The sequence below is a fragment of the Dipteris shenzhenensis genome, chromosome 7, assembly GCF_047967505.1.
Source record: "Dipteris shenzhenensis isolate YYH24624 ecotype China chromosome 7, Dip_SZ_1.0, whole genome shotgun sequence".
Taxonomy (NCBI): Eukaryota; Viridiplantae; Streptophyta; class Polypodiopsida; order Gleicheniales; family Dipteridaceae; genus Dipteris; species Dipteris shenzhenensis.
Window position 1 is genome coordinate 10521132 of NC_141602.1, and position 72089 is coordinate 10593220.

At 41.3% G+C, this 72089-nt stretch overlaps 3 protein-coding genes across 4 annotated transcripts in view; 1 reads left to right on the forward strand and 2 right to left on the reverse strand.

Moving 5' to 3' along the window:
* RPA32B (Replication protein A, subunit RPA32) overlaps positions 1-1314 on the forward strand; it is a 3239-nt gene extending 1925 nt beyond the window's left edge. The window contains exons 9-10 of the mRNA XM_087377217.1: positions 483-554; positions 766-1314. Coding sequence (XP_087233343.1) covers positions 483-554; positions 766-847 — 154 coding nt within the window. The 3' untranslated portion in view covers positions 848-1314. The remainder of the gene's footprint in view (positions 1-482; positions 555-765) is intronic.
* Positions 1315-8640: 7326 nt separating this feature from the next.
* On the reverse strand, positions 8641-34052 carry LOC147899938 (uncharacterized). 2 transcript variants are annotated; one of them, XM_087377391.1, is made up of 9 exons: positions 33592-34052; positions 32488-32642; positions 27780-27962; positions 11522-11593; positions 11237-11416; positions 10951-11085; positions 10752-10838; positions 9289-10089; positions 8641-9195 (listed from the first exon to the last, which is right to left on the reverse strand). In XM_087377391.1, exons 1-9 carry the CDS (start codon positions 33902-33904, stop codon positions 8893-8895), a joined length of 2229 nt encoding a protein of 742 aa, XP_087233517.1. In that variant the 5' UTR covers positions 33905-34052; the 3' UTR covers positions 8641-8892. The 2 variants fall into 2 exon arrangements, with proteins under 2 accessions (XP_087233517.1, XP_087233518.1); XM_087377392.1 differs by lacking the exon at positions 33592-34052 and adding an exon at positions 32718-32774.
* Positions 34053-57690: 23638 nt separating this feature from the next.
* On the reverse strand, positions 57691-58756 carry LOC147899939 (stress enhanced protein 2, chloroplastic-like). The gene is made up of 2 exons (XM_087377505.1): positions 58232-58756; positions 57691-58058 (listed from the first exon to the last, which is right to left on the reverse strand). Exons 1-2 carry the CDS (start codon positions 58670-58672, stop codon positions 57810-57812), a joined length of 690 nt encoding a protein of 229 aa, XP_087233631.1. The 5' UTR covers positions 58673-58756; the 3' UTR covers positions 57691-57809.
* Between the last annotated feature and the right edge of the window lie 13333 nt (positions 58757-72089).

The window sequence follows — 72089 nt, forward strand, 5'->3', positions numbered from 1 at the left end:
ATATTGTTGTGACGTGGACTTGGCGATTCTCTCTTTCCCTTAATTCAATATGTGGGTAACTGGTGTTGCAACTCTCGTTCTTGTATAGAGGGGTGGATTCTGAACAGCACTTGTTATGATGAACGATCAATATTTCATAATTATACTTTTTATCAGGTGTGATGCTTGCTTGAAACTACATAATAATGTATCGCCAATATACCAGACCCACCCTCCATTTGCAGCGTGTGCTTGGCATGCTGAAGCTGTCAATTATGTGTAGGCAATCTTTTGACTTTTGGACATCTCAAGCTTTGCCCCACCCACCAGCTCTCCTCTTTTCACAGATTTAGTTTCCACGTTCTTCCAGTTGTTTAGTTATTCATGGATTGATTCACTTTCACCTTGTATTGTTGTGAGCATTATGTTTTTCAGCATCTTACGTTCTCATTCACTCAGACGTAGATAAACCGAAGTGGTGTTGGTATTTTGATACTGTACAGGGCAGCTGAAGCAGGTTTGCATGTGGATGAAGTTGCACGAAGACTGGTTGGATTTAGCAAGAAGCAAGTCAAGTAAGTAACAAGTGTTGCTTAGTAACTTAGTTGGACAGTTAAGAGGTGCCTTCGAAGATGGATGTTAGCACCTGTATAACATTCGTATTAATATCTTGAGATATCTTAGTAGTGTAAGGGAATATACTTATTTGTCTTCGCACGCCACAAGCTCTTCTTAACTTTTCATATCGCAGAAGCTGATTGTAAGACTCTTTTACATGTGTCTCAGGGACGCCATTGAATTTCTTGTCAATGAAGGCTTGATATATTCAACCATTGATGATGATCATTTTAAGTCAACAAATGGATGATCAAATTATAACTCAATGATGTGAGATATTGTCCCATGGCCTATAAGTTGGAGCTGTACCTGTGATAGAGTCCTTGATGTAATTGTGAGGGCAGCAAATCCAGGTGCCATGCCCAGGGGAGGGACAGTTTAGAGCAGATGTAAAAGTGACGGCTGAGTAAAGACATTTTGATTTTAATAGGTTGCAGGGGATGCACTACTGTTACTTTGGCTCTTCATCTTCATGCTCGACATATGTCTGAAGGCTTGCTTTTCCTGGTAAGCTCTACTATTTTGAAATACATGAAAATCTTGTTCTAAACTGTGTTCGTATCCAAATTGCTAGCTCATACTGTGCACGAGACTCAGAAAAGTCTCGTCTCTTCTAGCAACTCTTTTCATATGGAGGGGTGTACACTCCTAAGGATGTAGTGTAAGTGAACTTTAGTTTGTACATTGTCTCTGTTGGGTCTCAGTTTTTTCCCGCTATTATAACTTACCTCATAATTCTGAAGAATCTAACTTTTGGTTTGCTTTTACTGGAATTACCATTGCATGCAAAAGTGAGTCACTTTGGCACATGCTCTCTCTCTCTCCCCCCTGCATCTCTGGATTTGAATTCTTATTTATTTCCATATTTTTCCAGCGTGCAGCTCGTGCAGCTCTCTCTTTCTTTCTAACAAACATACACATGCCTGTGCGTGCTCATGTTCATGCAAGCAGCCACACACAAGCACACGTAGGCATGCAGTGTAGTGTGTTTTTCAGATCACAATTTCAAGCTCAAAATCATTCGATAAATAGAACTCATGGCATAACAATCTACTGAGATTGATAATCGTGAAAATTAATACTATATCAGAATCAATGAAACAGTTTACAGAAGTATAACAATGCACCATTTGCCCGGAGCTTTAACTCAACTTTAAGATTCATGTATATCAAAGAATTTAGAGGAGATTGTTTTTTAATAATAATGTAAAATCCATGAAAGAATTTATAAGTGATAATATAGAGAATATATGGATAATTTAGAAGCGCTAATATAGTTTTAATATTAAGTCATCTAAAAGTTGAGGGGATTCTTTAAGAAATTTTTGAAAGAAAGAGATGAGATGTAAGTAGTGAGAACAAAAAAAGAGATACCTTAAGTAACATTGTACATTTGAATAGTGTTCCAACTCTACTCTTCTGAGTGACTATTACTAAGTATAGGTGGTAATATGGAACTATCACAAGGTTGAAATTAATCAGTCTTGAAGTGTCAAACCTTGATTTTGGAATATAAGTTGCTTAATGACACTCTACCAAAGAAAGTTGCATAGAGTACTTGGCTTTCCCTTTTAAAAATTGATAACCTTAAATCAGGCTATGAAACTGTAATTTCCAGATTTAAGTCTTGAACGAAGGTGAATAAATAAGGTTGGAAATCTCACTTAACCTAGTTGTAGCCTGTAAACTTTACCTGGTAAAGTTTTGCAGGCCATGTAGGTATCTAAAGTGACTTACATTGTCTCATTTATTTCTTATCTACCCCAACAACACAAGGCTCAATCTAAGATGCACTAACATTTTTTATTGCACCAAGGCATGGGAAGAGTGGAAAGTATATCCACTAACATTTTTTATTGCACCAAGGCATGGGAAGAGTGGAAAGAGATATACTGCACCAAGGCATGGAAAGGATATGGTGCTTGATGAAGATTTAGAGTGGAAATTTAGTTCACAAGAGAAGCTTCAAATAGCAAGCGAAAAAGAGAGAGAGAGAGAGAGAAGAGAGAAGTAACATTATGCTCGGAGGCAATTAGGAAGGAGATGAACTCAATTGGGAAAGCCCATCCTCCAACTTAGCATCTTCCACCAAATTTAGCTTAGACTCCAAAGTTTTTTTAATAAATAAAATAAAATAAAAATTTAAGACTCAAAGTTGGATGTAACTATTGATGCAAGATCTGTAAATGTCCTATCAACCATCTCCTAGCAAGACAATGGCAGCTTTACGAAATTGCATTTCCTTGTTATCGATTTGTCCAAGCTGTCTTGGCAACTTTCCACCACTCCCGCATCAGAAAGAGCTTAGTATGCATGGAGAAGGAGGCAGCTTCGAAGCCAAGAGTGGACTTAACAGAAGCAATTCTGCCATTCGAGATTCGGCAAAGGATTCAAGGACCTCTTCCTCGGATGACTCTTAGATGATTCTTAAAGCGTGTAAGGGAGGCTTATTCTCCCCTCTTGTTCTAGGCGTCATCCTCGCCCTCCTAGCCATAATTTCAAGTTCAGGACAAACCATGCTGCTGTCTTTCTAGATGAGGACCCATGCTTTGATTGGGTTTCTCGCTAGTTCCCCAACCCCTACTGCAGTCTGTAAAGTGGTAAGATGCAATAGTAGCCGCCAGATTTTGGTGCTTTCATAGAGGGACTCACGCGCCCATGACCACCAAACTTTAGCAATCGATTTTTTTTAAAAAACGTACACGAATTGGCTTTTTTTAACCCTCCCTCGGGCACTCCACGTGGGGGCATAGAGAACTGAGATCCCCCAGATCCAACGGTCTGAAAAGCACAGTTTGCACATGGTGCCCTCCAAGAAAGACCACTCCACCTTGTCATAAGCCTTCTCAAATCCAAGAGAAAGATAGCTAGACGTTGAGACCCTTTTGGCCCTATCCCAAAATGTGAAGAAGATGTTGTCCAAGGCTCATGAATGAAGGCGATTTGCGTGTCATGAATGATATTCGAGGAGATCAAGCCTACCGGATACTTCACCATCAACAGCTCTGGACACGTGATTGTGTTTGCCACAGAGTGTCTTTGTTAGCTCACACGGATGTAGGATTGGCTTTACTCTCCTTTGTATTAGTGAGGCATCATAGCTCTCGTTTTCGCTTGACTCTCACTTTTAGTTGGCATTGTAATGAAGAGGGTACTCATTCCTCATTTTGGCTTGGAATAAGAAGTTTGCGCTCTCTTCCATTCCCATGACATGAGGTGTTGCAACTTCCAAGTTTGTTGGACTCTCATTTTCAGTTGGCTTTGAATTTCTAACACTTGCAAGCATGTGACACAATATTATTTCGTGCACATCATTTCAGAATTGTGTCAACGCGTGTACAAATTTGAACAAGCACAATGTGTAGTTCTCAATTTCCCATAGTACACGTTCACGTGTAGTTAGCATGAGAGTGACATTCTAGATTTACAAGACTAAGGGCATTGGCATCTCATACTGTACCAAATTAAGTTACCCACCTTTGGTTCAAAAATGGATTTTGAACCAAAGGTGGTTCCAAACACTTGAAAGATTTTGACCTCAATAGAACAAGAGCAATCAATGACGCAAATCCACGGAACACGGACATAATCAAGTGTTTGGAATAATTCCTTCCAAGTACTACGTACGATTGCTTACTACACGTGCTATGCATGTGCATTGCAATCTGTGACGTTGCACAAATCACCATGGTTCTTGCTTGCAAGAATTCTAGAGCACACAGCCACCATTACATGACAACATGTTGCAATGTTTGTGCACACAGCCTCATCTTCTAGGCTTCTAATTCATAATTGCATGTTGCATCTATCTCAAGAACTTACAAAGTTGCTATTTTCAATGGGCAGAACAGCATCACACTCTTTCACATTGCCACGGGAGTCCATAAACAATGCAATGTAATCCGACAAAGGATCCTATTACCATGCCACCACTTTTTGCAACGACCAAGAAAAGGAAATATGCTATATGGAGTAAGGAGGATGAGAAGCTACTAGAAGACCTAGTACATGCTTTGCCACACCATTCAATAAGGAAATCGCTAGCACATTCGCTAGGATGGATGAAGAGGAAAAGTATGCAGTCATAGGGATTACAAAGATACTCGTAAGAGAAGCAAGAGAATAAGAAATATACCAAATGAAACTATCTGACTCTCCATGATTTCCTTGTGTGTTTTGTGGCATGTTGACATTCTCGAGGAAATTAAGAGCCTAACCTAAAACACTAGGTCCTTTTTACAAGAACATTGTATCATTTCAACAGAATTTGCATCAAGCGAATGATGTTTGTGCATAATGTGTAAACAAATAAATTAGAGAAAGCCACCAAATTTCTGCACTAGCCACATGGCTCAACCAACAATTTACACGTTCTTACTAAACAACATTGAAGCACGACTCATTTCTATTCGAATTCCTTTGTCTCAAATAAGAGAGCTGTCCTACGAGGGGCAATACGGAATGCGAGTAGCATAGTGGATGTCTTCGCTAATGTGGACAAGCTCAACATGTGCTCCCCCGTTTCATTGACAACACCGACAATGAGACGGTCTCCATAAAGTGAAAACTAGAGTACAACCACAACTACTTGTGTGGTCTTGTCCATCTGACTTTAAGAATGCAAGCTCTAAAGGAACTTCTGACCTCCCCTTTATACAAAGAGAATCACGTTCAACTAAATGCAATTTGGATGGAGCACATAACGTAATTGCAAAGTTCTCCAGATAATAACTCCCAGTACGAGTTGTCAACACCACCACCCCAAATGGAGGACGAACACTGACACTGGTGTGCACGAGATATACGCTAGTCAACAAGTGATTAACTTTGAGGAAAAGGCTATCAATGTTGCACCTTCACAAGGTTTCTCACTGTTAAGGATCTTCAAAGACAAGCAATGTGAGGAGCTCACGTTTCAAACTTTATTCTACGGTCGTGCGAGACAATATGCAATCCCATCAACAACATCATAGCAAAGCATAGTACAATGGGAGTTGAAAAACAAAGACCGAAGGTTCGCACTATCAATATCGAACTTGTTTTTCAAAGCAATGAAAATCATGACACAAGAAGTTCTCTCATCTACAGAATGCATACCGGACTACTGAGACAGAACAAATTATGTGTGGAAGATGCAATAGCTGACACAAACATTGAGAAGCTTCTACAATAGAATATTAAATGCAAAGACTTCATATGCTTTTGAACATAAATGGATAACAAAACAAACTAAAGAAAAACTTATTCGCAATGTTATGACAACTAGGTCCACCTACATTCTTCATAACACTATTAGCACCAGCAAGACTATGGGATCTACTTGTACAATGCTTGCAACACTTAAAGAAATCAAAGTACACCTATTCAATGCTGCAAAACACCTCACAAATACGCGAGTTGATATGTTCTAACCCAATCTCACTACAAAGCGATATTATGTTCGTTGGTTTGAAGTAATTAAACATCTTCTAAAAAAAGACAGGTATCATTGGAGAAGTTATGGACTACTTCGTACCTAAATTTTAGAATAGAGGAAGTCAACATGACCATGGCTTAATATGGATCAAAGTTGCCCCATCTATGAATGACTCCACGATGGATGAAATCATATAATTCATTGATGACTACATAACAACAAACATTGCATTATTGGACTTGCCATATACAACAAGAATCACTCACAGAACTTGCAAATATAAAAAACACAACGAAAAACTATATACAAATATGCATGATCTTCCAATACTCACAAACAAAAAAGATAACAAGCGCGCTTGGTAATCTCCACCCATAGGAGTGATGCTCGTCTTCCACTTGCTATGTATTTAATTCATTCAGTTATTTCGAGCAACAATTGATTTAAGCTTATGTACATCTCCTCCATGCATAATTCATTCAATAATTTCGAGCAACAATTGATATAAGCTTATGTACATCTCCTCCATGCACGAATTGGAGTAAGCCACACACACTTTCTAAAATATCTTGCCAAAAATAAGGTTTGCTTTTCCTACTTTAATTAATATGCTTAGGCTAAACCTCTAATATTCCAAAAATTAAAATATGTAAACGAGCATTTGTAATTTCAAAAACTATGCTTTTTGAAGTAAGCCTTGTTTACTCCCTGCATCATTGGTTGCACCATATGCGCACAAAGATATGACGAATCATGCTTACCGCCAATAACTATCCCTCGATTAGTTACTCCTCTTAAATTCACATCCATGAATAATGCAAATATTTCAAGCATAAGAAACCTTTAAATCAATTACTAATATTATTCAATATTTCAGTATTTAAGCGATGCAAAATCAACAAATCATAGATGGATGATACACACATGACACATACCATCGCATGGTGCATACTACTACACATGCATAAAATCATATGGATGGTGCACACACTACTACGCATACTGTCATCGCATAAGTGGTACACACATTGCTACATACTTATGACTGTGGCCATATATCCAACCATACGTGTGAATTGTACACACACTGCTACACATACCTTCGCTTGTTACGTAAGTGATTCACACATTGCTACACTCATCGCATAAGTGGTGCACACATTGCTACACACTTATACAAACAACGAGCCCACGTTACATCAACTGTGCAATAAAATGCTAGATCTCCCGAAAGATGTAAAAATCATAAGATAATCCAAATTCTCGTAATATCTCTCTTCCTTGATATCACAATTGTCCTCAATTCTGCAACAAAAAGACAGTCAACAAAACAAGGTACTAGCAAAAATGTCTTGCGGGCATTCACTTTGTATCCGCTACAAGGTGGTTCTTGAATGTACCAAGATAAATGGGATATGAATTTCCACGTCTTTGTGTATCAATGATACAATCTGGCTCTAATAGCTAGGTCTCCTCTTCAATAGGTCGAATCGATGGGTTTCCACGAGAGGTTTCAAGAGATGCACATGAAAAGAATCATGAATTTATCAATGTAATGGTAATTCTAACTAATAAGCATTACCACTGATTCGCTCTAATATTTTAAAGGGACCATAGGATTTAGGAACCAACTTTACAACAAAATGTGTCAATATACTCGTAAGTCGACGCTTCTCAATTCGTAAAATCACTGTCGACGCTTCTCAATTCGTAAAATCACTATCGCCTTTTTCAAATATAACTCTTTTTCTCTCCTTGTTTACTCGTTAGTATACACAACTTGAGCGTGCCTATGATAGAGTTCTTACGAACATATTCAAAATTGTAGATTAGATGATAGAGGAACATTAAACTAGAAGAGACCACAACATCATGCAACTACCTTCCCTTCAAGGTAGCTCAATGTCCAGTAAATAGGGGTTCAAAAAAAGCCCATCACCTACTTCATAGCAACCACGTGGCCTTACACCAATAACCTAACACAACTCTCAATGGAGCAATACAAACTTACAGGTGATAACCCAATTATGAGCTAAAATGCAAGCAAGGTGATTCCTAGTGGAACTTTAGTCATCTACTGACATTATCACTCTGCATGGAACCCCTACCTAAGAATGCTCTGCATAATACAAGTAGATCTGCATGAAACAACTTGCATGAAAAAAAACATCTCAACCTTAACATTATAGAATGTTGACAGGACATCCAATGTTGTGGTCACATAATGCCACAGTATCTTCCCCCCCCCCCCCCCCAAGTCACATGAAATCTAAGAGAACTATTGAAAAAAATTACACCCAATCTACACTTACTTAAAAAACAACCCAATTTGCCTCCTAGTCGCTTTAAAAGAGCAAGCAAAGACACTAATTAGTTTAACCACAAACACAATGCTAGATACCATTAGAGAAGAATCAAAATTGTATAGCGACGAAAAGGCATGAGCACACACACACACACACAACTTCCTTCATTGCTTGTGTGTATGAACTTCTTGTTATAACATCTGTAGAACTCATCCAATGGTTGACCCCCTTGACTCCTACCCTAACTTCATTGCTTACCTTTAGTAATGAGACTATTGGCTCATTGTAAAAATGCTCACTTATGACCCTCATACAATGGTATTGGTATTACAGCTTGACACTGAATTAAAACAATAATAACCCTGAAAAAATGCCCAAACTCATCCTCTCAAGCAGAATGAACAGAAACCTCAAGTCACCCCCAAGGTTTGCAAACCATGAGCTCCATCATGTATAGTAGGACCTCATGACATCCCCATCAATATTATCCGTGACATATGGCCGGTGTAAGGCATTGTTAGGACCAAGCTTGTTAGAACATCGTCCATCCTAATACCTTTGCAGGGCTTTGAGCTATGTTAGATAGGTATATGAATCAAGGCTACATTGATAGATTGCAAGGAGTGCTTGAGCTGCTTCCGATGTCAAGCGACCACTGGCAACACCATCCTCTCCTTCTTTTCGTAACTCTTCCAACATATCATCAGCAGCATGCTGCACCGTACGTAAGATGTCTTTCATAGTATCACCCCATTTCACATGCTCAACTGTATATCCTCCTTTTTTTCTGAGAAATTTATTTACAGATGAGGGCCTTGCTTTTATATACACCACATTGGTCCCACCAAACAAATTGTGCGCACTTCCCATGACCTCCTACAAACCCAAAGACTAAAATGTAAGCTTGATCTGCAAAATTTACACTCAAGCTACACATGTAAAAAGCTTAGGTTGAAGCAAGAAATTTACCTGATAAACCCCAGCCAGAAACAACCCCATGTAATATGACTCTCCAGGATCCAATTCATGCACAGGAAGGACGGTCTCAAACTCACCGCTGGCACCTATAAAGCGGTCTATTTTTCCATCACTATCACATGTCAAGTCAGCTAGTATTGCCTGTAAGTTTGGCCTTTCATTCAGACGTTGCAATGGCATAATAGGGAACACTTGCCCAATAGCCCATAAGTCAGGAACACTACGAAAAACAGAGAGATTAATGTGATAAACAGCAGCAAATGACTTCTTCAACTCCTTAAGCTCATCCGGAAGGTCACTGTCCTGGAAAGAGGCCAGCACACGATGACAAATTGCATCATACAGGGCATCCGCTTGTGCAAGCTGCTCAAGATTTAAACCACCAAGCTTGAAAAGCCTTGAAGCCTCCAATTTGAATTGCTTTGCATCATTATAAGCCTCCTGGAAACTTTGTTTGTCCAGTGTATTGTAAACATCATAGAAAGTCGACAAAAGATACCTTCCAGGATCTCGGTCTTGGTTAACAGTACCATTTCTAAAACTCGGCACGTCATTCTTTGGATCTTCAGAATGTCCATGGAATGAAGATTGTGATGCACCACTTTCGTCCAACAAGTCCAGATTTCTCAAAGATGAAATTTCAGAGCGTTGACTTATACTAAGAACGTCAAACACAAGAACAGATTGATGAGAAGCCAACGCCCGGCCACTCTCCGACACGATGATTGGCTGAGGAACCCTTTTCAAAATGCAAGCATCAACAAGGGCTGCAACCACGTCATTGGCATAATTCTGGAAGCAATTACAAACCACAATCAGTGTACAAACACAACGGTCCTTAAGTGTACAAACATATTTTCCTGTGCATAATATATGGACCTCCGTGAAGGGATATATATTTGTGTGTGTGTGATGTCACTCCATTACATCACTTTTTGCAAGTCAATAATCTTAAACTGAAGGATGTTTTGTTAGATCCTCCTCCAACTGATATGTAAATTTTATCTTGGTCGCCTCATGAGTTTTTCTCTGAGGCTTGCTTGTAAATTTTATCTTTGTACTTATTGGTGGGTTTTCACCTCGTTTTGAGGTTTCCCATAGAGAAATATAAGATTTCACTTAAAAAAAAGTATGTACATGTATATAGGTATGTACATATCTATTCACACACACAAACACACATGTACATGCACGTGAGAGTGTGTGTGTGTGTGTGTGTGTGTATAGAGATAGAGATAGAGATAGAGATAGAGAGAGAGAGAGAGTCTCCAATACACACGCGTGCACGCGTCCATATATGTAATAATCTCTCTCTCTCTCTCTCTCTCTCTCTCTCTCTCGGAAGGGAGGGAGGAAGGGGGGGGGGCCGCAAAGGAACAGAGCAAGCAGCAGCACAGCAGAAGAACAACAAAAGATTAAAAACTAGCAGTTTTACATGGATGTATAACATGTACCTGCATACTATAATTAGTAGATGCACATGACTGGCCCTTGGTACCATCATAATCAATACCAAGTCCACCCCCAACATCAATGTACCCCTGAAATAGATCATAAAAGAACTGCTTCTCAGAAAGTAAAGAAAAGGCACATAGTTATTTATGCAGCTCCCTTTCAAAACAGGAATAACTAGACGCAAAAAAAAAAGCTTACCATAGGAGCACCCATCAGAGCTAACTCACAGTAAATGTGACTCCCCTCCCGCATAGCTTCCTTGATTGTTGAAATGGATGGTATTTGGGAACCAATATGAAAGTGAAGAAGCTGGAGACAGTCCAACATTCCTTCCTGTAGTAGCACATTCAGAATGTGGCAAAATATGTCCAAGGTGACTCACAGAATCTTATAGGCAAGGAAACCCAATTTGAAACAGCATGCGAGAAACTGATGTTGCTCAGTAGATGGCAGGAACACATGTCAAGAAAGGGAAGAAATGTACTTGTCTTAATGTGTACACTACTCTGACAAGCTCATTTGCTGTAAGGCCAAATTTTCCATCATCACCTGAAGTTCCACCCCAATGACCACTGTGTCTAGTGCTTAATTTGGCTCTTACACCAATCACAGGCCTGACACCCAATGTTTGGCTGGCTTTAATCAGTAAGTATATCTCCTCCATCTGAAAAATGAAACAGCATACAGTAAGAGTAAGAGTAGGCTCTAAAAAAGAATTACAGCCTAGTAATTATCTTTAATCACAATGGTCTATTTCAGTAGCTAGCACCTGTTCAAGAACAACAATTGCATTGATATTAAGCTTCCTTGCCAAAAGTACACTTTCAACATACACCTGGTCCTGCACTACCAGAAGCATACAAAGAACAAGATATGATCACTGTCAGCTACTGAGGTTAAGACTTTAAGAGAATTAACAATCTACAGGTATCAAACCTCACTCCAAATACTTGTTGGAATGGCCAAAACACCTGAAAATGTTCTGTAAAACTAGAATATAGCAACTAAAACTTTCATAAGACGAGCGAAAGAAAAAGGAGAGAAAAAGACAAGGGAAGAAGGCGGTTTGTAAGCAATTTGTGAAAAATTGCATGCAGCTTTGTGTCCTCTACAAATTGGCCTACATGTATGACACCATCACTCTAGGATTTAGGATTGGTCTAAAACCCATCCATCCTAGGATCTATTAGTCTGCAGTCTTGTCTCTTGTATATTAGGATTTAGGTTAGATACCCCATTGTGATATATCATCACTAAGGTAGTCCGACTCTATACACTCTGCTGTATACAACAAATACTTATCATTCCATTATCCTTGGGATTATTGAAACCTCCAAAGAAGCACAAAAAGTACAATGTCAAGCCAAAAATCCAATAGATGTTCTTGAGGACAGTGACACACCTGAATAACAAAAAATACAATATCAAGCCAAAATTTTGATACATTTTCTTGAGGATGGTAACAAACCTATTATAAAGCCCAACTCCATCATTCAATTGGCAATTTGTCCTAAAACTATGGAGCCCAAACTAAGGCCATCACTAAAACGTATGCAAAAGGTTGGAAAAAGAAGCTTGTTCCTTGCATCTGTGGCACATCCTCTTCTGCTCGTTTGCGGCCGCGATTTGCTGAAGAATATCCATCTTCCAACACCTAGCAAGCTGAGCTATCTCGATTCTCTACCAACCCTTGCTCGTTCACTTCTCAAGGAGGGTGGAACGGTTATTCACTTGCTAACGAGCTAGTCTGAGTGTCTCAGTTGTCAAGTCCTTAACCTCATGAATCCTCACTAATAATATATTGGACGCCAATCTCGTATTTCTTGTAATGTGAAGATGATCAGGCCCATCCCTTGCCAATCTATGACATCCTCCAAGCCACAAACTCAATCAACTCTATTTGGGTCCACAACAAGCAACAATGTCAGAGATGAGCATAGTTTAAAGAATATTTAAGGCTCTATAGTGAATGGCCCAGGCAGCAGGATTCCTACAAATGTCGGACACTTTTAGGAGCATACTTTTGTTCACGGTCGACTTGTGTGGGTGTAGGGCTGGACCTTCCTGATTCTCCTCCTATGCTGGGGCAATGTCTCCTCAAAGACCACACCTCAACTGATGAGTATCTATCGCTTCACCGGTTGAAGAGGCAGTAAGACTTGGATTCTTCACTATAGCCGACAACAATACACCTACTCTTGGAATCCACCTTCGTCCTTTTGTCCTTATGCACATGTACGAAAGCATTAGAATCGAAAATCTATAAATGAGAGAGAGTCGATTTCTTACCATAGAACACTTCATATGGGACCTTGTCTTCAACGACCTTAGTCTTACCTTTTCTTCTCCCATGGTTGTGATGAATGGTATACTTCCTACACCCTTCATAGGGCATGTCCGATTGTCCCCCACTGTCACATTCGAATCGGCATGAACACCTTTTATTGATTTGAACCGCTCTTTTTTATTGGACATGTGTTTCGAAGTCCCGCTGTCCACATACCAGCCCTCATTGACTGCATGCGTAGAGTAGTGCTCAATGAGTACAAAGAGCTCACTTGTAGTGACATTAGCTGAATCTGTCTTTGGCTTCTCTTGTTCTTGACTCCCACTTCCGCTTTAAGTTTTCCTCCTTCTTTCGACACTCCTTCCCAAAGTGACCAAGCTTCTCACAGTAGAAGCACTTTAGCTTCTTCTTCTCTGCATGCTCTGCTTTGCCACCCTTGGAGTCCTTAGACTTACCCTTGCCCGGTTTGTCTTTTGCTAGAAGTGCTTTGTCGCCCTCCTTGTTGTACAGCTTTTTCCGAGTCTCCTCCTGCAGCAATAAGGGGCCAAGTTTTTAAAACGTGAGAGCCTTGTCCTTTGTCCTACTACGATAATCATGAGGAAACTCTTGAAGCTCCTTGGCAGTACGCCAAGTGTCATTAGTGCTAATTGACATGAGTCCACCTTCTTGTTGGGAGTTCATCCTCATGAGAGACTTAGTGACTAAGGTTTAGAGTAGGTCGTTGTACTTGAGCATTGATTGGTCGTTGTGATCAATCAAGAGCTTTGATTGGACCATCATCAAACTCACGTGTAGTCAATGCATAGTAAGACCACGTGGCTGGCAATGGCTTGCATGCAAGACGTGGAAGTTCCTAGTGGTGGTTTGCATGGCTCTTGGCAATGGACAAGGTTGCAATCAACTCTTCTAGCTCCTATATTTCTGCAAGAACACGACCTTTGAGGTCCCTTTACTGACCTGAGCAGGTTTGGGGGTGTGTGTGTGTGTGTGTGTGTGTCATGAGAGTCGGTGTAGAGATTTTAGATAAAGAGGTGATTGAAGAACTGTAGTTGTCACCATGTTCTTGTGAGCTGCAACAAGGTCAGTCGACCTGAGGAGACTATCATGGCAATTTTGATAGATTGAATTGTATTTGCAAAGTGTATTCTCTGATCGCGTATCAGATAGATTCACTAGAAGGATTACATGTGCAAAGTCTCTTGTCATTTCATGTGAAGCTGATTGTCATTTTATGCAATCCAATTGTCTTTTTACTTCATGAGAAGCAAGTTGTTTGTGTGAGAATTTCCCTACGTGGTATCAGAGCAAAGAACAAGTCTTGGGAGGTCCTATACATGTCGAAGTATTCAAGTTTGAAGGTAATTACTGCTCCGAAAAAATAAGGAAGCCAAGATCGAAGAGAATCTCGAAATCATCATTAGATATATTAGCTGAAGTCTGCTTTCGTGTTCGACTGAATCCTTTGCATCTCTAAGATGGATATGCTACATAGAGAGAAGTCTGGACATGGGATAGCTCTGATTACCTTCAGTGGTAAGATGAAGTTAGCTACCCGCTTATTGTTCATGCAAAAGGAGCTCTGGGGAGTTGTTGCTAGAACAGAGAAAAAGCCAAAAGGAAATGCTTCAGAAGCAGAGAAAAGTTTGTGGGAGACAAAATGAGAAGGCAGTTAGTATCAAAGGCAAAATTTTTTTTTTTACAGAGAATCAAAGGCGAATTTGAAGCAAAATCTTTTTTATTTGAAGATGCTGGAGGGAGAGAATTTGGGTATGTTCCTGAATAGGATGTAGAGATGTTTCTAGTGGCGGTTCGCATGGCTCTTGGCAATGGACGAGGTGGCAATCGACTCTTCTGGTTCCTATATTTCTGCAAGAACACGACCTCTAAGGTCCCTTATACCGACCTAAGTAGGTCCGGGTGTGTGTGTGTGTGTCATGAGAGTAGGTGTAGAGGTTTTAGATATAGAGGTGATTGAAGAACTATAGTTGTCGCCATGTTCTTGTGAGCTCCAACAAGGTCGGTCGACTTGAGGAGACTATCATGGCAATTTTGGTAGATTGATTGTATTTGCAAAGTGTCTTCTTTGATCGCGCATCAGATAGAATCACTAGAAGTTACATGTGCAAAGTCTCTTGTCATTTCCTGTGAAGCTGATCATCATTTTATGCAGTCCAATTGTCTTTTTACTTCATGAGAAGCAAGCTGTTTGTGTGAGAATTTCCTTCACTTCTGACCAATAGAAGCTAGTTTATCTCTTACCACCTTGACCTTTGTCAAGTGGTCATGGACTGTATCTCCCTCATCCATGCTCATGTTGTAGAGCTGATCCTGGAGACTGGGAATATGAGACATGTTGTCGGTCTCATATAAATCCTTCAGAACAGTCCATGCCTCCACTGACGTATCTACCCCCTGAGGAGAGGAATAATAGCGTCCACCGTCGTCCCTATGATCAAGTCAAGGGCTTGGCATCTTTATCCCATGCCTGAAGTTCATCTGCATCTGTGGGCACCAAGATCCTCCCCTTGTTGTCTAGTACATCCTCCGGCTTTGCAGATCTTGCACAGCTTTCAAGCCATCAAGCGACTCCGGATCTTCACCTTCCAGATAGGATAGTTCGTCACATCTAGCTTCCCAGACTCTATAAAGTTAGGGATAAATGAAAAAGGAATATGAGTGGAGGAGGAGGAAGGAAGAACAGTGGCAAAAGAGGCTCCTGAAATCGACATTGCTTGCTGCAAATACACACAGCAAATCTCCAAACACCCTTGCTGTAGAAAGAATAGAACTCAGTGCAAACCTGGCTCGAATCTGAGTCATTTTCGAGTAAAGCTCCTCCTTCCTACGATATGAGAGCCTAGAGCTGGAAAACTTGCTTGACACCATGTTGGAAGGAGAAAAGACTCTCTCTAACCTCACACCCTATGCAGAATAGGATCAGCTCAGTTTCACACTCAATGATGCAGCTCACTCGTGAATATCTCACTCATACAATAGAGCATAGACAGCCTACACAAGAGAGAGAAAGGAAGAGAATCTTAGTCTTCCACTAAGCAGTGGGCAAAATAAGTTTTGTGATGAGCACAAAACAACCAGCAAAGGGCTGGACACTAACTGAGAACTCTTGTAGGCAAACTCCTTGCTCCGTGCTACCTGTTTGGCTTCAGTAGCTGATCAAGAAATGAGGAGGGAAGGGGGGGTTTTATAAGAAGCTGGCAGCCCGTAGAGATGGCCGACCCCCTGGTCAGTTTACCACAGCTGGATCGACGCACCTAGTCAATAATAGCCGACCCCCCTGGGCAGCCTAATAGGGCTGCCAAGAGGCGTTGTATTGAAACCGGCCTTCAGTTAACTAAAGGGCAGTAAACCGTAACTATCTTAGCATTCACACCTTCAACAACCACATTGCATCATTCCCAATCACTTCCATTAATTAGCTGCCACTGAAAAACACTGAGAAATAAACTGAAAAATAACTGAATGCAGGCTAGAATGCCCCTCTCAATGAAACATCACACGTGACACCCATTGGCTCCAAATGCCGTGGCGCCCCTTTCGGTATTTATTTAATTCTTCTGGGAATGGAAATTGGTTTACAACAAGGGCGCACCCTTATACTGTTTTGCTTGCATTTTTCCACTACCACAGCCAACACTTGACCTCTGCCTGCATTTAGTTCCAATGCACCACTAGTACCCCAATGCCAGGGTCAAGGCATCAAAGCAAATCTCCATAAATGCTCAAATAGCCTCAAGGCATCAAACTGCAACCAATATGTTCCTCAAGCACCAACCAGGCATACACTCTATGACTGGGTATCTACTTACAGCCTGTAATGCCCAGAAAGAACTCCAAACAAAAAAATGCAAAGCAACAAGCTTCCAAGATAGCAAAAGCAAACCAAAAGAAGTCAGAATATCCATACCCACTGTCCATGGAAGAGGGGCAAGCTCTTTCTTGCACCTATCCTTTGTCTAGGCCCCCAGGGGTGTAGAAATGACTTCCAATCAAGGGGAAAAAATAGAGAAAGTGAGGATACTGATTCTGAGAGCTGAAAAGAGAAGGAAGAGCAAGGCTCACAGGTGTAGAAGCCAGAAACAGGAGAGAGGCTCAAATGTCTGCAACAAGATCTCTGGAGGTGTAGAACAACGCGTACAACTTCAGAATGAGTCGTTCAATCAAGAAAACATGATGCACCAACCGGAAATCAGGTCTGGGCTGCGTGCCAGCAGTTTTGGAGCAGGAGAGCTGCCTTGGGATGCGTGCCACCAGCAAAAACGGGCTGAAATGCAGCAAAAGCAGGTCAAATTGCAGCAGATATGCTGCCTAGGGATGCGTGCTAGCCTTGGGCAGCTGTTCCAGCTTTGAAATCTCAGCAGAAATCAGCAAAAACAGCTTCCAATCACCTTGGGAAGTGGGCAGCAGCAAAAACCAAGGTCCTTGCACCTTGAGAAAGATGAAAATCAGCGGTACAACAATGAAGTTACGTTGAAAAACGTGTAGGAGGGTGAAGGGGGGGAAGAAGCTTGCATGAGGGATTGCCACATGGCCCCTCATTAATGCTCTAACCCTCCAAACCAATGAAACAGTTGGTTTTCCCCCACATTAAACTCCTAACCCCTCCTAACCAATGAAACATTGGCTTTCCTTGGGCCCAACATTTAGATCCCTCAACCCCTAGCATTTGGGCCTAGTAGGTGCATCGAAAATTGGACTAGGGACTTCTAGGAAGTGGGTGCTTCCTCTAGGTCAGTCCCCTTAGCCAAAGTAACCACAAAAGTAGCCACGGGGTTAGCCACACATGACATTCACGTCCCCGTGACATACCCCCCTCTTAAGACAGCAAACAAACCCGTTTGCCACTACAATATACAGTAAATAAACAACAATGAAAGAGGCATAAATAGCCCATACATGAACTGTGCTATACAACCAGCAATGATGATACGGTCTAGGAGAGCTCGCAATGCCATGCATACATCAATGCATCACCTGTGTGGAGTGACTAGTACACTCATCATAGAGGCTCCACGGCAAAAATACTGTCAGCAACGAGTACCACGGGTGAGACCTGTGGTGTTACCAAGCAACCTCTAGATATCCTACAGTGTTACCAAGCAACCTCTAGATATCCTCTCAATTGTCTGTATCATGAGGGAGCGGGGTGCTACCTCCCTCTAGAGCATCAGGCAATGCTCCACACCTCTGCTCTGCTAAGCCTGAACGAGCCTGTACTGCAATAGGCTCAATTCCAGATGGAGCTGCAATACCCTAGGTGAATCTGTCAATTCACCTTCCTCCATCTACTTGGCATCCAGTGCTGAGTAGTTCTGAAACTTAACCAAATACTTTCTGGAAACTCTAACCTTTGACTTTTCTTTTACAGTGTGCCAGAATCTGTTCCACAAACAAAATCTCATCCAGTTTCTCCACTTCATGCTGTTTCTCATCAAGCATATCTTTTGGCACATCTCCTGGAAAGACTTCAACAAACTCACATGAAAGGCATTGTGAATTGTCGAATGGCGTGGTAGCTTCAGCCTATAAGATATATCATTTATCTTTTGCAAGACTTGGAAAGATCCATAGTACCGCATTTTCAGTTTGGTGTACACCTTATCCTTGCCTTGCATCTGCCTAAGTCTTGCTTTCTGAAAACGCAGCAACACCCAATCATCATCTTTAACACTAGTTTGGTAGCATAACAAGACATAAAAGTGTCCTTTTGAGGTTCTGGCAAAAAAATCACAACTTGTTGTAGATGTGTCTTTTGGTGATTTCCTTTCTTGAGCTTAAGGTAGACTCATAGTACTATTATCTAAAAATATAAGGAGCACAAAAAACTATTACATGTAATTATAAAATACTCACAAATATATGGTAACACGGTCTTTCACCAAAACAATACTTAACTTTGAAACTTTAGCTAGTATGCCTAAAAAGAAAATTGATTTCAAGGAGCTAGCATTTTTTACAAAGTGTTTATAATTATATCAATCACCTAAGAGTGACAAAACTTTGTTTAAAAATCATTTTGGCAAGATTAATTTATCAATTAACAAGAGTGGTTAGCCTAGTAGGTTGCATTATAAGTCGCATTTCATAAATAAACATCTTTATATACTACACATAATAGCCATAAAGTGTCATATCTTAACTATAACAATATTATATCATAAGGGAAAGTCACCACATCACAATAAATATATACCTAGATGAATCCAGGAACATTCCCAAACTCATCCTCTAAAAACACAACATAGTGCAGTTTCAATCTCATGATAGTCACTCACAAGGTTGAAAACCATAAACTCCATCATGCATAGCAGGGACTAGCTACTATGACATCCCCACTGACATCATCAGCGCCCAACAGTGGGTGTAGACCATAGTATAAAAATATGCTCTCACACATACAAATCCACACACCCACACATACTTGAGCATCCATTTATACAAAGTCTTCGTACTGAGTTTCTGTCGGCACTCCAAAGGTGAAGGGCAGACTCAGCCATGATGAAGGCTAGCACTAAAGGAGAAGGCTAATCAAAAGGTAGTCCAAAATCTCTTCATTCAAGCTACAACTGCTTGTGAAGTCTAAAACATTTTCATTTTAGTCTCTCCCCAACGAGCATCTAAATCTAAATCTAGCTGATAGGGCAACGCACCATTTAAGATAGAAAGAATTATCACAATACCAGCAGGCCGCAACTTGGACGAAAACTTCACAAGGTGAAATTTGCATGTCCGCTAATACATCACAATAAAGGCTAAAACTAAAAGAGATTGAGTACTCCTAATATCAACTTCCAAAACAAGTTTCACATTAAATCTCACTTTTTTAGTTTTGAATTATCAAGTTATACGTGTTCTGCATATAACTTTTTTTAATTGGTATCACTCATTCATGATTAGAGGCACTCTATAAGTATAATTTTAAACGTATGAAGGTTCTTAAGATATCCTTTACCCCTTATATCTTGAATTTAGCATAAATTACAACACAAGGAACAACCAATATACGATCTGAATGTGGTGTTCTACATGACATTAGGTCCCCTAAAAACTCACGCTACTCCATAATATCCTATTGAAGACAATACTAAGTATGGTTGAGTTTAAAACTTGTTAGACATGTCAAAGAATTTCTAAAAGATCAATTTTTCCTTTGCCATCTACATTCACTAAAATTACATTTAAGGCCATAGATCATAATGAGTATGATTATCTAGCTCCAAGGAAATATAAACATATGTGTTATAGTTATCCTTAGACTCTAGGACTTACAAACTCTAAGAAAACTCATTCTAAATAAAAAGTATGGCCATTTTATCTAAAACTTGAGAAAACAGCATATAATCTATTATGGAAAATAATCAAAACCCCAAAATACCATATCGATTCTTTTGAATAATTCTAGGAAGTTGCTAAATTGACAGGACATAAAAGTGTCCTAGGACATTTTTATGTCCTTCTACCAAACTAGTATTGAAGACCAATTCACGTTGGTGTTTATTTACTACTCTTTTATGCTTCTCTTGACTTTTCTGGAGGGCTGTTTTTACCTTTTGATAGGCTGCAACTTTTCCATAAATCTGTTTGCTTCGAAGATCTTCTCTTTGGTGTGCAAGATGAGAGGTACCTTTCTTGTGGCATTTCTATCAATTGGGACATAATGGAGACTCTGGTTTTGGTGCAGTAGTCCCGAATTTTCTTTGGCAGCCCACAACAATACTTCGACAGCTCCACACACCTGTAAGAACTGGCGGGCAGCAAGGCTTCCCGAAACTTTTTATTGTACTCTTCGAGGTTCTTATAGTTTGCGGCATCCAGCTTATGCCATGTTGCCATTATATCCACTTTAAAAGTGGTGGTGAGCCAAGCAGATGAGAAAACTTGCTCGAACTCAACCCAAGTGTTAGGGGCTTTAGCCTGCAAGAGCAAATTGGTCCACCATTGAAGTGCATTGCCCTTGAGGAATGCGGTTGCCTTCCTAACCTTTGATGACTCTATGAAGTTCCCACCGACATAGGCAGCATCAAATTGTTGCACAAAAGTCAATGCTTTCAGCCTGTCCTGAGTCCCATTGAATGTCTCAAATTTCACAGCAGCCCGACCCTCTTTGTAGTCTTTCAATTTGCCCCTGGGTGCAATGTTGTCATACACAAGTGGCTACAAATAAGGAGGTGGCATCATCTAGCCCAAACTCTGTGCATTACTGCCAACTCCCATAGCTAGATTGACCATTCCAAGTCCTATTCCCTGCATCTATGGCATATTCATGGAACCACTCATCATTCCCGGCATCCCCATTTGCATTCCGGGCTGCATCCCTATGTTTGCATACATCATGTTGGCATTTGCAGCCAGCATACCCCCCATCATTTGTTGCTGGAAATTTTGCATTCCTGGCTGAAAACTGCCCAAGTATGTACCAGGCATACTGAGCCCTTCTGTGGGCTGTCCCACCATTGCTTGAAAGACTGAGCCTCTTCCCAAATGCATCATGGGCTGAGGGAGGACTTGCTGTCCTTGATTGACTGAATGAAAATTATTGGCAGTACCCGCTACAAGGGTGATTGTGGGCATCTTTGGTGGTTGTACCCTGAAAGATACATCTCTGTGAGTCTTCTTATGCTTAGGGGCATAGAAATGACTTCCAATCAAGGGGAAAAGAGAGAAAGTGAGGATACAGATTCTCAGTGCTGGAAAAAGGAAGAGCAAGGCTCACAGGTGTAGAAGCCAAAAACAAGAGAGAGAGAGGCTAAAATATCTGCAACAAGATCTCTGGAGGTGCAAAACAACCCGTACAGCTTCAGAATGGGTCGTTCAATCAAGAAAACACAATGTCCCAACTGGAAATCAGGTCTGGACTGCGTGCCAGCAGTTCTGGTGCAGGAGAGTTGCCTTTGGATGCATGCCAACAGCAAAAACGGGCTAAAATGCAGCAAAAACAGGTCGAATTGCAGCAGATATGCTATCTAGGTATGTGTACCATCCCTGGGCAGCTGTTCCAGCTTTGAAATATCAACAGAAAGCAGAAAAAACAGCTTCCAATCACCTTGGGAAGTGGGCAGCAGCAAAAACCAAGGTCCTTGCGCCTTGAGAAAGATGAAAATCAGCCATACAACAATGAAGTTACGTTGAAAAAAGTGTAGGAGGGTGAAGGGGGGGAAGAAGCTTGCATGGGGGATTGCCACATGGCCCCTCATTAATGCTCTAACCCTCCAAACCAATCAAACAGTTGGTTTGACCTCACATTAAAGTCCTAACCCCTCCTAACGAATGAAACTTTGACTTTCCTTGGGCCCAACATTTAGATCCCTCAACCCCTAGCATTTGGGCCTAGTAGGTGCACTTAAAATTGGACTAGGACTTCTAGGAAGTGGGTGCTTCCTCTAGGCCATTCCCCTTGGCCAAAGTAACCACGGAGGTAGCCACGGGGTTAGCTACACATGAAATTCACGTCCCCGTGACATACCTTGTTGCTACCAAACCCTTCTAGCCCGCCATGGAGCTGCTGATGCGCAGCCGATTGCTACTTGCTGTGGCCCATGATTGCCCCCACATGATCCCTCCCCCTCATAGTCATATGCCCCCCCCATGTGCTCCTCATGTGGAGGCTCACAGGTGGGGAACATTGACTTCCAACAAGCTACAGATAAGCATAGGAGGGAGCTGAACCTCCAAGAATGAGATTGGGTACCCCTCCAGTTCGAGAAAACTTGACTTAGAAAGATGAAAGGAGAAGAAAAGGTATATACCCAAAGTTGTCCCCTAGATACTATGTGGTAAGTGAGCCCATAAATGAAGTTGCATATCGACTAGAGCTACCAAAGACGTGGAAGATTCAGGATGCTTTTCACATGAATCTTTTAAAAAAGTACCAAGGACAAAATATCAATTTAGAAGTGGAAGAAATGGAGGAGATTCTCTAACCAGAATAGATTGTCACACAGAGAAGAAGAGACCCATAGGCAAGGTTACCCCCAAGTACCTTGTCAAGTTCAAGAACTATTCGGTAACTCGATGCCAATTGGGGAAATGAGGAGTTCTTTTCAGAGATTCCTCAAGTTTTACAATTGTATTAAGAATATTTCTCTTAAGAGCAATTGATTATAAGTTGAGGAGATGTCACCAATTGGAGTTTCTCCCAAGAAATAAAGAGGAATCTTTATTAGATTAACTTTAGTCAAAGAAAGTTGGCTTTGGTTTACTAGAATAAGTTTTATTTACTTTGCTTTGCATTGGTAAAAAAGAAATGTGGGGACGCCCACAAGGGAGTGGGATTAGTCCAAGAACTAGAGAGCATGCATTTGGCTAACCTCTAATGGGTTGAAGTGTTGGAAATTGTTTGTGCAAGGTGCAAGACTTTGGAGAGTGCTGAATTCCCCCACTTTTTAAGGGGAAAAGCGCCTGGTTTTGGGGATAGCCCAAGATTTTTTTGGGGGAAACGCCTATTTTAGGCAAGAGAAGCAGGCCCAGCCTTTAGAAAGTACCTGCTTTCTAGCTGGCTGGCCTAGTCTATAAAATAAGGGCCTCTAGGCTCCCATTTGTATTGAGAATTGTACTCAGTCTCATCCTCCCTCTACGAGCCAGCTGTACAAAGTTGTTCTATTGCAATAAAGTCCTTCAGGGGTACCAGGTCCAACCCTTATTTCTGGCCCTAGTGCTGTGTTTTTCTCTCGTTTTCCATGCTCTTCCACCCCTTCATTGCAATTTCAGTTCCTGCCCTTCCTTGAAGTTTCCTAAGCTGTCTAATCCCCAAACATGGCAGATATTGAAGGGTGATATGCTCCTTGGTACTGCGAATTGTTCCTGGTTGCTGCGATTTGGTTTTCAGCCACCTGTTCTTGAGTATTTGAGGTGCAAATTGAGGGCTGTGGTTTGCTTATGGGAAGTTGTGATCAACGTTCAGTTAAGGTTTCAATAGGTTTGGCACATGCTTAGATTCTCCAACATTCACTGATCCTAAGAACATAAGGTATCTTGCTACTATGCAAGAATTTATCGTTGCACCTGCTCATGCGATCCATACTAATTAACTAGCTAGTGTTGGACATTTATGTTGGGATATCTCAAGGTGTATGCCTCAGGCACACCTTATGTTTCTATGTGTGAGTGCTAGAGGCACAGTTAGGTGCCCACAAGCACAGTTAGGTGGTGGAAAAGCCACATAGGATGATTGAGTGAATCTAGGAGCAGATTGAGGAGATGATTGAGGAGCTTTGAGGTCATCAGTGATGTCAGTGACCTTGTATGAGGTGCCTACTTAAGGACCTCTTTCTTCTTCATTCTATAAGCAAGTATTCTGATTTTGTGTCCACTCTTCTCTTTCCTTTCAGTATTCCAACATGGTATCAGAGCCCTTTGATCCCCCTTGAGCCCATTTCTGCCACATCATCATCTTCTTCTTCATCTTCTTCTTCCCCATCTTCCTCCTTCTTCCCAAAATCTTAGAGAGCTTGGTTCTCCGCCTACAAACGACCATTGCCCAAACCCTCTGAGCTGGAAACTCCTCTAGTATGGGCGAACTTCCACCTGCAAGCAATTGAAGAAAAAACGTCTGTGGTGGCTGCCATTCTCCAAACAGCGAATTTCTTCTGTTGCTCAATACTCCCTGCATACTCCGCCATTGCCTGAGCCCTCTTAGGAGTAGATGGGCGACCTCAAGACGAAGATTTTGAGCCATTTTTCAGGTCATTTGGTTTAGTAACGAGGGAGAAATCGTCAAAACTCAGTTTCAGCCTGTAGCAACTCTTCCGGGCAAAAGTGCGCACCATTTCATCCAACCTCTGTGCTGGACCCTCTTTGGTATATGAGCTTTCTTTTGCTTCAGAAAGCCCTCTTTTCTTTGCTTTGAAGAGTGAGCTACAAGCCCTCCAAGTTCAGCTTTTCAGTTTTGGACAAGTTTTTGAAGATGATGCTACATAAAATGCTACTCTAGCATTTCTGTTTTTTTTGAAGCTTTCAATAACTTTAGTACAAGTGTGGCTTCAGTTTTGTTTTGAATTACTAGACCTGGTTTTGATTGGAAAGTATTTATTTCACCCACTTCTATGAAGCATGTAAGAAGAAGCATCATTGTTTGAAATTTGGTCACAAGACTTTGCTACATTAAATGCTTATATTTTGAAGCATTTCAGTTGTTATTCTAAGCCCTGTAAGAGAGAAGACACTACCCAATACCTGGGTTAGAGCCTCTCATGGCTTGCTTATGCAAAATATGTGAAAAGCCAAAACATAAAGCAATGTCTTGTTATGCTACAAAGGATGAAAATGCCAACCTGACTTCCTTGTTGAAGATTGCCAAAACAATGGTTGCCAAAAAGGAAGCAACTACAGAGATCTACCCTCTCATGGCACTTTTTTTTGACTCCAAGTACAAGAAAAAGATGAAGGTCAGATACCTGAGATATGCTTCTCTACACAACTATGGAGATGACAAGATAATTGTTCTCTTGAAGGATATGACTTTCAGATCCACTTGTTCTATCATAGTACCATCTTATAAGGCACTAGACACTGCCCATGTGGTAAGACCTTGCCTTGACATGGATATTTTGCCTCCACAAGATGAGGCATCCCATGAAGATTATGCATTTTAAAACATCTCTATGTATGCTCCAGGTCTCTCTTTTTATGTCAAGGTACTCAGCCTGGATAGTCCTCCAAAATGAATGAAATAAACTATTGTGTTTTGTGTGTTTTGTAAACACCTCTGGTCACCTTATGATGTAGGCCATGTGTATGTTTTGTTCCATGGTACCTCCTGCAGACATTGTGTGCATGTACATGCAGGGGAGATAACCATTGGAAGGTCTGTTTGTATCCCTTTCTGTTTACCTTACACCCAAGGGAACCCTTGCTAGCATGAGAACCTAGCCATAGATTTATCCTTGACCACCATGAGATGGCATGAGAAACTATGAGACTAGATGTATCCTTGACATAGCCTGAGGCATCTCCTTGAGGGGGGGTTTGTTGGGATATCTCAAGGTGTATGCCTCAGGCACACCTTATGTTTCTATGTGTGAGTGCTAGAGGCACAGTTAGGTGCCCACAAGCACAGTTAGGTGGTGGAAAAGCCACATAGGATGATTGAGTGAATCTAGGAGCAGATTGAGGAGCTTTGAGGTCATCAGTGATGTCAGTGACCTTGTATGAGGTGCCTACTTAAGGACCTCTTTCTTCTTCATTCTATAAGCAAGTATTCTGATTTTGTGTCCACTCTTCTCTTTCCTTTCAGTATTCCAACAATTTATGATTTCAAAAACCTGAAACAACCCATGAGTTTTAATTCTCCATGTAGACCATTGGCAATGACAGTAAGGTCCTTCAAATTCGTGTCATAGTGCTCTTAAGATTAGATGAAAGTACGCTGTGGAGTGGAAATGACCATCCTCCAATCCATGCCTCAAAAGTTTAAACTCAACATTTGTGACTTCTCAATTGAATACTCTTCAAAGTGTACTGAATGCTATGAGCATCTGAATCGCTTACCTATGTTTAAGTGCTAGTTGTGCCTGTCAGACTTCCTCTTCTTAGATCACATCCATAGTGCTACTACTAACCTTCTGCAACTATCTATCATACATATTAGTAACTTCGACTCAATCTACCTATGCATAACTCATCTGCCACAAAATCACTGGGCTCACAATGTGAGCATCACTAAAATGCTCACAAAAGGGAGGAAAAGGAGTCTGTCCACTGAGTCTATCGCAGATAATAGATTCATGCAACATTATCAACAACTTAAATTAAAAAACGTAAAGAACAAGCAAAAGAACAAAAAAGAGAGTTTTTTTTTTTTTTTGTGAGCGTAAATGAGAAAACTCAAATAGAAGCAAAAGAGCTTAATCAGCAAAGACACTCGACTCATGAGATTCATGAATCAAAGCTTCTCCGACAATCTTACAAGCTGAAAGGGACCAAGGTATGGATAGCCAAGGAACTCAAACAAGCTCAGTTGAAGAATAAGGCAACGGAACAAGCCAAGGTCAAGGCTGCTACGAAGGATGGAAAATGGTCAGTATACCGTGACAGCTTAGAACCATCAAAGAATTTAAATCCAAGCCAAAAGACTCTCAGTCTTAAAACTAGTGTATGGTGACATTATCGTCTATTTGACAAACAGTTGACTTTTTACTTGGCTAGCCCTAAATTACTAAAACACAAGAACATCCCCTTTTCTGGTATTACAATAGGAAAGGAACACCAAGTTGTCATAACCTCATCAAAACAGTACAATACTCTACTTATTACTTTAATAGTATTGTGTCACGTGTGCCGCAGCCTGCAGCTTAAAACGGGGCTCAATCATCTGCAGCAGCACATCTGGTAAGACAAGGGCTCGGTCTAGCCGGGTACTTCGTGAATCTCATTTTCCCAACTTATTGTTCAAAATTCAGTTTGTTTCAACTGGGATTTCAAATTTTACAAATAAATTGCAACACAATGATGGAGAGACCAACAATTAAACAATGCCTCTTTTAGACCAAAACAAGGCAGAAATAAATGAGCAATATGCCACTTCAGAAAAGGGAGGAACAAGACGTATTCCATGCAGTAACAAGACATGACAGTTCAAAACATTGGGGAACAAGACACATTTCATGCAACAAGATACATTCCAATGATTCCATGCAGCAAGTATGTTATACTCACAAGTCAAACCCTTGCCATCAACTAAACAGAAGAGACAGCTGATGATGGAAACAAAGTCTCAAAAGTATGCCTTGTATCCATTGCAAATCAGCAATGCGTCTCTACTCTGGATTAATTTTGCAATTGCAATCAACAGCTCAGGCTTGGATCCAACTTCTAGTCCGAAACCAAACTGTTGGCCAAATCTCACAATGTCCTCCAGTAGGAAGCGGTCATGGTTGCATTTGATAGGAAATACACCTTGAAAGCACTTCTGAAATAAGAAAATAAACAGAAAAAAAAAGCATCAATAATGAGGACATGAAGAATATAATTGACTGACAAAAATTCAAAAGACTGAACACCAATGTATAGCATTCAAGTTCATTGCTACTTGCACAACAAATCTTCCTGCTCAAGTTTCATAAATCATGGGTGCTAATTCAAGTTTATTTAAGACAAAGCACATGTTTTTTAAAGTTCATACACATTCTAATACTGAAGCTGAGTTTGCAACTTGCACAGCAAATCTTCCTGCTTAAGTGGTTTATTTAAAAAGACAAAGCACATGTTTTTAAAGTTCATGCACATTCTAACATTGAAGCTGAGTATGTACATATTAGAAGAAAGTTCAAAAATATAAATACTCTGGAAAACATCCCAAATGCCATGTTTCCAATGTCTGGCAACACCTCCCCTCCAAAAGCCGATTTACATGCCTGTAGCATGCTTGCAAGCCATTGCCTTAATCTCACCTGCTGACTAAGTCTGCCAGCGGAATACAACTGACGAATGAGGGATACTCCTTGCAGATTGAGCCCAAGAAAAGAGGTGCACTACAGCTGGAGGTTTCAAGGCTTGTGATCCGTCTCGGTATGCCCATACCTTTCAAAGTCATTTGTAATAGAGGCAGATTGAAGCAGTAAAGGTATAGGATCTGTTCTCATAGCTTATGAGAGCAAGTAATTGAGTAATTGACAAAGAGTATACTTTCCCAACTCATGACAGGGAGATGCTTGCTATCATACATGCCATCAAGGAAAGGCCCCGTTATTTTGTATGTTATTCATTTTAAGGTAAGGTGCTGCTATTTGTATGGTATTCATTTCAAGGTAAGACAAGACAATATATCATTAAGGTGTTTCTTATCCCAAAACACCCTTACTCCCAGGCAAAGAAGGTGGCTGGACTTTGATATTGAAGATAAATTTGTGTCCAAAAACGGCCTATATCTTGTAGTGCTTCAACTCTAAAAATCAAGCATGAAAATGAGCACATGGACTTAGCAATGCAAGGAGAAACATGCTTCAACACTCACAAAACGAAATGGGGAAAGGAAAAAACCTACATTGTTTAAATAGATACACCTTCTTGAAAAATGTCATTTCACGCGAGTAGAGAGGGAGAAAGGTGGAGAGGGAGCTGAAGTGCTAGGAGAGGGGCTGGATAAGGGTGAGGAGTGTGGGAAAGAGGTTGGAGGAAGGTGAGGTCGCCGAAGGTGAGGAAGGAGAGGTTTTTGCTTTCTCCACAATAAAATTGTGAGGGGTGACGACGCAGGTTTCGGGTTTTAGCTCCCAAAGTCGATATATACCGACACTATTCAGTCAGCATACACCGACTCTGTGTATCCCTTATAGGTCGATATATACTGACAGAACAAGGCATAAAGTCGGTATATACCAACGGTACAGGGCATAAAAGCCAACAATAGGCTATTTTTTGGATCTTAAGTAGATTTCCTTGCATTTTGAGTTGTGATTTTGAAGGTGTGCAGATGGAAGGGACGAGTGGAAGCTCGTCAGATGATGCGCCAACGCTCAGGAGCGCAGAGTGGTTTATGAGAGATTGTATTGTCATTGCACTCATTGCAAGCGAGAAGTACGACATCAACGCCGTATTGTCATGCGCCACTTGCAAATGTATGAGGAGGAGCCCGCACCAGTACCGACCATTGGTGGTGCACGTGGTGATGGATCATCGGTAAGTCAATGCTATTTGAGTTCAAGATTAATATTGCACGTGTACACTATACACGAAACCTTGAAACAGGATCTTGTATTTATACGAAAACTTGAGACAGGATGAGGAGGGTGGTGAGGGGGCGCGTATACCTTCCTTTGAGCAAGAGGGTAGTCTCTCGGATGAGCCGCATGAAGGGAAACAATTGGTTTGAAGCGCTGATACACAATGGTCATGGGTAAGTGGTTATTTTCGGCAGGAGTTCTGTTATAATTCTGCAAGGCACACTTCCATCGGGATGTCTCCATTTGAAGCTTTATATGGATATCAGGTTAAGCTACCTCCTAAAGATCACCTTTCCTTAATCAACATGCAAAGGATGAGAGAGTATGCAAATCCGAAGAGAAAGGCATGTGGAGTCATTGAAAGGTAATACCAACACCAAGCTGGCTCACAGATTCCACAATGTATTTCATGTATCCTTGCTTAGAAAACATGTGGGAGATGTTGTAGTTGCTACAATATTACCCCCCATGGATGAATCAGCGCAGATAGAGTATATACCAGAAGAGATTTCGAGATACAGAGATAAACTCCTGAGAAACAAAGCCCTGGTGCAATACTACATTGAATGGAGGGGGTTTCCCAAAGAGGGCTCATCGTGGCAGCCTAAGAGTATTGTGCAGGAGGTTCCTCGTCTGTTGAGATGAGTGGGATCTCTCAGCAACCACATTTATACATCCTCTTTCCTGCTGAATTGTATTATTTTTGTCCATTTTGAGGACACAATTCTTATAAGTCGGAGGGGACTGTAACAGTAGTAAGTTTTAGATTAGATAGTCAGTGAAACAATGGGTCCTATTAGTTTATGAAAGGACTACAATAATTGTAGTCTCCTTAGTATTTTTTTCACTTACAATAGTTTTACGAGGGCATACCGTGTGGCACCCTGGTCCAAATAATCCAACATACAATTAGGCGCTGGCCCACTTCCCTAGGCCTATAAAAGGGGCTTCAGCTGTACTTGCAGGAACACTCCAGTTCAGTATACTTTTGTAATCCATAAATGTTTGGTACTGTCAAGCATTAGCCTTGAGTGGCTGCAAATGCAAGCACTGAATCTAGCCTTGGCTAGCCAGTAGCAAAGTTAACTAAAAATCAAAGTTTTTACAACTCAAATTTACGCACATCCTCTGAAAAGAAGGAGCTACTACTATCAGAGGTACGAAACAAAGGAACTTCTCTTAGTTTGAAGCAACTAGATTCAAAACTGTGGATTTCCGATGTGAGAAGAGACCATGGACCCCAAAAGATTCTTCTACTTGGATAGCAAAATTTGAGACTCCTTTTTCTATGGCTTTTAATAGGCATGAATCCTTAGAAGAAGAAAGTTGAAATTTTGTGTCTATTAAGAAAAGATCCCTTAGAAAGGCAGTAGGAAGGACAGAAGTTTCAGCAGTAACATGTCCTAAAGAACTATCAATGAGAGGTGCATCTTAATAGTACAACAACGAGGGCTACTAAGAATGGCTAGCTTTCCATGGATTTTAAGGTTTCTACCAATGTCTACTAATTCTACCCTCTTCTCCTAATCTGCCCGGATCCCCCTTCCTTACACCTTCCCACCAAAATGCAACAGCTCCACCCAATGTCAAGACGTAAGGATTGTCTAGTTGTCTAGCCAAGAAGGGCCATCCTCAGTGTCTGCATAGCCTCTGGGGCTTACAGGACATGACTTCGATAGCTCTATGGAGAGGATTACAAAACCTCATTTTGCAATGGAAGCCATAGTAAATCTCCATGATAATCACCAACAAATCCAATGTTCATTACATTTATGCTCAGCCTGTACAACGTACATTGCTTTGAGGACCACAATCATACTAAATAAGTTACTTTCAATCACAGCACAGTGAGGAGGAACTCTTGGCTGTAGAGACAAGCTGATAGTAGAGGGATGTAGCTAGCAGTGAGAGGAAATAATAAGTGAGTGACGTCTAGTACCACTGTCATTACATCCCCACATTCCTACTTTCTCCCCTTTGAAAAAACACAAACATAATATGCACTTTTAACCTCATTATCGTCAGCCCACACAAGGTTGAAAACCATGAACTCAATTGCACAAAGCAAAACTAGCTACTATGACATCCCAGCATGTCATCAGCACCCAATCATGGGTGTAGACCATAGAATAAACTTACGAGGGCACACACACACACAAGCATCCATTCATACAAAAGTCTTAATAATATTGGCACACCAAAGGTGAAGGGCAGATGACTAAGGCTAGCACTAAAGGAGATGGCTAATCAAGAAATAGTTCACATTCTCTTCATCCAAGCTACAACTGCCTATGAAGACAAGCGTTATATATATCTCAATCTTACAAATTATTTTTTTAAGCCTTGGATAAACCCAGTGCTTACTAAGACAAGCATTTCATTTTCTCTCTCAAGCAAAAACGCTTTAGAAGAGATAGCTAATAGGCACCTCCTACTTGAACCTAGCCTATCTCAAAACAATTGTGCTACAGTCGCAACCTCTGAAAAATGATGATGATCAACCAACAATGGGGTGTTTCATAGATATATCCAAAACATAAATTGCGGAGATGGAGCATAGCATATTGCAGGCATAAATGTCAAAGCTGCAATGGCTACTGGATTAGCATGCTTTTCATCTGTCATTGTTTCTTACAGCAAAAAATTTGCACGATTTAAACCCCCAATAAAAGTAACGCCAACAATTTCTTTCCAACCTTTGATTTCAGAAAATGAAGTCTGGATACCTAAACACGACAAGTAATGTCGAGTATGGAATTTCAAGGAGAACGTCACCTCATAACCATATTTCAGCCTTGCCAATTGAAAACAATCCTGCAATTGCCGAACTCGATGTTGGAGTATGTCCGGAAATCTTATTACCATCGGTAGTTTGACATTCCTCCTCTTCAAAGCTTCCACAAGTTCCACTAGATCAAGCTCATCTGAACCTAGAAGTAGATATTCATGTGTGAATGATTTCTTAAAAAATATAAGATATGAGGAAGAGAAAAAACAGAAATTACCTAGGCATGGAAGTGAAAACAAAATCACACCAAAATTTGAGACCATAGCTGCACACATGCTTGATAAGAAATAAACCAAAAGAGCCACACAACAATATGACAAATGCTGGAGACTATTCGTGTATCATTACCAAAATGTGAGACGACGAGCACACATACTTGATGGAAAGTAGACCAAGGGCAAAACTAAAAGTTTCACTCGAGACATAACTGACAGCGCATAAAGTCTTTCATGTAGCATTATCCTTGTCCATAAAAGTAAGAAATGCTTGGTATTTTTAATGCCACCGGGAGACGTCAGTCTATACGAGGGGTAGCGAACCACACATGCAACACACGCCAAGATTTCTGCCACCAACATAAAATTCTTGAGACGTACATGACGATATAACTTTGGTCAACGTGGGAATTTGCATTGATACACCCGGGCGGCACACCCAACCTTCTAGGAGAGACAAAGAGGAGGGAGAACATTTTAAGTAATGAGGGACCTCAAATACCTATGCAACAAGGCATTCAGTCTAACATACACAAGCATTTTTGCTACCGAGTCACACCTAAAATCCTACAATGAGAGAAAGATGCCCAAAAAGCTTCCTGGTCATGAAGAGGAGAAGCAGCTTTCTGCCAACTGCGAACCCAAAACGTTCCATGATCAATTCTGAAGACAGAAGGTAGCAACTTTTCAAGGTAAGGAGGAGACGATGAATCTAAGTAAAACACACGTGTCAATGTTTGAACATTCCTGTTTGCTTTTGAAAGAGGCAGCTCAGTTTCAGAACCATGTAGTCCTAACATTATGCATGTTGAAAGAACTCTATCTAGCTCCGCAAAATAGAAAACGCATGTGCCCAACAACGATAGAAAAATGTACCATCTGAAGAGCCCAGCGGGCGCACGCAGGCACGGCCCTCGGGATTAATGGCAAAATATGGTTGACCCCACTCATTGATCCGGAAGAGGTCAGAGCTGAGCGAGGAGTCCCAGGGCTTCGCACGTCGGAGAACCGAATTGCCGTCCAATCGATTGATCTCGAGGCGGTTGAAGATGGCAGCTGAAGACGATTGTGCAGGATGGGTGAAGAAGTTGTGGGAGAGAGCAACGAAGTGGCGGCCATAGCCGTAGCGAGGCAAAGGTCGGGCGAAGAAAAGCTGGGGAGGATAAGCGAAGTGCAAAGACGATGTCATTCTTCACCCATCCTCTTCAACAAGCCTTGTTCATCTCGGAGATATTCAAGTGAAATGTCTCCCAGATTAGCTAGTTAGTCTCTTTACACTAGGGCGGGTACGGCGGGTTCGGCCCGCCTCGATGCCACGGCAGAACCGCGTCCATTGACATGGCAGGTCGCTATTCGAGATGGAAGACATCCGAGGGAATGAGCCTTTGTCCGCCCCTCCCCCCCGAGCATCGATCTGTTGTTCAAGACATTTCTGCCACGTCTGAACGTCACACCACTGCTAACACCCTCCGAAATGAGCTCCTGTGAGGCAAGTGGCCCCGATTGAACTCGGCCTTATTTCCTTTTGTCTTTTCTAGAGTATTTGTCCTGCTTGCCAAAGGCAAGGCCTTAGTAATCGTTTGCGTTTTGGGGTCTTCTATGGGGAATGAGCAACGTCTTTAAAGATTTCCTTTAAACGTTTTCTATGGAAAATGTGTAATATGGTTGTATTTAACGATGCAACTCTCTGTTTTTTTGCCTTCGTCTTCTTCATGTGTTTCGTGGACTTTGCATTCAACTATTCATAACCTTTGGGAAGAGTGTGTGGCTTCGTGGAGACAAAGGGTCTAGATGTTGGAGATTAGAGATAGATTCTAAGGCACCCATACCCACAAGACCAATCCCAAAGAAGGAAATGAAGTTACCAGAGTGGCACTTGAAGACCTTGTTACATGTATTCTAGAGTGGAACTTGCAAGGGTCTATTGGATCCAGCTTCATGACCATTAACCTCTTGCCAAATCCACTTTAGAATTTTAGGGATACACTGGAGATGATCATTCTGTAGGAAGACTATGGGACAGATGATTACAGGAGACAAAGGAAGGACAGAGAGGGGGAGGGGGGGGGAAGAGAGTAGAGAAAAAGGTGGAGGATTTCAAGGGAAAGAATTAGAAAGTGGGAGTTGGACCAATCATAAAATTTAGGACTTTCATCAAAAGAAAACTCTGAGTTTTAGCTTCTCAGAGGAGAACCTCCACTTAGACCTACCTAGGGCAGGCCAAAAATACTAGTAGTCTCTCCAAAGGCATCGTTCCAATTTTTTTAAAGCTTGATTTGACATAGCCCGTCAAAAGAAAAAAGGGTCAACCTTGAACCAAGACTTTGCCCTTTTTCCCAAGCCTCTATCCAACCTTATCCAAATTGGGTTGTAATCAAAGAAAGGCAAGGACATTAATGATTTGCAATTACCAGAGAGGGATTCATCACATAGAACTTTGGATATATAAGATCTATCTTTTCTTACACTCCTATGTTTAGGTCTTATTTGGTGATTACTCCATCTAAATGAGATATCACTAGAAACATCACTCAATTCTACTGATTCCTTCAAACTCTCCCAAGCAAAAAGTTCAATGCCTCTTACTCCCTGTGATCTAATCCATCCTGTATTCAACTATATATTGAAATCTCCCATAATAATTGCAGAGCCTTCAAATAGAGATGAGTCCCATAGCGATATCATGTCCCTCACCGAGTTTGACGTCTAGATAGGAAACACTTCACAATAGCATTTTGCATGGAGGAACTCTACAACTATACCATTTATTCTAAATCTTGAATAGCTCTACTAGAAAGAGACTCCAAATTTCTTTGCTATGCAAAGAGAAGCCCCTCCTCTTCCCCATCATGATCACTTATGTACCAATTTCTCCTCTCATCTAACTATTGTAGCTGCCATTTGGGCTTTTACCTTTTGACCTTTAGCTCTTGTATTGCTTAGAAATCAAATTTAATGTCCATTTTCCTTAACCCCATCTTTAAGACAATAGGTTTCATATCATTGGTCAATCCCTACACACGTATGATGCTAAGAAAAGATAAATTATGCATAGATATTAAATATTTTTATTTCTCTTTTTTTGGAGGTGAACAAGACTTTGAGCAAGTGATATAATAGAGACTCTCGACAACCTCCTTATTTCTCTAGCCTCGAAAGCTATTACCTCTTTCGATCCCACCTTGCATTTTCTAATCCTTTGGCCAGTTGAAAGGCTTTTTTCTTTGTTTGGTTGACCCTCTTTTTTCTACCAGGATAAATGGAGGGCTCTCATTTTCCACATTAGTTGTGTCTGCCTTGAGAAGTTGCTCCTCAAAAGACTAAGTATTGGGAACCACTTCTTCCACGTCTTCTCATACCTCATAACCTCAAAGATGTATTGTTTTCTAACCCTTTTCCCTAAACGTATCTCTGTATCTAGGCATGTTTTTCATTGTTCTCTATAGGTATCTCCTTTTTCTCCTTTTGCTCCTCCTCCTCATTGGATTTGTTAGCTATCTCTACAAGTTCCTTAACCTTCTTTCCGAATACATACGACTTGCCATTTGAGGGCAATCCTTGATGAAATGGCCTCCTAGGACACACAAGAAACAAAATCTGGGTATGTTCTTGTAAAAGACTTTCTAAATCAACCCCTTACCCATCCCATCTTCTAGCTTGAAGGTGCTCAGTGGTGGATGGCTAGGTCCATTAAAGCACATGCTTGTGCGTTTCTCCTAGGATTAATAAATTTCTTCATCTTTAGCTCGAGAGGTTGGCCTAGAGAAAAGCAAAAAGATTCATTATGGGGATACAACAATAGAGATACATCTGAAAACCCCACCCAAATATGTGTTTGCTTAATAGAGCATAGTTTGGGCAGAGCTATGAACTACTCAAGCTCCTACACCATCGCTTCCACCTTCCCCTTCATCACCTTCTGCCTCTCGCCTCTCCTTCTCACCTCGCCCTCCTTCCACCCCTTGTCCCCTTGTTGTCCACGTCTTCTAGCGCTCCCCCCCACCATTTTTTGCCCTCATTGTTATATTGTAGCTCAGCCCTAAGGCTGAGCCAAGGTGCCAAGGGCACTCATGGTGCCCGCTCTTTGCGCCTCTCTCCTCCACATTGGCCCATGTTGGTAGCGGGAGTCTAAGGGCCATGTTTGTGCCCTCCTCCTTGGAGGCTGCCCCTTGTGTGGGGCATGTGTGATAGCTAATGGATTGGTCACTCCTCCACAAGGGCACCTCACCCACCCTCATGCAGCATAAGGAGCTGCCCATTGTGCAAAGCTGCACTAATAGCTTGTGCAACCTATTGCCCCCCTTTTTTGTGCTTGATAGCCCGTTCAAGGTGTTTCTCTTTGGCTTAACCTTTGGCTATGTGGCATGGCCTTTTGTCCTTTTTCATAGCCTACCATTTGGCTAGGAAAAGTCTTCAGTCTGAGTTCATGGCTATCCTTCCCCCCCCCCCCCCTTTTTACTTGCCCTTTTTCACCCCTCTCCCCTCTTTGCAATGGTGGTTCTTTGCCTTACCTTGAAGACATTTCTTGGTGGTGACTCTGGTCTTAGCTGGATGGGATCTCATGGCAGCAACCTTGAATCCCATTTCTATTAAGGTCCTTCTTTCCCCTGGAAGATAAGCAATAAGTGAAACAAGTAGTTTAGTCACTACAGGACAAAGCAGTGAGACAGGCAGGATCGTGGGCCTTACAACTACAAGGTGACAGCTGCATGATTCGATTTAGGTGAGTTTGGCACTAGAAGGTGACCACATTTAAGACATCACCATCTATAGTAGGGAGCTTTTTCTCCTTCAACTACGCTCTCTGGGGATTACCTTGACCTGAGATCTTCCTCGACCCGCACTCGGTGTATCTATTCCCTTGGTACCGTGGATTCACAATGGAGGACATGGACATGACGCACCGCATTATCCCGCTTTTCAGTGATGCTCCACTTTCCAGGGCTCCTGAGAGAGTATAGGGCCATCCTCCCATCCATTGGTCATGCTTTTGGTATGGTGCTTGAGTTCCCACAAGACACAATAGCTTTAGTTGTAGTAGATGATGGGGTCCCTAGACTCCGACCTGCGGGAGGCAAGTTGAAAGTCTCTTTCAGAGGATATCCCAGACCCCTTGCACGGAGCCATCCAAAGGAAGGTTGACCATAGTCAATAAGTAAAAGAAAAAATATAAAAATAGGGTGAGAGGAATTGGAGAAGGCCGAGCCAAAGCCAAGGAGAAGTCATAATTAAAGCATGAGGCCACTCCGAGACTCAAGCAAAGTACTCAAGGAATGCTACCTCTAAACGCCTTTAGATGCCGAGGGATGATACTTTCTTTAACCTTTCAAAGGATCCTGCGGGGACAGGGCCCATAGTACACATTCATTGGCCCAACATTAGGACACAGGGTCCCCTATGGCTCTAGTGTCTGCTACCCCCTATCAAACCTGCCCCTCCCTCCAGGACAGGAGTTTAGAACCTTAGACTATGCAATAGAAAGGCACTAGAGTTCTAGTTACCCCGGAGACCATTAGTGTTAACTACATTAGTTGGCAATGTCATTTGATGGAAAGTGGCAAGTCTGTAGAGCTAGGATTGCACCTTGAAGCCAAATAGGCCCAAGTTGATTGTAAAGGATAAGGAACGAGAGTGGTATAAAGGGAATAGGGTTGGCTCTCCCTTCAAAGGTTGGCATGTATAAAAGGCCAAATGGTTGACTTTAGTCTTCACTTGTTGGTTGCACGCATTGGAATACAAGCTCTCCTTCTTCTCTTTGGAGTTGTCTCTTGTTCCCTCATAGTGCCTTTCAGGAATGCCATGTTCTCTTCTACTCCTCCTCTTCATTCTCCACTTCCCTCTCCTTTCTCTCTTCTTCTCCTTATGAATTCACGATTGCAACAAGCTGGGAGTTGCTAGAGCGACACTAGTGGCTGACATTTGCATGCATTGCTCTCAACCCAGAGTAGCTTGGAGGAGTACTCCATCGGCATTCTTGAAAGATGCCATGACATGTGAGTCACCGCCAGACTACACGTTTTCGGTGCTGCTATTAGGGAGTTTCAAGTGCACTTCGTTACCCACCAATTGTACAACATTGAGTATTGTAGAGAAAAGTTGTTAGCTTTTTGTGTATAGGAAGCTATGAGTGAAAGAGAGATGTTGCAAGTTTTGGAGTGAAATTAGTGGTCAAAGTTTGTAGAAAGGTAGATCGGGTGATTGCTAAGGTGACATCCCAATAAAAACAATAAGAAATGATGCTGGGAGTGATCTTCAAAGTGGTTTGAAAGGAGAAAACTATTACTTTTTGCAAAACACCCCATTTTTCCTTCAAAAATAGTTTTGTCTTGTTGTGAGAGAAAGACTAAAAGCCTACACTTTTTGAGGTCTCCCACTTTGTGTAGGGACCCAAAAGGTCCTCCCACTTTGTGAAGAGACCCAATAAGTCCCCCCACTTTGTGTAGAGACTCAAAGGTCCCCCCACTTTGTGTAGAGACCCAATAAGTCCCCCCAAAAAGTAGAGGGACTCTTGTCCAAAAGGTATCCTACAAAATAGGTCCCACCACGTAGCTACCTACGGATTGTGTAGAGACCAAAGTGTATAAATATCTCTCAATGGAATGAAGCTCCCACTCTTTGGGGTTCAGTGTTCAAGCTCACTATTGTGTTCATGTGATTGATCCCCATTGCGTCCATGCTCTCTTACACTATCATTAGCATGCCCTTACCCTTGGACTCCCTACCCTTGTATTCCGTCGTCCTCCTCCCTACTCCTCCTCCTCCTTCCTCCTCCTTCCTCCTCCTTCATCCCTCCTTCTCCCTCCTCCTCCTCCTCCTCCTCCTCCTTCTCCTCCTCCCTCCCCCTTCCTCCTCCCTTATCCCTCCTCTTCAACCCTTACTCCTTGAAGTCACGAAGGAGACTAGCTCTCCACTCCTCAATCCTGGACTCCTTCTAAACCCTACAACCCTCTCAGAACCTTGGAACTCTTAGATAGCTCTCTCAACCCTGTCCTCTTTCAAACCCTACAACCTCCTTCTAAACCCTTTGTAATGAAAATTATATTTCTGATATATCTTGCTCTGGACATATATTTCTGATATATCTTGCTCTGGACATTATTATTTTAGTCAAGTGTGACTATGGAAAAGTACTCCATAGGAGCGCACTGGACGCGGAGGGGTCCTAGTGTGGATACTTTGTGTGGTTAGTTGGGGACGCTTAACTAGCTTATGTTTTACCATGCTAGATGATCGGTATTGTGGGTGATTCCATGTTAATACTGATGTCACTAATGTTAATGGTGTTGTGCTTGATTATTGTGCTTTAAGCGTAGTTATGTTGAGATCGGTTGATGCAGTGATTCGTTCAATCGATTTTTATTAACTAATGTAATTGGCGGCTTGAGTACAGGTGATGGAATTCATAGGAAGGATTGGAGTTCATGCGAGGGTACCGATCGAGGTGTCGCACAGCGAATTATATATGGCCATGGGTCAATTTTGTATTTACTTTATTATTGCAAGTTTGAGCAATATATTTTATAGTGGACATAATTCATTTTGGGCCCTAAGAAGGCTATGTAAAGAAAATCCCTCATTTTTGGATGAGAGGGATAATTTTGGCTCCTTGGTGCTTTTATGAAATATCATAAATACTCTAGATGAGGAAGCGTGAGCCACTCATCTAGGGGGGGAGATTGTATCGAGTCTGCTATCACTTTCATGGTGTGATTGTGTTCTTCTTCTTCAATTGATTAAGTGGTGAATTTGTGTGAAAAGAATTACCTTTTGGTTTCAGTGGTATCAGAGCTTTGGTGACGCTCTTGTGGAGAAAGAAAAGAGAATATCCCTCATGTGGAAATCGAAAGAAGGAGTAGATCTATGGAGTGCAGAGAGATTCAAGGAATTAAGGACTTATGAAAAGTGGCATGTTAAAAAGGTACACAGTTCATGAGAAAACGAGAAGTTCTCTACAGATGTGATAGCTTTGCCACCACTTAGAAAGGAGCAATAAAGGACGGATTTATTGAGACCTACATCTAAGGTCATGGACCTTTAAAAAAAAAAGAAAATGTGTGATAAGAGCTCGTCTGAGTACTCTACCTTGTGGTAAAACAGTACAGCCAGCCATCGCGTGTGCCACCTCTGCAGATCTACAATGTCCACACGACCTACATCATCATCCACGAAATCACCTTGGCTCGCGTGTTTTCTTCCTCTATTTGCACGCTCAATACAACCTGTAGTAGCCATCACACCACCGTCTCGTGTGTGCAGCTAGAGGACCAGAGGACTTACTACCCTAGGGTCTTGGGATGGACTCAACAGTGCAGTGAGCAGTTCGACGTCTTTTCTCAGACTGCGCAGCGGCAGTAGCTCGACTATTAGCAGTGAAGGCCAACCCCTTTAGAGACCTTGGAAGTCTCACTCCTTCTGCGGACCACAAACCTACAATTTTCATCAGCTAGCTCGTTAATTCAGCATTGGGTAGATCCCATTGCACCGCGTTGCCGCCATCATATTCGAGGTCTTATAGCAGACAGCTCCTACTCAGCTTAGGGACTCTTTGTTATTGTAGCACACAAATTGTTAGCAACCTCAACAGTACCTTTCATTAAGTCAAAGGAAAATCCTTCGACTTCATATAGAGGGACCCTAAGGTTCAAAAGGCCCTTTAAAATAATTTATTTATTAATGAGAAGAAGAAGAACAAAGCGTTCTAAAGTTAAAAAAAAAGAAAGAAAGACGTTTTCCTCTCTCTGGCAATCTGCAACACAAAGTACGAGGCCACTCCACCGACCAACGAAGGCGTATTTAAAAAAAAGAGAGAAGAAGAGCAAAGCAAAATCTGAGGAAGCTCGAATCAAGAAGGCGATTTGGAACCACGAAATCACCGAGCAATTAATTGGAGATCGGATGACTACGAGCGACATCGTCAGTCACATATCTCCCACTCTAGCCCTTTCTACCTCCGATCAAAGAGCAAGATAAGTGATTTCTTTTGCTTTATATTTCATACACTTAGTATCTTCCGCCATCGACTTTTTATCATACACTCGAATCACACTTTTTCATCCGTTTAATTCTCATACACTTAGTATCCTTATTTTTCTCCGCTCCGTGCTCTATTTGTATTCATCGCATTATCATGGTGCATCAACCACAGCCACCCACGCTTCAAGAGCAGTTAGATGCACTTCAGGCACAGTTGGCCAATGAGCGTGAGCATAGGGATAGATTGGAAAAGAAAATCAATGGTAAGAAAAGGAAGAGACATTCATCTGACGATGAGTCATCCGACAATGATTCTGATGATGATCCTATTGTCAGGACAGTCAAAGCCACATTGAGAGCACAAAATTCGAGGAAGGAGAGTAAGAAAAGTAGAAAAGGTTTTTCATTTCAAAATTTTGATGGAAAGAAAGAAGCACGCACTATCTTGTCTTGGATCAGTCAGCTAGATGATTATTTTTTAGGGGAGAAATTCTCTGAAAAAGACAAGATTAAATGTGCTGCAAATCATTTAGTAGAGAGTGCTACACTTTGGTGGAACATCACTAAGCACAGTAAAAGGTGACCAAAATCTTGAAAGTCTTTTCAAAAGCTCATCAAGAGAGATTTTCTTCCCTCACATTTCAAAGCAAAAGCTAGACAACAATGGGATACTTTCAGGCAGTTCGATAAGGAAACGATCTCCACATATACTGATAGATTTTGGCAAACGTTATTCCAATTACAATCCTTAGAGAAAGTTAATGAGCGAGATCAACGCAGGAAGTATGTGGCAGGTCTAAAGTCTAAGTTGAGAGCCAATGGCAGGTCTAAAGTCTAAGTTGAGAGCCAAGATTAACATGTTTCATCCTCACTCACTGCGCTCTGCAATTTCTCTTGCAATGAATTATGAGAGGAAGAATGGGATCCCAAAGGAAGAGAAAGATTTGGAATGGCATGTACCCTTCCATAAGAAAAAGAGATTTGATAAAAAGCCTTTAAATCTAAAAATGGTTTTGATCCACAGAAGACAGATTCTTCTTTGAAGTCGAATGGTGGAAATTTTCCAAAGAAAGAAATAAGGTGTTTCAAGTGCAACAAGGTGGGACACATAGCCACTAAGTGTCCCGAAAGAAAGAAGACCCCGACAGTGAAAGTGCACATGATCGACGATGAAGCAGCCAAGCATTAATCACATCACTGCTATAGAGAACCATCCTTTCGAAGGTATGAAGAATTCTTATCAAGGGGATCCAGACTTTTCCGATATATGGAACAAATTAGAGAATAATAATTGGAATATTATGTTGGACTATTCATGCAATGATGGATACCTCTTTTATCAAAAGAAATTGTGCATCACTCGACCCTTTAGACAAATTATAATGGAGGAAATGCACTAACCACCATATATGGGACATAGGGGAGTGACTGCCACTTTACAACTCATAGCAAGAGAATTTCATTGGCCTACTATAAGAAAAGATGTGGCTAAGTTTGTAGCCAAATGCATCACTTGTGCCAGAAGATCAAGAGTTATAAAGGAAAGACCCCAGGATTGCTAATGCCTTTGCCTATTCCTACGCAACCTTGGGAACAAATATCCATGGATTTCATAATAGGATTTCCTACTACAGTGAATCAAAATGATATGATTTGGATGATAGTAGATCACTTTAGTATAAGCAAGCTTATTTTATCCCATGCAAGAAGACTTTAGCAGCTTAGCAAGTTGCACATTTATTCATCAAGAATATCTTTGTTCATCATGGCTTGCCAAAGATTATAGTGTCTGATCGAGATTTGAAGTTTTCCAGTAATTTTTGGATTGCATTATTTCATAATCTAGGCACTAAGTTAGATTTCTCATCAGCTTTTCATCCAGAATCAAATGGACAAACTAAAGTTACAAACAATACTATTCTGGATATGATAAGAGCTTATGCGGGAAGTCAACCAAAGACTTGGGACAAATACATTCATCTCTTACAGTTTGCTTATAATAATACTCCTCATTCTGCAACTGGAAGAGCACCCTTTGAGATTATCTATGGGAAGGTTTTACCTATTTCTATTACATGATTGACCCATAGAGTCGAGGCAGTAGATGCATTTACCCATGACTATCAAAATGTTCTCAAAGAGGTTTGAGAAGCCATTACAATAGCTCAAGAGAAGTACACAAAACAAGCTAATAAGAAACGGAAACACATGCTTTTTAAAGAAGGCGATTATGTACTTCTTCAGATTGAGAAAAGAAGATTAAAGAGTGTTGAGAAATGGCCAGTAATCAAGATGTCCCCATGTTTTTATGGACCATTCAAGGTGATTCAGAAAATCAATGATCTAGCTTATAGGCTTGAGTTACCTGATAATTGGAAAATATATAATGCTTTCCATATCAGCCTCGTAAAGCCCTTTAAAGGACCTTTACTTATTCATCCTATCTATGAAGAGGCTCCATTGATTGTTGATGAAGAAGAAATTCTGGAACCTGAATGCATTATTGATCATCAATAGACCTCGACCTAAAAAGGAAATATCTATACTAAATACTTGCTCAAATTTAAGAATCATCCAAAAGATGATGCTCAGTGGATGCCTAAGTGATTCTTTCGAACTTTTCCAAACCTCATTAGTTTCTATAATCAAACACGCAATGAGGTCAGTTGCAATCCAAGGAAGAGGGATGTTATGGAAATTATATTTCTGATATATCTTGCTCTGGACATATAGTTCTAATATATCTTGCTCTGGACATTATTATTTTAGTCAAGTGTGACTATGGAAAAGTACTCCATAGGAGTGCATCGGACACGGTGGGGGTCCTAGTGTGGATACTTTGTGTGGTTAGTTGGGGACGCCTAACTAGCTTGTGTTTTGCCATGCTAGATGATCGATATTGTAGGTGATTCCATGTTAATAGTGATGTTGCTAGTGTTAATGGTATTGTGATTGATTATTGTGTTTTGAGCGCGGTTATGTTGGGATTGGTTGATTCAGTGATTCGTTCAATCGATTGTTATTAACTAATGTAATTGGCGGCTTGAGTACATGTGATGGAACTCATAGGGAGGATTGGAGTTAGTGCGAGGGTACCAATCGAGGTGTCGCACAATGCATTATATATGGCCATGGGCCAATTTTGTATTTGCTTTATTATTGCAAGTTTGAGCAATATATTTTATAGTGGACATAATTCATTTTGGGCCTAAGAAGGCTATGTAAAGCAAATCCCTCATTTTTGGATGAGAGGGATAATTTTGGCTCCTTGGTGCTTTTATGAAATATCATAAATACTCTAGATGAGGAAGTGTGAGCCACTCATCTAGGGGGTGTGATTGTGTTCTTCTTCTCCAATTGATTAAGTGGTGAATTTGTGTGAAAGGAATTACCTTTTGGTTTCACCCTTAAACTCCCGTGGAGGCAAGAGCCTCCATCTATCATTGCGATCAAGCCCGCTTTCTCACCCACACATGCATGAGATCTGCTTTCCACACTTTAGCCTACACCTCTCATCGGAATACGGCTTGAGGACCTATGCTACACTTGCATACACCTATGCTACAATGAGCAATGACACTACTGTAGGTGACCAATATCCTTGGAACCTGCACATGGGAGAAACACCCAACATTCAAGCATGAATATCTACTTCTACTTCTCAACCTCACCAAGGACCTCACCAACAAGGAAAACTAAGAAGAAGACCAAGAAAGCGTGGGTCCAAAAGGATCTACTAGAGGCCCAAGGATACTTTGAAGGTGAATCATACATTTGGATTCAGACAAAACCTTGATATCAAAAGCCACCCCATCATGTAAACAACAAGCCTTGACATCAAAGTACAAAACAACGGCATCCAAAAAGAAAGATACAATGCCATTGGGCTTTCACAAGACTACTAGAGGCCTAAGGATATTACCTTAGAGACACTTATATTTGGGTCCCAAAGGTACTACATGCAACAAGATCACCCCCATCATCTTCCGATAACAATGACAAAGTGCTCAATAAAGAGCAAAAGTACGAATGGAGGCTAAAGCCTTGAGAATCACCATCACCAACAAATGACAGGCAAACATCAACTTTAGGTCTACTGATTATGAAAAATCAAGGCAAAGATTGGAGAGTAGAACCACGAGAGCTTGCAATGGAACCCTCTCTCTCTCTCTCTCTCTCTCTCTCTCTCTCCCCCCCTCCCCCCTCCCTCCCTCCCTCCCTCCCTCCCTCCCCTCTCTCTCTCTCTCTCTAATTGGATGGTTATAGATGTGTTAATTTGCCTATGGACCTAATCATGGGATGACAAATTGCATTTTTTCACATCCCGCTCTTTCTTGAGTAAGCATATATTTGCACTATGATCTTTTGTGACATTATGCTATGTACGTGAAAGTCAGTATTTCACACACGCTAGCACAGTAGCTAGCACTGCTTACATGTACATGGCAGTTCTTTCTCTCACACCCACTACTTTCCAATCCCAACCATATGCACAACTAGTTCGGAAGATTTAAAAGCATTTGTTACAAGTAGTCTTAAATATTTGGACTCAAACATAACATGTAAGGAACTAGCAATTGATTGATTTACAATACCCATGGTCTAAATCAATGTCAAATGCCATACGCCTCAGCCAAAGTATAGTTCCTTTTGGGATGACCTTGGTTATGGTAGGCAAAGGTAGTGTGACGGAGTAGACATAAGCTCCACATGCCAATGGGGGTGGTCAATGAGGTCAAGGGGGTAGTGCGACTAATAATGGCAGTAACAGTGAACATGGTGTGTGGCCTAGAGGACAATAAAGACTCCATGCTGAGCACGATGAAGGACACTATAAAGTCTATTTCGACAACCTCCATGCATAGGTCTCATAGCATGCCCAAAGGATGTACACTTTGCTGATCGGCCATTTGGACCAAAAATGGCACCGGCTCCCATTCATTCCAACCCAATTCTTTGCACATCCATAGGGTGATGATGTTAACCCCATATCTACCATTGACCAGTGCCTACTATGAAAAGCTCCGTCCATTTATGCTCACGGAGATAATTGGTATCTGCATGTCAGTGAGAGGTATGGCCACAACTGGCACTACATCCACCTCCGATAACGGTGACACTTCGATCAGTGTCTGCAAGAGTTTCTTATGAAATCGCAGCACCAACTACAACAATCATCCGAACGAGATTTGAATGGGTGCCTCTAGGAGGTCTTCCACACTGTCTTCATTTATCTGGGCTAGAACCTATTCTAGCTACGTGTCCACCCTTGGCACCATCCGGCCTTTGGAGGAGGCTAACAGAGTGTCATGCCAGATGTTGACTCTTGGATCGTTGGAGGAGACTTCAATAACTTGGAGTTTTGGGAGTACATGTAGGGTAGTGCCTCCTTTTCCAAGATGCAGTAGTGTGGAGCATGTGGGAGTAGTTCATCTTCATGAATCAGTGACAAAGACCCATGGCAAGAGCTAGAGTTCAGTAGGATACCTGGGAGCCTCCTCTTCTCATTCGTCCAGAGGAGATATGATGGACTACTTGAGAGGTTGGATCGCTTCTACATTGGGACTAGGCACTCCACAGAGAGCTTTATCGAGATTTTAGCAGGCACCACAATGTCAGACCACTCTCCAAAAGTACTCTACCTAGAGAAGCCCCGCCGAGGTCTTCCCCAAAAGGGGGTCTGCATTCTAGAGAACCTTCTGCAGGGTGAGGAAATCTAGTAGGTTATGGTTGAGATCTAGTAGCATTAGCGATGACACCCTGTGAGGGCTGAGCTTTGTGGGTGGTAGATGTGATTCGGAGGAGTAGTGAGGAGTTGCAATCTCATGTCCTTAGACAGAGGAGCACTCTTCAAGAGCATGAGCATGCACTATAATGAGACCTTGCCTCCATAGAGAGGCTAGGGGAGCGGGACCCAGGATCCCAATGGCTTAGTGATAGATATGAGCATGCACATCTTGAGCTCCAGGACACAGAGGTTTGGCGAGCTGAATTCTCCTACCACTCCTCCCATGCCTGTTGGGTATAATACGGCAACAAGATGATGAAGTAGTTCTTTCAGACCACTAGGCCTCAATTGACAGGCACACAATTATAGTGTTTATAGGATGTGAGAACACAATGGAAGCTAAGAAGGAGAGGGAGCCCAAGAGACACATGTTTTGGTGGGTGCTTCAACACCCTAATCTTTAGTATATCCATATATGTATAGTTTGGGTATATGTACATGTGTATAACTGGGGTTACCTAAGCACATATGCCTTTAATCCCACAACCTCCCACTTAAAGGCCAATGTGCAAGGGAGAACAACCAATGAGCATGCTATCTAATGCCCATCAATCCATGGCAATACTAAAACCGCTGATTAGATAGACTCTTTGTCAGCATATCTGTAGGGTTATCATCGGTATGGGCCTTGACAAGCTCTATGCCCTTGTCCTCAAATACCTCCCTGATGAAATGGTATCTAACCTCAATGTGTTTGGCCTTTGCATGAAAGACTCGATTTTGTGCTAGTTGAATAGCACTCATGGAATCACTGTGCAATGTTGGTACACTTGCAGGAATCCCCAAGTCTCCCATGTCGTCCAAGCCATATAGACTCCTTGCAACCCTCTATGGCTGCAATGTATTCAGTCTCTGTGGTAGACAAAGCAACACACTTTTGTGCATGAGACATCCATGACACTGCACCACCTCTAAAGGTGAACACATAACCAGCTATGGATCTCTTGCTATCCACATGCCTTGCATAGTCTAAATCTATGTACCCAAGTACACACATCTCTCCTCTGCCAAAGCAGATGCACATCTCCTTGGTCCCCTTCATGTACCTCATGATGCACTTAACTACCTCCCAATGCTTCTTTCCTAGATTAGCCATATACCAACTAACAATTCTCAGTACAAATGCAATGTTCGGTCTAGTAGCTATCATAGCATACATAAGACTCCCAACCATTGATGCATAAGGAACCTTGGCTGTCATGGCCCTCTCCTCATGGGACTTGGGACTTTCTGCCTGACTCAATTTCATATATGGAGGCAATGGAGTACTTACTGCCTTCCCCCCCTCCATATTGAAATGCTGCAACACTTTTATAACATATTCCTTCTATGAAAGTCAAAGGAGTTTCCCACTCCTGTCACGCTTGATGCGCATACCAAGAATATGAACTATAGGTCCCAAATCCCTCATGTCAAAGGCCTCATGCAACTTGGCCTTCAATGCATCCAGCCCATAAGTGTTCTTGCTAGTAGCCAATAGCATATCATCCACATAAGTGCCAAGAGTATCATGCTATTATCCTTGGCCCTTTTAGTGTAGAGCTAATGATCAATCTCACCTCTTCTGAGACCCTAGGACCAAATGAAAGCATCAAACTTCTGATACCATTCTCTCGAAACTTGGCTAAGTCCATAGAGACTCTTTTTCAGCTTGCAAACCAAATGTTCTTTGCCTTTTCTTGAAATTCTTTTGGTTGTATCATGTAAATTTCCTCATGCATATCCCCATGCAAGAAAGCTGTCTTGAGATCCATCTACAGAAGCTCCATATCCTCTTCTACCACAAGTCCAAGTACGCATCTAAGTGTGGTCATCTTCATAACCAAAGAGAAGATCTTATCAATGTCCACACCCTTCTCTTGCTTGAACCCTTTAGCAACCAAATGGGCCTTGTACTTAGGCACATCATCACTTGTGACCTTCATCTTGTAGACCCATGTACATGGCATTGCTTTCTTTTCATGTGGCAAAGAAACCAAGTCCCAAGTATTATTCTTCATGAATGAACTCATCTCTGATTGCATAGCATACTTCCACTTGCACTGATCCTCATGTGTCATAGCCTCTTTGTAGCAAGAAGGCTCCACACAATCACTAAGCATCACATAGTCTGCTCCTAGAACAGACGTATCAGGTGGTCTAGACACTCTAGCCAATCTTCTCAAGGGCATTTAAGCTTGCTGTTCCGTCTGCATATTAGCCACATTTTGCTCATCATTTCCACCAATAGATGATCCATCATCTACCCTTGATTGTATACCTATGGGAGTACCTGCACATTTGGTGCATGAACAACTTGTTGTCTATCAACATATGCCAGTGGATTCACATCTTGGAAAGTGATTCTCCTCATTTCCACATCCCTCATGGGTGTCATGCATCTTCTTCTCAGTAAAGACCACATCATGGATTCATATGATCTTTGCTTCTAGATCCTAGAGACGATAGCCCATCTCTCCACTTTCACCACCATAAACTAGAAAGATGCAATTCCTAGACTTAGGATCTAGCTTTTTCCAAAGCTTTTTTGGCACATGTGCATATGCCTCACACACAAATATATGCAAATGAGAATAAGAGGCTTCTTGCCACTCCATACCTCTTTAGGAATCCCACCATCCAAACTCTTACTAGGTGATCTATTAATCACATGCATTGTAGTCTTCATTGCCTCAGCCCAAAAACTACTAGAAAGACTTGCATTGGAAAGCATACAATGCAACCTTTCCTGAATGGTGCGGTTTATCTGTTATGCAACAACTAGATTTTGCTCTAAAGTATGAGGGGATGTGAGCTCCCTCTTGATCCCATGTGTATCATAGAAATGTTGAAAGTCATGAGAGAGATACTCTCTCACTACTGTCAGTCCGTAGGCATTTAAGCGTTCTACCTTACTGATTTTCAACCAAAGCCAACCATTTCTGAAATACCTGGAACACATCGCTCTTCCAAGCTATAGCATAAGCCCACACTTTCCTAGTTGCATCATCAATGAATGTCACAGAGTATTCTGCCCCACCTAATGATCGTGTAGGCATGGGACCACATATGTCTGAATGCACCAAATCAAGCCTTTCAAGCTATTTCTTTCCCCTTCTTTTATGGGCTAATTTAGTCTGCTTCCCATAGAGATAGTGCTCACAAAATTCAAAATAAAAAAGACTCAAATGCGGTACATAACCCAAATAGCATAAGAGTTTCATTCCATTCTTGCTCATGTGCCCCAACCAACAATGCCACAAAGAAGTACTTGGCTTCTCTGTTATTGCAACAACATGATCAGACACCTCCTGATACATGTAAGGGATACAATGTTCCACACTTTGTACCTCTTGCCAAACCATAGAGCCCTTTTGAATTTTCAAACTCTGAAAGCCAAAAGTTGTATGAAAACTAGCATCATCTAGCTGACCCGCTGAAATGAGACTCTTGGTCAGCTTAGGCACATGTCTCACATTTTTCAAAATAAATGCAGACCCATTTGCAAAAGAAAACTTTGTCACCTGCTTCCACAATGTCACATGCATAGTTATTTCCAAAATGCACACAACCTGTCTTTCCAATGTCATAAATGGAGAACCATTCCCTATGGGGAGTAACATTGAATGAAGCACTAGAATCCAAAATCCAATCCGGTGAATATGCATCAGTAAGAAACTCTATAGGTAGACTAGACATGAAGAGAATGTCATTGTCACTATTATCAGTGACTGCATTGATCTCCTTGATATTCACTTTTTCTTTGTCATCCCTTTGAATCTCTTCCTTCTTATTTGCATTCTTTTTCTTATCCTTTTGCTCTCTTTTCAGCCTCTTTTCAGCCTGTAGCAATTATTTTTCATGTGCCCCTTCTTGGCATAATGGTAACACTCAATGTTCAATGCCCTGGATTTGCTACAAGACTTCCCTGTTTCTTGGGACATCCCCCTGAACTATAGTTTGCCCCTTTGCACATTTAAGGCTGCATCCTGCTTGTTGCCATCCATAGACTTCCATCTAATCTCTTTGACCAACAAGCTACCCACAACATCATCAAAATTCAGTACTCCACCATGTGCAGAGTTACATGACAATTGTATGGAAGGTATCCCATGAGGATGGGAATGAACACAAGAGGAATATTGCCTTAGTCACCGCATCAAAATTCAGCTTTTGAGCTTGAAGCTGCCTGAAAATAATATTGAATTCATTCAAGTGAGAAGGAATGGAGACCCCTTTCTTCATTTGCAACTCAAACAACCTTTTCATGAGGTAAACTTTATTAGAGGTAGCTTCCCTCTCATAAGTGGCACATAATTTCTTCCACAAATCTTTCCTAGTCTGCTCATTTACTACTGTGAAATAAACGGACTGCAATATGAAGTCTAATAGAGAGGGAGGGGATGAAGGTATGATGTGTTTTTGGCATTCTTCCTTTTTTTCTGTGTTTTTCCTATTACATTATATATGGATAGACTTTGCTAATGCATCCAACTCATTCCAAACATCCTCTAACATATCTGTAGGCTTAACTGCAATCCTTGCCAAGGGTTTAATCTACTTCTTTTGAATAAGCACATCCCTTATCTGTTCTTTCCACAAAGAAAAGTTTGTCCCATAAAAAATTTTCATGCTGAAAAACTCCTTTTCAGACATGGAAGAGGATGCCATGATGCAAATAAAGCAAAATCCCAAACGATAGTGCCTGCAAGAAAGGATCACACCAAATACCAGATGCACCCAAATGAGTATGCCAAAATGGAAGGTAATATCCCAATTGACTAATAGAGGGCTTAGTTCCTAGGAATGCCTCTTCTATTATCATGTTTTGCAATGAGGTAGTGGGACTCCTATTCATCAAGTACATAGATGTCACGTGCCTCAGCCCAATACTATCTTAGAACATTCTTCTCATCAAGCATGCATCTAAATCACTGTGCAATCACCTTGCTCTTTTGTTCACCAACCCCATTTTGCTGAGGGGTGTATCAGCATGTGAATTGACATGTGATGCCATGATGTCTACAAAAGGCATTGAACTCTATGGACTTGTATTCACCTCCATTGTCACAATGGAGGACATTTAGGTACTTGCCAATCTTCTTTTCTACCAAGTCTTTGAAGTCTTTGAAAGTGTTAAATGCATCAGACTTCTTCTTTGATCCAAGTCTTCTGTAAGTAATCATCAATGAAGGTCATGAAGTACAAATCCTTGCCAAGAGATGGTATAGAAGTTGGACCCCATACATATGAATGCATGATCTGAAGGAGGTCGGTACTTTGAGTCAAAGATGTTGGAAAGGATGTCTGTGTTGCTTACTCGTGCAACAAGGCTCACATACATCTTTATGAATTCATTCATTATCTCAGACGAGACAACAACGTCCTTGCCACAGGTAGCAGCAAAGACCATTTTGAATCTCAAAGGCTCAAAGCATCAAAATGTATCCAACTCATGTGCATATACTAAGCATCCATATGAGCAAATCTGGCCCTAAAAAAAAAGTCAACCTGCACTAACAAAGCAATGGCAAACCCAATGCCAATAAGTGTTAAATGCCTCAAGCATAAACACTATCCATGGGCATAAGCATCCTCAATGTCTCATCCAAGAAAGCATAGCACAATCAGTGCATTAACTATAATGTGTTAAAGTTGTCCTTCAGAATAAAATAGCATCTGTGTGCTAAACGTCCATCAATAAAGCATCCCACAAGGCAATCTGGGCCTATCAATGCATCCAACAAGGATCTCAATGCATCCATATAAGCCAATGCAAACCATGAATGAGTGCACACGGTTCAAACTATAATTAGAGTGATCTACATAAGCTATATCCAAAAATTTATGGCCCCACAACAATGATCGGTTGTGAAAATAGAACCTAACCTCAAAAGATCTATCAGGCAAAGCTGCCGTATTGCTCCCCTCTTTTTTGCAATTATTGCAGATTCTTTGGGGTGGCTTATTCAAAATGATGCTGAAGGTGGTACCCTCAAAGGTATAGGGCTCCCTTCAAGGAAACAACTCATTTGTTCAGTAGTTTGTTGATGACACTAATTTCATGCCAAAGAACAGAAGACAAGATATTCAAAAAGTGATGAAATGGCTTGATGTTTTCTATGAAGCCTCAGTATCCCTCATCAATCATTCAAAAACAGGATATGCAACTCTAAGTGGTAAGGAACATGAAGAATTGAGAGACATTGGGGCTTGAGAATACCCCATGGCTTAGTTTTTTGCATGCTGGGAATTCCAATGGGTGGCCATCTTTTGCTTATCCTATTGGTTACCTTCAAGAGCTAGGATAGAAATCTCTATCAAGTTATGTAGGTCTTTTTTATCGGGAGGACCATCTAGATTCTCAAAAGTGAGGTGGTCTTTCTGCACTAAACCCAAAGGGGAGGGAGATTTGGGTATAGTGGATATCGAACAAGCTTCTCATAAGCTCATGGCCTCCTGGATTGTCAAAGCTATTCTTAATCCTCTTGAAGATTGGGCTCACATTTTACTCAAAAATGCAGTCCATATCTGTCCTATTAGAGCACTTAAATGGAAAAGGTATCCTCTTCTTTCTACCCTTTGCTACCCAGAACCCTGTAACACAAAAGGGAGTCCTTTATGGAGGTCTCTTTGGTCTTATTTTGAGCAAATTAAGAGCTTTATTATTTTCTCTAGAAAGGGTGCTTGTATGGCTCTTGATTCTATTTGGGTCTCGATTATTTTCAAAGATAAACCTTTGAATGATGAAGACCTCATTAGAGCCAACCTCCTTTTCAAAAAGGGTTTACAATGCTAGGGTTAGCTTTGGGACAAAGGCAATCTAAAGTGGAGAGAGGGTCTACTTATGAATAGGCTCATCCTTTCGCAAGGGGAAATGCAATGGAAGGGTGAACTTGCTATTTTTTGCCAACCCTATGCCAAGTTCCACCATTGATGAGGTTTACAAAGAACTTAACAGATGATAGAAGCTTGGGGATAGTGCTACAGCTTGGAAGAGTAGATTTGAGAACATTTGGACCAAGAGAATTCTAGGAAAAATCTGTACTCTTATCGATGATACTTCACATGGCTCTATGGACAAATGCCAAGAGACTAAGAATTGCGAAAGGGGACAGACTTTGCAAAAAATGCCCGAGTGAGAGAAGATGTTTTCCATCTCTTGTGGCTTGTCCTCATGCACGTAAAGTTTGGAAACACCTGACAAGGGCATAGGATGACTGTTTTATCTGGATTGCCAAAAATAATTTTTAGTTTAATAACACTATTAAAAAGAGAATCCCAAGGCATAGCATATGCAAAGAAACCTGCGCCATGCACCCCTACCTTATTTACCGATTGATATACTGTTTCCACATCAATACATCTCGCGTAATAAAATCCTTTTCCAAGAAATACAAACGAGGAAATTTTGTCGACCATGCATGTAAGGAAACCGAATTCATCACTCTATCCATGAAATAGAGACAAACTCAGAGTTGTTGTGCATGATAGATACTATCAAGAAAAGAGTTCGGAGGGAGAGCCCTACACAATAACAAATGCAAATCGTGAGCCTCCGAGATAGAATCCTCACATAAAAGAAGATCCCTTTGCAGTGACGATGGAGGAGAATTAAAGAGGTTAAATTTTAGCATTTTGTCAGGCCGAAAAAAATCGAAGAGATTAAGGGCCCATTTTTTCCTAGTAGAGGCTGAGAGAAGGGTAGCGGGAGACTAAAAAATAAAAGGAGCTGTAGTAGACTGAACAATAAACGGATTAGGAGACGAATATGCAGATGCTACAACAGACAGAACAACAAAAGGGAACAAGGCTCTAGAAGATGGAACAAAGGGAAATGAAGGAGATAACAGACTGGGGGTAGCAACCCACTGGAGGTTAGCAACCGATTGGAGGTCCAAGGGAAATGAAGGAGACAACGGGGCTGCAGGTGGGGACAAATAGAAACACCAGGAGATGAGGAGGAAATGAGAACCTCCATCTCGAAAGCTCACCACCTACATACACACACACACACACACACGCACGCACGCACGCACGCACACATGCACACACGCACGCACTAATAAAGACCAAGTAAGACATGCATTGGAAATGTTTTGGGCATTTTTTGAGCCCACAAGAAAAAAAGGCTACCTAGGTCATAAACTAGCCGATTTAAGGGAACTTTGGATCATACTATCCTATCTACACTAGATCAAAACATTCACCATAGGTTTTTGGCTACATAGAAATATGTTGCTTGAAGTGACCTCCGCATCGAAGGTTGCTACCCTATTTATCATGGATTCATCACATTCGCCATACGTTTGTAACATATTGTCTATAATGTTTTTTTGGGTTTACAACAAGAACTATTACGTGTGGAGAAGAAGGATAAGGGGTGAAAAGGAGGCTTTCCTTCTTAGTTAACCTATGCTCAATGCTATGAGGGGAAGGGTCTCAGCATGTGTGAACAAGAGCACATGTTCTTCCTCCATCTCTCATCTTTCTCCTCCTCCTTCTCCCACCTTGTCTAATATGCAATTCCTCCTCCTCTTTCCTTTCTCATGTTATTCCCCTCCTTGCCTTATGCTTATGTTGGCCTCCTTATCACTCCATATCATCCCTTGTTCTTGTACCTTTATTTCACCATAACCGCCCCATTGCCCTCACATATTCTAAGGGTTTTAATAAAGACATGTTGATGCATGTGTTTTGTCCTTAAAGTTAGAGTCTTCATGCAAGGTACCACAACATAGTTACTGATTTCAAATAAAGGAAGTACCCTCAAATAAGTACACAAAGTGCAAATTTACACCACAAGTAGTGCTCCTTTGATTGGCTTCTATTGTAAGCAGTTCTAATATAATGTCTTCGGCACATAAAGCCAAATTTTGAAGCTAGGTTGAAAACCTCTCTTACGAGCATTGCATTTCAAGCCTTGTTATACTACCTACAACCTAAAGTGATAGCACTTTGTTATTGGACAAATATCTTGCTCCATATTATACAAAATTGGCATGTCCAACGCAGCCAGAAGACACAAAGTACTTTAAAGTGATTCTTCTTACCTTCATCTTTGGTAGATAGGTGATGCAAATCCAACCATATGTGGGAGAATACATATTATTAGCACTTTTATGGTTAACAATGACACGAAGAGGGACTAAAGACCCATTAACATTGCTTCTCCTTTGTAGGTTGACAAGTCACAACAAGAGAAACTCAGGCAAACTAGCCAAGCATCGAAGGAATAACATTAGTATCACTTTCTTCACATTTGACTCATTCCAAATCTTAGAGTGATAGCAATGTGCTGCTACTTAAATGCATGCTTAGAAAGCTTACATTAGCTACCTTTTATTGTGAGCATCACTTGAGATGCCACCTTACCTCTAGAGTCTAGGCTCCATCGTGCCATTGCATCGTCATGACATGTAAGATATGTAATTAGACTGCTACCTCAAATAATTACAAGGAACTCACCAGTGGTATGGGGACATACGCATCAATACTTTACGTTGCTTTATGTCAAATTCATAAAGGTGATCATATATAAAAGAATAGGTAAGATATATCAACTATGTGCTTGTGATTCAAAAATTCATGCACAACTTAACTGTATAACATTGAGACGAATTGACAAAGACTGGTAGCTTCCGTCAACATGTAAACAACAATCTGCAAGATCTTCAGGCAGCATTATATATCATTTACAGGGTTCCCACCTTGTATATAGCATAGCAAGCAGAGGAAATTGAATCTAATCCCTCCGAGAACACCACGCATCATAGAAGACGAATTAACTTGTATACATCATCATTCGCGATAGCCAGAGCTCAGCAAATTTTTTGTGCTGAGCTGAGCGACAAAAATATTTACATTGCGACCATTGTCGATGACACATAGCTACCTTCACGTACTGCAACGATTAAAAAGCTTTGGTAGGCTGCTTCCCAAGAAAGTACCTCGAAAAACCGTGGCAATCGCAGAAGTGAATAACACGATGTTCTCACTTCCTATGCCACGCCTCTCAACTTCGATCTCTCAAGCACGGATTTAATGTAAAACCGAATGAGTTGATATGCAAGGCCATTACTTGAAGTTGCCAGCTTCCTGCTTCGTGAAATGCTACAGCTGCTGCCGTTGGCTGGCTATACTGTAACAGCGAGCCACGCCTACTGTTATGAACAGCGAGCCACGCCTACTGTAACAGCGAGCCACGCTATACCGTTGGCTGGCTATACTGTTATGAACTATGCCACGCCTACATCTAGCATCTTCCAGCTGACGGTTGACAAGAGATTGTTCGTGAGCTATCACAAATATCAGAATACCAAGGTAGCGCTATGGTGCAAAAAACATCCCCCTGTTAGGTCTCCTTGTCAAACAGGAGACCATCGACGACACTATCAATCAACGCATTGATCAAATTCTCGTAGCCTTTGGACATAGTGTACGCTACACGGCTTTTCGCCTGCCATGCCAGCGCAAATCCTGCAGCTCCTGAGATTGAAATTACAATCGCCGCACAAAACTCAACGAGTCTCTCTGGATCCAGCTTCTCGAAAACGCCGTTTCCCGTTAAACTCTCCAGTAGTACAGCTGAAGCAAACACCATCTGCATGCAGAATACGAAAGAGCATTCATTACTCTTGAGATGCAGACATTCCGGGGAACAACAGCACAAAGCGTAAAACCCAATTATTGACCGTTCGCTCTTTTCACATAATGTGGCGGTTCCGATTGCCAAACTCCATAGAAGGCAAAATAAAGCAAAAGTGCGCATATTACCATTGCAAGCCTCCCTGACAAGATTTCCCAATCGTGTATGTTTGTCGAAAACTCGATGCTGGCTGCAAGCGAGTTAAAGAAAGCGGACACCGTCTCATCATCCGGCTCATTTGCAACGATCCCTTCTGCGCTTTTCCCAAACTTTCGTAAGGTGCATATCCTAGGAGGCAAGTTACTGTTGGGCTGGGGCGCATCTGCAAGCGAGGGGCCGGAAGCCAATAAGAGATGGTCGATGTTGTCGCTGGGCTCGGAGAAAGAAGAAGCCTCAGGGGTGGAAGGGGGGAGTGCAGAAGGGGTGAAGCGGTGGGAGGCATGAGAGAGGGAGAGGGAGGGAGGGCAATGGGGGGGGAGAGGAGGGAAGGAAAAGGGAGGGGGTTGATCGGGGACTAGGGGGGAGGATGAGGCAAGGCAGAAGGGGGGGGATTTGAGGAAGGAGGCCATGGAAGCGAAGAGAGTGGGGGGGAGGGGAAGGTGCTATGGAGGAGGGAGGAGAGGTGGACTATGGCTATGGCGTGTGCAGTGCTGTGTGGCTATGGCGGCTCCCAATCAACGAAGAAGATGATGAAGTTGATTTTATTTTTTAAATTTAAATTTCCCCAGAAATTCGAATATCCCACGTGGTAGCTCTCCCTTACGCCACGTCGTCCGCTTTCCCACCCGTATGCCTCGCATCCGCTCCCGCTGGCCGATTGACACGTGGCGCGCGCTCCACTCAACAACGCAGATTACTTCATAGGAGTTCTTTCTCCACCCATGCACACCCATACACATTCATATACATATGCATTTACATCCACATACACATATATAGCATCTATCTATCTATCTATACTTACTTTATTAGAGGACGTTCCCACATCTACAATTTCCACAACTCATTTCTCCGCTAAGGCAAAGAATAGTAAAACTCCATGAGATCCGCCTGCGAAATGCTATAGAGGAGCCATCCATTTTCCTGGCTATTTTCATAGCTTTGGGCGACGTTAAGCGTGAAGGTAGGGATGAGACGATTTCGGAGGCAATTAAGCGAATCTGCTCCTTCCAGCCATCCTAAAACTTAGGGAGCTGAGCTACAAAACGAAAAAGGCACAAATGTTCCATGAGCAGCTCCATTCCGTTTAACCTTCTTCTCCGTTGCTTTGTGGAATGCCCTCTTATTTCCATGAATCCACATGCCACTCATACGATGTGCCACTTGACGTGCAAGGACGCTTGCTCTCCCTAGCCTTTCCATTGCCTCCTTGTCACCTCTCCTCGCACAACAATAAACCTGCTTACTCTCCCTTATCCCCCGGCACCTTTCCATGGCTTGCCCGCACAACTACGAATATATATTTGGAACTCAAAACCACACACGATTTGCTTTCAGCTTACTTTCCATACTTGCCTTGCTTTTGCAACCTGACCAGTTTTAACCTTTTCTACTCTCCTTTGCTTGTGCATAAGATTTGTAGGCCTTTTCAACTACTCTCCTTCAATTTGGTGGGAGCGTTGCTTGCGTTGACAAGCGTAAGTTTGCATATGATTTGTAGTTTGGGATTTGCTGTTTGCTATTTGCTATCAAGAAGCTCTTTCCTTTGCAACATTGCAGGATTTGCTGGAGGTGTTTCGATATGGGGGGCTCACTTAAAGGTTTTTTCAATGCTCCTCCACCTTCTTGCTGAAAGGTTCATGCTTATCTTTTGTAGACCGAGTCTTAACAATGCATTAGCAAAGCTTGTAGGGAGATAGTTGTCCAAGGGAAAGGACAAGAAGCTATTGCAAGAGAAGGACGTTTTGAAGCCCTTGAATCCCTGCACTTAGGAGTTAATTCGTGGTGTTTCTTCTGGTGTCATAGGCAAAGCGGATCCCCTTATATGAATTTGAGGAAAGGGAAGGTGAATCAAGTGGCGACAATGCTTGGATGTTATGAAACCTGCCTAATAACTCAATTCCGGAGATTCACCAGCCAAGCATTTGGAGCTTCGCCGCTAATAGTGCCCTTCCCCATATCCAAGAGGCTCACCTCTTGGACGACCGAGTGCTCCAGTGGCCATCCATGTAGTGTCCATACCAATGGCATAAGCATGGGGGACTTTCAAAAGGACGACCTACCTTAGTACAAAATGTGTTCTAATCAAAAATCACCCTCCCATCGATGGATCTTTGCTATCAATCGAGTGGCTCAGTACCACCACTCACATGCCCATCTTCTCACACTTGCATCTGTGCTGGAGATGTCCTTATTGCCAAGTGACGAGCTAGAGAGTCGTTCATTTCATGGAGCTTTTCACCCCCTCGGCAACACATATAATTCGTGTGGTTCCAATAGCAAGGTTGAAGTGCATATTTTGTGGTGTAGGGATGGGCCATCAATTGTTTATGCAAAGTGAAAATGTTTGTCTGTATGTGCATGCAAATGCAAGTGATATACAATCATCTCCGGCAACTATAAATGGTTTTAGAGCGACTAAATTTATTTTGGCAATTGTATATTCTTATTTGCATTGATTTACATCGCTTAATGATTCTCTGGAACATACCAAATTTATGTCTGCATGGCACCAACAGGGCAGCATGGTAAGTTGATCTTTGTCTTCACATTATCAATCGTGTCAGAGCTCTCCACCTCAATCGTGATGGTCTTTCCGATCATAGTTTCCAACCTCGACTGTGATGATCTTTCCAATCATAGTGTCCCACCTTGGAAACATGAGATGAGGTGAAGCATGGAGTTTTTTGGATGTTATGTGCAAGAGTGCATCCATCCTTCAGTTGCTTGACAGCAAAGATGAGCAACACAGAATTAGAGTTGGTGCTCTTCTTCAAACCAACAAAGAAGCAAAACTCCAAGGAGGAATAAGTTGCCATCCATTCTACTGTGCGGCTACCATTTCTAGGGGAGCGGATGTCGAGCTGCCCAAGGGCAACTATTTCATCACTACCAATGGATTATTCTACCTCGCCATATTGCCATCAAGCTCTAGCGGTCCGTCCATCTTCAAGATGAAGGGCCTACCGGCACCATTGCTAGATGGGGCTAGTGGTGACTTAAGAAGGAAAGGCGCTTCCTTTTTTGTATCTTGTGCAAAAGGACTTAAGCAACACTTGCATTTGCTAAATGGGGCTAGTGGTGAAGGCTTGAAGAAGGAAAGGCGCTGGCTTTTTTGTATCCTATGCAGAAGGATGCATGCTTAGTTGATCACGCAATGGCCATCGTTGTTTCTTTCGAGGGGAGGGAAGGGAAATGCAAAGGCTAGAATGAAGATCCCGAGTGGAGGGAGGCAATGGACACACACTTCGGGATCACCCCTTTTGTTTCATCATCTTTCGCCCTTACCAGCCAATGCACACAACCATAGAGATTAGCCGCCCTCATTGTTGTCTGCTTACTTTTGTTGCATCACAAAACATTCAATGTATCTCACTCTGTTTGCATATAGTCTTCATCTACGAAAGTATTGTCTCTTGGTTCGGGAGGTGCACTTGCAACACCTATATGTTGGGCTTCTTGAAAATAGGATTCTGATGCTCTACCAAGTAGGAAAGTAGGATAGATAGGTCGGGCACATGTCTCTCTTCTGATAGCATTCCATCAAGAAGATTTCTACCAGAGGTAATCAAAATCAGGGGCACATGTCAACTTGAAGCTCATTGGACTCTATCGGAGCTATGGACACATGTTAAGATTGACATCCTGTAGGTGAAAGAAGCATCCCTATTGGATATCCCCCTCTTATTGAACCTTGCATGCTTGTGTAGGCTGATTGCATGAGTCAGGTAGCCGAGTGCCTTCTGGTAGGCATCCGATTGCTTTCCTTGCCTGAACCAACCCAAAACAATGGCTTTCAGATAGGTTGCCATTACACATCGAAGGCTTTCCATAGTAGGCATCCATTGCAGAATTGTTCGTTACTCTTTTGAATTGCCTGCAAGGAGGTTGTGAGTAGGAAGGTTAAGTATTAGAGCAGAGGAGGAGCATGAGCACGGGAAGGATACTTCAAAGTACCAACCTACTTCATCTCAAAATGAAGCGAAGCATTCAATGCTCCACTCCAAGCTCTCCTCGTATGTAGCTTGCAGTTGTGTGACAGATGGCACCCTCTAGGCTCTCTCCATCGATGACATGTGGCACAATATGGCATCCATCCATCCTTAATATATAGTAAGCATTTCCAAGGCATCCCTACACAACTATGAAGATTTGGAAGGCAAAACCACACACAATTTGCTTCTCTCCTTTGATTTGCTATCGGCTTACTTTCCAAACTTGCTTTGCTTTTGCAGCTCGACCAATTTTAACCTTTTCTAGTCTCCTTTGCTTGTGCATAAAATTTGTAGGCCTTTTAAACTGCTCTCCTTTGATTTAATGATAGCGTTGCTTGCATTGACAAGCGTAAGTTTGCCCATGATTTGTAGCTTAGGACTTGCTATTTGCTATTCGCTATCAAGAAGCTCTTTCCTTTGCACCATTGTAGGATTTGCTGGAGTCATTTCGATTTGGAGGGCTCACTTTAAGGCTTTTTCAATGCTCCTCCATCTTCTTGCTTAAAGGTTCATGCCATTATCTTTTGTAGACTGAGTCTTAACTTTGCATTAGCGAAGGGGGTAGGGAGATGGTTGTCCAAGGGAAAGGGCGAGAGGCTATTGCAAGACAAGGCCATTTTGAATCCCTTGAATCCCTACGCTCAAGAGTTCATTCTCGGTGTTTCTTCTAGCATCATAGGCAAAGCTGGATCCCCTTATATGAATTTGAGGAAAGGGAAGCTGAACGAGGTGGCAACAACGCTTGGACCTTATGAAACCTATCCAATAACTCAACTCAGGAGGTTCACCAGCCAAGTGTTTGGAGCTCCACTGATGACACATGGCACAGTATGGCCTCCATCCATCCTTAATATATAGTAAGACTTTCCATGGCTTGCTCGCACAACTATGAAGATTTGGAACGCAAAACCACACTTGATTTGCTTCTCTCCTTCGATATGCTTTTAGCTTACTTCCCATACTTGCTTTGCTTTTGCAGCCTGACCAATGTCAACCTTTTCTTCTCTCCTTCTCTTACGCATAAGATTTGTAGACCTTTTCAACTACTCTCCTTCAATTTGGTGGCAGCGTTCTTGTGCTGACAAGCATAAGTTTGCATATGATTTGTACATTAGGATTTGTTATTCGCTATTCGCTATAGAGAAGGTCTTTCCCTTGCAACATTGCAAGACCAAAAAATATTTTCTCTTACCTTGCTACTCGAACCACGCATGTGGCTGAGGTAGCTAAAAGCCCCGTGAAGTGAATGACTCTCTAGTTCATCTCTTGGCAGTGTGGACATCTCCAGCACAGGTCAAACTGGGAGAAGACGGGCACATGAGCAGTGGTACTGAGCCGCTTGATTGATAGAAAAGAGCCAGCTCAAGGGACGATCCATCGACAGGAGGCAAGGTTATTTTTTATTGGAACACATTTCTCACTAAGGCAAGTCGTCCTATTGAAGCCCCCACACTTATGCCATTGTTACGCACACTATGTGGACAACTGTTGGAGCAGTAGGTCCTCCAAGAGGCAAGCGTCTTGGATACGAGAAAGGGCATTGTTAGAGGTGGAGCTCCAAATGCTTGGTTGGTGAATCTCTTGAGTTACATTATTGGGTAGGTTTTGTAACATCCAAGCGTTATCACCACCTGCTTCAGCTTCCCTTCCTCGAATTCATATAAGGGGATCCGGCTTTGCCTATGATGCCAGAAGAAACATCGGGAATGAACTCCTAAGCACAGGGATTCAAGGGCTTCAAAATGGCCTTGTCTTGCAATAGCGTCTCATCCTTTCCCTTGGACAACCATCTCCCTACCCCCTTAGCTAATGTAGAGTTAAGACTCACGATATACAAAAGATAAGCATGAACCTTTAAGCAAGAAGGTGGAGGAGCATTGAAAAAACCTTTAAGTGACCCCCCAAATCAAAACGCCTCCATTAAATCCTAAGCCATCAATTGTTTATGCAAAGTGAAAATGCCTGTCTGTATGTGCAAGCAAATGAAAGTGATATACAATCATCTCCAACAATTGTTAATGGTTTTGGAGAGACTAAATTTATGTTGGTAATTGTATATTCTGATTTACAATGATTTATGTCGATAAATGTTTCTCTGGAACATACCCAATTTATGTTAGCATGGCACAAACCAGGCAGCACGGTAAGTTGATCTTTGTCTTCACATTATCAATCATGTTAGAGCTCTCCACCTCAACCGTGATGGTATTTCTGATTAGAGTTTCCAAACTCAACCGTGATAGTCTTTCCAATCATAGTTTTTGACCTTGGAAACGTAAGACCAAGTGAAGTGTGGACTCTTTTGGATTTTATTTGCAAGGGTGCATCCATCCTCGAGTTGCTTGTGCCATAAAAAATGAGCAACACAGAATTAGAGTTGGGCACTCTTCTTCAAAGCAACAAAGAAGCAAAACTCTAAGGAGGAATAAGGTGCCATTAATTCTACTATTAGCATGCATAACGATATTCTAGTGATGCAATGGAAGCACTACTCAGTGGATGGAGATCATTTATGGAGTGAGACATATGCTTTATTACAAAGAATAACTCTATTGGAGGAAACTAGATTTGTTCTTGCAAAGAACAAAGCACTTGACGTAGATGAAATGAAAGGGCTTGGATGCCTTTATTAAACAGCTTCAAAAAGTATGACGCAAAAATATCTTGAGCAAGCAATAAAGAATGGGGAGATAATCAAGTCAATTGAGGCACTTGTCAAATCTTTACAGAAACAAGAAAATTTAATGAGCATTGAGCACTCTAAATCTTTTTGGCCAGAAGAAGCTATGTCACCAAGATCCACATTGGATACAAATACGGCAATAGATGAGGAAGAAGCTGAGCAATGCCTTTTACCTCAGAAATATTGTGGTAGGAGGGATAAACCCTTACAAAAGTTTGTACCATCTGATGAGATTGAAGAGGGTATGTTTGTTGTAGTTTGGACATCTGATGCAGATTCAGAGTTGGATGAACAAGATGGCCCAATTTGGGTGGAAAACGTTGCTCATATAGCAAGGGATGAGATGCCTATAGCATTCACAGCTTTATGGTATGGACCAAGCCTTTGAAAAGTCTCCCCAAAAAATATGCAATGAAACTACTGTATGACGGTTGCTTGCAAAAGAAACGTGAATGGATTCCAAATAAAGATGGCTTGACAGAGGTGGAATTGAGTAGCATTATTCATTGCTAGAAATCAAGGACTCGAAGTTACAAAAAGAAGCATGGCTATGATGAGGAAAAATGTGTCACAATTCTGATCCTAGCCTTGCACATATTAAACATCATTTGGATAGGCTTAACCCATCAAGTGAAAATGAAATACTAGATTCTGATGACTTTGAATGAGATTCAAAAGCATAGGATAATATATTGTGTGCCTTTTTCCCTAAAAAATGCTGTATCTTTACACCACCTTTAAATATATTATTCAATCAAATGGTGTATCTATACACCCCCTACATATCGAATTCAACAAAATCTTTTCCATACAATCAAATGGTGTATGTATACACCCCCTATATATTTAATCAAACCAACTCTTTCTATATATTGCATATTGAGTGGAGATGCACAACATTTTAAGTTTTATTAGACCATATTTGTGTGGGGTGATCCATTTTTTTGTAAATTTATCCATGATGTATTGAGTAGAGGTTACCACTTACAACCTTGGGGAATTTTTAGGTTTATTATGTGGAACTTACACATCTAGTGTTCCCAAAATACCCAATTTATGAGTCTACTAAGTGATATTGAGCAGAGGTGACCAGTTTAGAAAAATAGTCCAAACAAAGTGAGAAAGTCCAATTTTTTTGAATAGTATGTTAATATGAGAAGGCAGATAACATTGGGATCATAGTGCATCGAGGGGGGTGGTAGTAGGCATGGTGAAGATGAATGGGTGAGCATGGGAGCAAATGAGTGACGAGAGTTGGAGGAGGAAGCATGGAGAAAAGTAGAGCAGAGAAGGAAAAGAGCTGGAAGAGAGTGTGTGGAGCAAAGTAGTAGAGCGTGTGGAGCAAAGTACTAGAGTAGGGTCAGATGAGAGCAATGTAGTAAAATGCCAAATGCCATTAATCTTATATATTATAAAGTTTGAGCCACCATGGTGGCTAAAGCCCAAGGTTCCATCCATATTAATTGCAGTTGTTAATATAGACATATATACATATAATAATATACGTATATGTATATATATGAAATCCTATAATATTTCCAAAGTGACTGAAGTGATGTTTTCTCAGCTATGTGAATAGATAGTGTCTTTTGACAGGCCAAGGAACCCTAAAATGTAAGCAATAATTTGTAAAATATCTTGATATAAGCAACAAGTTGAGAAATTTTTACTTTTCTCAACCAAGGGGTTAAGGTGCCCACAACCTGTCACTTGAGCAACAGGTTGGGGGTGCACCTAACTTGTTGCTCAAATCAGTATTTTATAGTGATTTGAGCAATAGGTTAGATGCACCCCAACCTGTTGCTCAAGCAACAGGTTGGGGGTGCACCCAACCCAAATCACTAAAGAATATGACTTATGCACCCAAAATTGATTATTATTATTATTAATAAAAATAATATTTTTATTAAAAAAGTCTATGTACATGAATAAATTATTGTTTTAAAAAATATATAATAATAAATATTATTTTAAAATATTGTTATACTATATTATAATATTAATATTTTTAATATTATAAATGATATGCATTAAAAAAATATTATTGTAGATTTAAAAAATCATATATAGATTATTATTATTTCTTAGTATTAATATTTATTATATTATATAATAGTATTTCAATTGTAATAATAATTTTAATAATTTGATTTCATTATATAATATAATATAATATAATTTTAATTGTAATAATATAATTTCATTATATATGTTTTTATTTAATTTAATTTGATTTTAGTTTGTTGTCAGACCAATATTAGAAGAGAGTTGAGAAATCAAAATGAAAGCAAAAAGGGCAACAGGTTGGAATAGGTTAGAAGAGAGTTCAAACTTTAAAATAAGAGGAAAAAGTGCAATAGGTTGGAAGGTGTTGTGTAGGCAACAGGTTGGGAAGACATTCACTTATTGCGACAGTTGGAAAATTTTGTGAATTTGAGGAATAGGTTAAAATGAAGAGAGAACAATGAAAAGTTGAGGAATAAGGAAAACTAATGAAGATGATCATACTTATCCTCAAAAAATTCCCTAAATGTGCCTTCATATCTTCTATATAATGCTCCTCCTTCCTCATTCTCCTCACTTTTTCAAATCTCCACGGACAACCTCCTCCTCCTTCTTGGTAATCCCTCCCTCCCTCCGCATCCCTCTCTCCCTCCTTTGTTCCTCCTCTCCTTCCTCCCCTCCTCCTCCCTTCTCCTCTTTCCTTCTCTCCTCCCCCTCCTCCTTCAAGCCACCACCTACTCCACCCCTCTTTCCTTCTCTCTCCCCACCTCCCCTCCTCATTCGTTCCGTCTGCCACCCCTCCTTCGGGCTACTGTTGCCCCTCCTTTGGGCTATTACTGCCCCTCCTTTGCTGCCGTCGCCCCTCTTTTATTGCCCCTCCTTTGTTGCTATGGGTGGCCACCGTCGACTCCTCTCCCTCTTCCTCCTCCTCCTCCTCCTCCTCCTTTCCCTCTTCTTCTTCTCCCTCCTCCCGGTGGTGGTAGGCGGCCTTGTGACAGTAATAGGTGAAATAATGCGGCACGAGGAGTGGCCTGGTAGTGATAGGTGCAGCAGCGTGGCATGGGGAGCTACAAGCATGGCACGAGCGGCAAGGGGCACCTCCCTAAACCTATGTCATCGTAGGTTGGGAGGGGGGTAAGATTAATTAAAAGGCCCCCCGTCCCAACCTACGGTGCACACCGCAAGCTGGGAGGGGGGGTAAGATTAATTAAAAGTTTAAAATCTCCCCCCCTCCCAAGCTGAGACGTGCACCGTAGGTTGGGAAGGGGGGTTAGGATTAATTAAAAGTTTAAAAGTCCCCCCCCTCCCAACTTGTAGTGCACCGTAGGTTGGGAGGGGGGGTAAGATTAAGTTTAACTTTAAAAGCCCTCCCCCCCTCCCAACTTGTGCCCTCCCAACTTGCTAACGTTAAAAATTTTTGCTTCTCTATTTTATTCAGAAAACAATAAATACATTAAATTTTTTCTCTTTATTAAATAAAAAACTTTAGCTAGTTTAAGTTTAGTTAAGTCAATCTTCTTATTACAAAACTTTCCTTTATTTTGTTTTAAAAAAAAAGTTTAACTTTTTTAATCTCTTTATTAAAAAAACAAAAAGTAAAATTTTATCATTTAAATTCTTTTATGAAAAAGTAAATTTAGAATAAAATTTTCAACTTATATTAAAATAAAGAAAAGAAAGAATATTAAAATAAAGAAAAAGGAAGAAATGTTATGGATGACCTAATGCTATCGACGTAGAGTTATTGTTAGGATAGTTGTTACGCTTTGTTAGCAGTACTAACGAGGGATTACTAACTTTAAAAGACTTAGGTGGCTAGACACACGTTTTTTAGATAGTTAGACACTTGCTTTTTTACATCTCGATGCACTTTTTTACATCTTCATGAAATAAGTTCTAATGTAAATAGATATAAATTTGTTGGAAATCATGGCAAAGTATGTAGCTCCCAACGTCATTAACAAGGAAATTAGGACACAATCTATGGCTCCCAAGGTCAGGGTCATTAACAGTTTTATTGATCATGGATGGTACTTCACAGCAGGGAGAAATGCAAAGCGTTTTTTGTTGGTCACTGAGCAACATGTTTCAACCCCAAAATATAGTATAGAGGCAATAAGGACTATTGGCATGGTCACAAAGATAGATATTCAAGAAGAAGAAGAAATAGTCAACTCTTTCTGAGATCCTAGTAAAGGGAAGGGAGTTATGGATCGGATGTCGCAAGCCACAAACACTAAAGGGAAAGAGACCTACATCTGAGTTTGTGGTGAAGATTGGTCGCTTTTATCGATGCTTGAAGGGCATAGTAAATGATACACATCCAAGTGCCAATGATATAAGGAGGGTCATGAATAGGTTTAGAGATCATACTTGCATTGTGTTTTATGAACTTGTGCATGGTGGATGTTTGTAAATCATATGAAACATGGAAGTTATACTATGAGGCACTAGAGCATACGGTGACTTAGAAGAAAGCAGCAAAAAAGCCGATGTCTGTCATTTGGTGGAGACCATTAAGATGTGTTCCGGATAAAATAACAAAGCATATATGCCTGCAAATGCTTAGTGGTGAGTGCTTCTTTGGGAAAAAGAGCAAGCATAGCTATTGGGATGAAATGGTCACTGCTAAAATGGTTAAAAGTGAAGCTGCTCTCTCATTGTTACTGTTTTTGATAACTTTAGATGAGCAGTTAGCTAGCAAAATAGTAAATGTGGATCATGAAAAAACACTTGGCCTTGGTGAAATGCTTGACAAGTTGTGGGCTAGAAAGTGGTTGAGTATAATGGATAGTGATGGCACACCAACAAAGGATCTTAGAGCAAAAATGCCAAAGGTCATAGAGATAGAGTATGGAGACATCAAGACGAAGGTCTTGGAGCACACTTGGCAAAGTACAACAACTCATTCTGCTTTTAGCTTCTCCTATGATATCTTGTTATCAGAGGAGGATAAAAATTCTATACACATCAATGGCATTGATACAGAGTGCTTAATGGCAATGATGGAAGGTGCTTGCGAGAAGCCATGCATATTTTTCATGGATGAGTTACATGATCTTGTAGTGTCAAGGATAGTTGATCTCATACGGTTTATCATAGAAGGTCCTTTGGGTGATAAGAAAAGATCAACTTTGGTCATGTTTGTGACTAAATCACAAAGGGATCCCTTGTATGCAAGATTGACAACTGTCATTGGGTACCCCCTTTCAAAAGTATATCATGGTATAGTTTAGCGCAATGACTATACTATCACAAATGACACTACTATTTGTTAAAGATAGTGTAAATTGCACTATCCACATAGGGCATAGTGGTAAACCCTAACCCCAAGGGGTTCACATGTATATCTTCATGTTCATTGTCAATACACTTAGTGTAAAGGTAGCTATATCGTGTGCACTCCTGTCTCTCTCCGTTGTTCCTCCTCTCCTTCCTCCCCTCCTCCTCCCTTCTCCTCTTTCCTTCTCTCCTCCCCTTTCTCCTTCAAGCCACTAACTACTCCACCCCTCTCTCCTCCTCTCTCCCCACCTCCCCTCCTGATCCGTTCTATCCGCTGCCCCTCCTTCTCGAGGTACCCTCCTTCGGGCTACTGTCGCCCCTCCTTTGGGCTATTGCTGCCCCTCCTTTGCCACCGTCGCCCCTATTTTACCGCCCCCCCTTTGTCGCTGTGGGTCACCACCGTCGACTCCTCTCCCTCTTCCTCCTCCTCCTCCTCCTCCTCCTCCTTTCCCTCTTCTTCCTCTCCCTCCTCTTGGCAGTTGTAGGCGGCCTTGTGACAGTAATATGTGAAATATGGTGCCACGAGGACTGGCTTGGCAGTGATAGGTGGAGCAGCATGCCATGGGGAGCTATAGGCATGGCACGAGTGGCAAGGGGCACCCCCCCAAACCTGCGTCATCGTAGGTTGGGAGGGGCGGTAAGATTAATTAAAAGACCCCCCCTCCCAACCTACGGTGCACATCGCAAGCTGGGAGGGGGGGTAAGATTAATTAAAAGTTTAAAAGCTCCCCCCCTCCCAAGCTGAGGCACGCACCGTAGGTTGGGAGGGGGGGTTAGGATTAATTAAAAGTTTAAAAGTCCCCCCCTCACAACTTGCAGTGTGCCATAGGTTGGGAGGAGGGTAAGATTAAGTTTAACTTTAAAAGCCTCCCCCCCTCCCAACTTGTGCCCTGCCAACTTGCTAACGTTAAACATTTTTCGTGCTCTATTTTATTTAGAAACAATAAATACATTAAATTTTTTCAATTTAATAAAAAAAAACTTTAGCTAGTTTAAGTTTAGTTAAGTCAATCTTTTTATTACAAAATTTTTCTTCCTCTATTTTGTTTAAAAAAAAAAGTTTAACTTTTTTAATCTCTTTATTAAGAAAACAAAAAGTAAAATTTTATTATTTAAATTCTTTTATGAAAAAGTAAATTTAGAATAAAATTTTCAACTTATATTAAAATAAAGAAAAGGAAGAATATTAAATAAAGAAAAAGGAAGAAATGTTATGGATGACCTGATGCTATCGACGTAGAGTTATTGTTAGGATAGTTGTTACGCTTTGTTAGTAGTACTAACGAGGGATTACTCACTCTAAAAGACTTAGGTAGTTAGACACACGTTGTTTAGATAGTTAGATACTTGCTTTTTTACATCTCGATGCACTTTTTTACATCTTCATGAAATAAGTTCTAATGTAAATAGATATAAATTTGTTGGAAATCATGGCAAAGCCTGTAGCTCCCAAGGTCATTAACAAGGAAATTAGGACACAATCTATGGCTCCCAAGGTCAGGGTCATTAACAGTTTTATTGATCATGGATGGTACTTCACAGCAGGGCGAAATGGAAAGCGTTTTTTGTTGGTCACTGAGCAACATGGTTCAACCCCAAAATATAGTATAATGGCAATAAGGACTATTGGCATGGTCACAAAGATCGATATTTAAGAAGAAGAAGAAACAGTCAACTCTTTCTGAGATCCTAGTAAAGGAAAGGGAGTTATGGATCGGATGTGGCCAGCCATAAACACTAAAGGGAAAGAGATCTACATCTGAGTACGTGGTGAAGATTGGTCGCTTTTATCGATGCTTGAAGGGTGTAGCAAATGATACACATCCAAGTGCCAATGATATAAGGAGGGTCATGAATAGGTAT

Bases quoted from the DNA above. Each gene is read 5' to 3' on its own strand.
- LOC147899938 (XM_087377391.1), bottom strand. From the start codon at position 33,904: ATGACATCGTCTTTGCACTTCGCTTATCCTCCCCAGCTTTTCTTCGCC. The intron at 11,086-11,236 runs GTACATTTCTTC...GTGCTACTACAG, and splicing joins TAGTGTACACATTAAGACAA to GAAGGAATGTTGGACTGTCT. The intron at 10,839-10,950 runs GTAAGCTTTTTT...GATCTATTTCAG, and splicing joins CTCTGATGGGTGCTCCTATG to GGGTACATTGATGTTGGGGG.
- LOC147899939 (XM_087377505.1), bottom strand. From the start codon at position 58,672: ATGGCCTCCTTCCTCAAATCCCCCCCCTTCTGCCTTGCCTCATCCTCC. The intron at 58,059-58,231 runs GTAATATGCGCA...TTCTGCATGCAG, and splicing joins TGTCAGGGAGGCTTGCAATG to ATGGTGTTTGCTTCAGCTGT.